This window comes from Leucopleurus acutus, assembly GCF_964270905.1.
Source record: "Leucopleurus acutus genome assembly, chromosome: 20".
NCBI classification, from domain to species: Eukaryota; Metazoa; Chordata; class Mammalia; order Artiodactyla; family Delphinidae; genus Leucopleurus; species Leucopleurus acutus.
The window spans coordinates 12,474,052-12,542,197 of NC_139162.1; the positions used below are offsets into that span (position 1 = coordinate 12,474,052).

General features: G+C 57.3%; 4 protein-coding genes and 1 pseudogene across 9 annotated transcripts in view; 2 read left to right on the forward strand and 3 right to left on the reverse strand.

Moving 5' to 3' along the window:
- Nucleotides 1-454: 454 nt before the first annotated feature.
- BCAR1 (BCAR1 scaffold protein, Cas family member) lies at nt 455-35,754 on the forward strand (the record flags this gene model as incomplete). Of its 4 annotated transcripts, XM_082862879.1 has the most annotated exons (8): nt 13,119-13,177; nt 16,128-16,287; nt 22,735-23,346; nt 28,424-28,585; nt 28,763-28,879; nt 29,768-30,865; nt 31,699-31,788; nt 34,777-35,754. In XM_082862879.1, 6 exons carry the CDS (start codon nt 22,810-22,812, stop codon nt 35,287-35,289), a joined length of 2,517 nt encoding a protein of 838 aa, XP_082719005.1. In that variant the 3' UTR covers nt 35,290-35,754. The 4 variants fall into 4 exon arrangements, with proteins under 4 accessions (XP_082719004.1, XP_082719003.1, XP_082719005.1 ...); XM_082862878.1 differs by lacking the exons at nt 13,119-13,177; nt 16,128-16,287 and adding an exon at nt 455-596; XM_082862877.1 differs by lacking the exon at nt 16,128-16,287 and having other exon boundaries at nt 12,911-13,177.
- A 972-nt stretch (nt 35,755-36,726) lies between these two features.
- On the reverse strand, nt 36,727-40,495 carry LOC309976569 (chymotrypsinogen B-like; the record flags this gene model as incomplete). Its single annotated transcript, XM_082862225.1, has 7 exons — nt 36,727-36,890; nt 37,347-37,480; nt 38,349-38,529; nt 38,935-39,013; nt 39,392-39,471; nt 39,559-39,662; nt 40,444-40,495. The coding sequence occupies 7 exons, from the start codon at nt 40,493-40,495 to the stop codon at nt 36,729-36,731; spliced, it is 792 nt and encodes a 263-aa protein (XP_082718351.1). The 3' UTR covers nt 36,727-36,728.
- A 513-nt stretch (nt 40,496-41,008) lies between these two features.
- On the reverse strand, nt 41,009-44,096 carry LOC309976614 (chymotrypsinogen 2-like; the record flags this gene model as incomplete). Of its 2 annotated transcripts, XM_082862293.1 has the most annotated exons (7): nt 41,009-41,170; nt 41,823-41,956; nt 42,035-42,215; nt 42,557-42,635; nt 42,978-43,057; nt 43,181-43,284; nt 44,045-44,096. In XM_082862293.1, the coding sequence occupies 7 exons, from the start codon at nt 44,094-44,096 to the stop codon at nt 41,009-41,011; spliced, it is 792 nt and encodes a 263-aa protein (XP_082718419.1). The 2 variants fall into 2 exon arrangements, with proteins under 2 accessions (XP_082718419.1, XP_082718420.1); XM_082862294.1 differs by lacking the exon at nt 41,823-41,956 and having other exon boundaries at nt 41,049-41,170.
- A 10,821-nt stretch (nt 44,097-54,917) lies between these two features.
- Nucleotides 54,918-59,352, forward strand: LOC309976809 (chymotrypsinogen B; the record flags this gene model as incomplete). Its single annotated transcript, XM_082862589.1, has 7 exons — nt 54,918-54,969; nt 56,762-56,865; nt 56,988-57,067; nt 57,169-57,247; nt 57,504-57,684; nt 58,597-58,730; nt 59,191-59,352. 7 exons carry the CDS (start codon nt 54,918-54,920, stop codon nt 59,350-59,352), a joined length of 792 nt encoding a protein of 263 aa, XP_082718715.1.
- Nucleotides 59,353-63,036: 3,684 nt separating this feature from the next.
- LOC309977107 (4-hydroxybenzoate polyprenyltransferase, mitochondrial-like) overlaps nt 63,037-68,146 on the reverse strand; it is a 10,344-nt pseudogene continuing 5,234 nt past the window's right edge. The window contains exons 3-4 of the transcript in view: nt 64,759-64,918; nt 63,037-63,195 (exon numbers count right to left, since the gene is read on the reverse strand). The product of the transcript in view is annotated as a 4-hydroxybenzoate polyprenyltransferase, mitochondrial-like (transcript). The remainder of the gene's footprint in view (nt 63,196-64,758; nt 64,919-68,146) is intronic.

The following is a 68,146-nucleotide window of genomic DNA, read 5'->3' on the forward strand; positions in this document are numbered from 1 at the left end:
GAGCTCTGGGCAGAGCTGTGTGTGGGGTTTTGGTGGGGCGGGGGGGAGGCGGGGGTGTCGCTGGGCTTTCAGCTGGGTGAGTGGGAAGGGTTTCTAGGAGCCCTGCTCCGCTGACTTGCAGTAGCCCTCAGACAGAGATTGGGAGCCCAGCCAGACCACCGGGCAGGCGCCCAGCACCCTGGGCTGGGCAACGTGGGGGTGGGGGTGGGGGGGTTCTGGCCTCCAGACCTAGCGGGCGCGCAGGAGATGCTGCGACTTGAGGTGGCCCCTGAAGGACGGGTAAAGGGTGGAGGCCGAGCCTCGTCGCCGCGTTGGGCCGACAGAAAAATGCCGGGGTCCGGGGTCCTCGCCTTTAACGCGGCCCCGGGCGGAGGAGACGGGAGGGGGAGGGGCGGCACGGGGCGGCGCATGCGCGGCGTGGGCTGGAGCGGCTGGACAGTCCGGCCGCCGGGAGATCGCAGGAGCCAGTCGGGAGCCCCGAGAGCGCCGGGACCCCGCGCGGGGGGCTCTGAGCGGCGCGGCAGACCGGCGTCCGCAGCCTGCCGGCGCTGCTGCCCGCCCGGGCCCCGAGAGCGGCGGCCAAGATGTCCGTGCCGGTGAGTACTGACCGCCAGCCGGGACCGCGACCTCACGCCGCCCGCTGCAGGCCTAATGCCGCCGGGGCTCCGGGCTGGGGGTCACCCCACCTGGGCCTTCTCGCGTCGGGGGATGGGGGCAGCCTGGGGTTTCTCCGCGAAGCCGGCCTCTCCGCCCCCGCCTTTCTTTACATCCTCTCTCTGGAGAGCCGGGTCGGGCTGGGGTCCGTGCTGTCCCCCAGGAATCCCTCCACCACCAGGACGGCTAGGCCTAGTGGGGAGAGGTCTCTGCCGCTCCCCGGGAACCCTCCTACAGGATGGTTGGGCTGGGTGAGGGGGCGGGGTCTGCGTAGTACCCCTGGGAATCACCTAGGACAGCTGCCCTGTTGTGCTCAGGGACCTCACGGGGATGGCCAGGCCTGGAGCCCGGTCTTTACCTCTCCCAAGACCGAGACATCCTTCACCCGGGGCAGCCTGGCGGGGTGGAGATCTGCGCCTACCCCCCAGAACCGGCAGATGCACTCACTTTCCCAGGAAGTTTACCTCTGCGGCTGAACCCCCAAGGGTTCAGGGCCCAGCCTTTTCTTCCCTCCTAGCCATGGGGGCTTCTCTTCTCACCCGACACCCACTCCTCCTAGCCCAGCAAGCAGGCTTGGGCAGCCCCCCAGGGCTCCACACTTCGGCCGGCAACTGGAGGCATCTGAGTCCCACCTCCTGAGGGTGGCAAGTGATCCTGGCCACCGCTGGTCACCAAGCCTCAAGCGCAGACCCTAGCCCGCTTTACAGATGCACAGACTGAGGTGGAGGCTGACACCCTGCTTCCTTCCTTCCCGGAAGGGGCACCTTCTGCTGGAAAGCTGTGGCCTCCAGCCATTGTTTCTCTGCTGCGTTAGGGGCTTTCCCTCTGACAGGAAGGGGCAGTGGCCCAGCGCGCCTGTCCCCTGGCCTGTTTCTGGAACTGCTTGTCACTTGGGGGACCCCGTCCTTACGGTGAAGCAGACAGCTGGGGCTTCCTGGCAGGGCAAGTGGACTTTTAATTACCCATCGTAGAGTGTATGGAGATTACTGGAGGAGAGATGCTGTGTAAGTGCAAAGCATTGTTATTATGGAATTAAAGATCCCAGCTCCTGCCCGCCTCCAGAAGCAGTAATGCAGAGTTACTGAAGAAAAAATTAGGGCTTCCAGACCGTACTGATGTGAAGTCCCCACCCCCATCTGTTCTGGTTCAGAGCATAATTGCCTCATCTTTAGAAAGAAAGAAGACAGAAAATGCCTGCCAAGCCCTTCTCCTGCCCTGCTTTCCTGCAAAGCTCTGGGTCTCTTCTGGCTCGGGGCATTGGGGGACCTGTCCTGATCCTATGGGCACTGACCAGAGAGATGAGGTGGGCCATCTGAGCCTGCTTGAGGACCTGAGTCTCCAGGGCAGTAGTGAATGGGGCATGTGACTCCGGCCACATAAGAGGCTGGACAGCCTAAGTTTGGGACGTCTGCACTTGATTTGGTGTGGCCTCCACAATCACAGCAGAGGTGCGGATCTGGAGTCTGGGATGGCACCCAGACCCCTTGCCTTATAGAACTTTGGGCAGCCTTCCTGGGCTCTGTGCCTCAGTGGCCCCATCTGTAACAAGAGAGGGATGGTGGGAGGGCCAGGCTCTGGGTGTGATTTGGACAGACAGGCACTGCTGTGGACACCTGCTGTGGAGACCTGCAGTCCAGCTCTGCTCCGTCTCTACACACCATTGCCGGCTCCACGTCGCTTCCCACCCTCCCATCTGCAGCCACAGCCCTTGGAGATTCTGCAGAGGGGAGTGGGGGGGGGGTCTCACCCTCTGCCCCCTACATGCTGGGCTGTCAGATCACCCTGGCTGTCTCCTGGGACCTTGAGCAATGTGTGAACTGGTGGCACTGGGAGAGGAAGTTCATTTTGGGAGCAGCCATGAAATGTTCAGAAAATTGCTTTCATGTGCTGATGAGTGGTGAGGCCAGCCAGCCTCCTGCTCAAGCCCTGCTTTGCGAACCCAGAATGGTGACCGCCCATGTGGTGCTCACGGACACATTTGGGTTTTAAGCATACCCCTTCATTTGGGCAGTCTTTTCCTGGATGGGGCTGACGCAGGCACTTTGGCCCACAGCAATTATAAAATGCTTCAGAATGGGATGGGAGGTGATGGCGGTGAGAGAAGGGGCTGGGGCGAACCAGGTTGGGACAGGAATGACCTCCTGAGTGTTAGAGCTGGGGGACCCTGCAGGGATCAGCTTGTCTCCCTCTGTCATTTGACCCACGTGGGGTCTGGGGTCCAGAGAGGGGAAGGCACATGGGGTCCTCCTGACTCCCTGCTTCGTGCTTCTTCCTCTGCCCAGAGCTGAGGCACAGTTCACACAGCACCTGGAGGTGCACTTCCTGGGTGCTCTCTGACATCCGCCTTCTTCTTGGGTATGGCTGGTCAGCACCCAGGACTGTCTCTTCTCTCTGGGCAGACAGGAAGCATTTGGAAGGAAGATGGCTTCAGACCCCTGGTGGGCATTGGAGTGACACTGCCCCCCGGCATTGTCAGGCAGGAAGCCAGCTTCCAGCTTGTAGAGAAGCTGCCTGCTCTCTGTTCCTGCCTCTTGTTTCCTGTCTGGGAAATGGGCACAGCCATTCCAGCCCCTCCTCTGCTCCTTTATTAAGTGAGGAATGGGTCCTTTCAAGGAGCTAAGTGCTGACGTGTGTTGAGTGCATTCTGTGTGCCAGGCGCTGGGCTCGGGGAGGACCTGTAGTCTTGCCAGGGTCGCCTGGCCACTGAGAGACGGAGCCAGGGTGGGAACCAAGTCTGGCAGGATCCAAAGCCAGAAAGTGAGTGTGGCCTCTCTAATTGTAGGGGCTGTGGCCTGTTGAGAGGCCAAGGCTGCTGAGAGAGCGACCCTCTGCTTGTGGCTTTCTGAGCATGAGCTTGGGTAACCCCTTCAGCACCCCTGGACATGAGGCAGCTGGGCCTCTGGGCGGCCGGGCAGCTCGCCCGGGGCTGTAGCCCTGCGGGCCCCAGCAGCAGTCAGTGGAGATCGGCGGGGCAGGAGTGGCACCTGGTCGAACCTCTGCCAGCGGTCCCAGGGTGCCCTTTGTGCCTGGCTCTGTGCCAGCCACCACTGTGACTGGAGAGCTGGCCAGGGAGCTGGGAGGCTCTGTCCTGGGCTCACCACTGGCCTGGGCAGCCGGGCCATGGACAGCTGGGGCCTGGTAGAACAGGCTCAAAAGAGGACAGTGGGAAGAGGCAGTGTCCAAGTCCAAGGTCCTCAGTTCAGTCTCCGAAGGCCCTGGCACGCCCCTGCTGCCACACTCCTCCCGCTGGCCTTGGACTCTGCCCGGCCCTCCCTCGGCAGGAAGGTCTTCAGCCGCTGCCGTGCTCACCTCGTCACTCCGGCTCGCTCAGGCAGAGGGCAGCGTGCCAGGAAGCCATCCAGGATTCCCATCTGTGATAGTGCATTCATCCTTGGGGTTATGTGGTGCCTGCTAGGCTCCTCAGGGCAGGACCAGGCCTGCTTGATTCCTCTCTCTCCAGCCTATCCTGGCCACCTGCCAAGGAAGTGGCCCTGGGAGCACCGAGGAGCCCACCGCCATATAGGAGTCTATGTCCCTGTGCAGAGAGCCTGCATCCCAGCCACTGTCCTGGAAGCCTTGTTGGGGGCTGAGTGGGTTCCCAGAGAGGCTAAGTCTGGGTGGGGAGGATTTATGGTGGGTTGAGGGCAAGGGCTCCGGAGTGAATGGTGCTGGCTCGTCTGAGCCAGTTACTGAACCTCTCTGAGCCTGTGTCCTCTGTGTTATGGGGATGTTAACAGCACTGAGCTCTTGGGGTTTTATGAGAACTTGGTGAGGTTTGCAGAAAGCTTTTACTAAGAGGCTAATAAGTCATAGCAGCTACTGCTGTTGAGGTTATTGTCTTTATCCTGCCACTGTTGACTGGTGCAGTGGCCGAGACCCACTCCTGGCACTGGCGTGACCAGCTTGGGAAGAGATCAGCTCCCTGCCCCCATAATGTTCCACGCCGCCCAGCCTGCCTCCAGTAGCTTTCTCTTTATGGTCGGTTCCGGCCAGGGCCTTAGCAGTGGAATGACCCCAGCCCCTCCCCTGCCTCTTGAGCCTTGGATGGACAGGTACGTGTCCTCACCCCACAGATAGAGTGGCCTCCAGTGGGGCCACCGTCTGGTCCACTGTGCCTCAGACCAGCTGCATGCCCTGCCCTGAGGGCCCCCAGGAGCGGGTGCAGGGCTGCCGGCTTTGGGAGCTGTTGGATCGGTGGGTACAAGCCTGACTTCAGATGTGGTCTGCAGTGGCCTGGCCAGCATGGAACAGGCAGGGTCCTGGGTGGGAAGGAGAGCACGCCGGAGGTGGGTCCTGGCACTTTAAGGGAGGGGGCTCAAGCTTGTGGGTGAGGCAGGTGGGCCGCAAGGCTGTGAGGGTGGCAGCTTGTGACCCCCCGCCTCCCATGGCCTGGCATGAGGCCTGAGCTGCACCTGCCCTCCCGTCTCCTGCCCTTTCTGTGCTCTTCTTTGCCTCCCCAGACTCTGACTTGGCTTCATCACAACCGCTTGCTTTGATTGCATCCTAGTCTAACCCTGTTGTTTCTTTGGCTTTCTTTAGTTTGCTGGGCCTTTGTCTCCCTCTCTTCAAGAAAAAGACCTGGAGGGGGGGACTTCCCTGGCAGTCCAGTGGTTAGGACTCTGCGCTCCCACTGCAGGGGGCTCAGGGTTTGGTTCCTGGTCGGGGTAAGATCCTGCATGCTGCTCAGCCCGGCCAAAAAAGAAAAAAAGAAAAAGACCTGGGGACAGGTTGGGAACCTTGGAGGTGGTGATGCATGCCTGCTCTGCCAGGAGAGGTGGTTGTGGCTCTAAAGTTAATCCCTTCTCTAAGGGGAATTAGAGGCTGAGGGAACTTTTTAGTAATTTTAATTTATTATTTAAACCCTGCTGAGTTCCAGTAAGGAGTTGAAGCAGATTATAGTGAAAGACACAAACAGTCTGGGATCAACAAAAGATCCAGAACTATGTACTGTATGGGGAAGGTAGGCATGCAGATTTAACTTGAAGCTCCCTGACAGCCAGGGCAAAAAGGGTAACACGGTGGGTTTAGGATTGCAGTACCTAGTTTTTGGTATTCCTAATGCTATGTATTGTTTCCTCTGTGCTTTGTTTTATTTTTACCAGTTGAGACTCTCTTGTTGAGGTAGATTTTCTTTTTTTTTTTTAAATTTTGTTTATTTTTGGCTGTGTTGGGTCTTCATTGCTGCATGCGGGCAGCTGTCTCTAGTTGCGGCGAGCGGGGACTACTCTTCGTTGCAGTGCGCAGACTTCTCATTGCGGTGGCTTCTTTTGTTGCGAAGCACGGGTTCTAGGGCGCGCAGGCTCAGTAGTTGTGGCATGCGGGCTCAGTAGTTGTGGCGCATGGGCTTGGTTGCCCCGTGGCATGTGGGATCTTTCCAGACCAGGGATTGAACCCATAAACCCAGCAGTGACAGGTGGATTCTTAACCACTGCGCCACCAGGGAAGTCCCTGAGGTAGATTTTCTATGTAGTGAAATTGAAAGATGTTAGGAATACAGTTGAATAAGTTTTGACTAATGTAGACCCCATGTAACCATCAATCAAATCAAGATAATGAACCTCTCCATCATCTCAGAAAATTCACAAGTACCCCCTTCACAGTCAAGTGTGCCCTACCCCCTGTAAGGTGGTCAACATTCTTTTTTTTTTTAAAGGAAAAGCTATGATTATCCTGTGATCTTTCTTTTAAATTAATTTTTATTGGCGTATAGTTGGTTTACAGTGTTGTGTTAGTTTCTAAGGTGGCCAGCATTCTGATTTCTCTCATCATGGCATGGTTTTGCCTGTTCTTGAACTTGAACTTGATGTAAGTGGAAGCATATAGTATATACTTTTTGGGGTCTGGCTTTTTTCATTCAGCAAAATGATTTTGAGATTTTCATCCACATGGTGTGTATCAGTAGTTCTCTTTTCGTGGCTTTGCTGAGTGTTCTACTTTTGACTATGAATTTATGTACTTATCCATTCTCTTGCTGATGGATATCTGTCTCTAGTCTTTCTGTGCTGTGTATTTTTAATACTGGAACATACTAGTGTTAGTGGTTGTGTAATACCCTATTTCAGTATTTTATAAAACCTGACATCCAATCATGTGTGCGTTGAGGCATGCCCAGAGAGTCGTCTGTGCCCCCAAATCCTGGATTCCCCAAAGTTACACGATTGTCAGAGTGGTGTAACCACATGCCTTCTTGTTCACAGCCCTCCGCAGGTATCCAGGGTTTGAATTCCTTCTTCCCAGGTTGGCCATGAGGTGAAGCGTCTTAGGTTTTTGAGTCATCTGTGTTTTTCCCAGGACTCTGTGCCCACCAGAGGTCCTAGTGGGGAGAGGCTTCTAGGAGAGGATGGAGCCTGTCTTGGGAGCTGACCCTATCCCTCCACCCTCCCTGGTTGGGACAGATTCCTGGTCTCCCCCCCCTGCTTTGTCCCTGGCTGCCTGCCAAGACACCCCACCAGGCAGACACTCCTGGCTGCTCCCAGTTAACTCTGGATGCCCCCAGCCTGCAGGACACCCGCACCACTCAAGAAGCTAAGAGCAGGGAGGGGTTGCTTGAGAGCCACTCCCTGCTTCCCTAACACCTCTGTGCTCTGCTCTTCACACCGAGGGAATTGGCTGCCTGTGCTATTCTTACAAACCTTTACTGTTATTTTTTTCTGCATAATGAACCTTAGCAAAAGATTCACACATCTGCTCAAATGCTACCTCATCAGAGAGGAGCCCCCAGGCACCTTGTATAAAGTAGCCCCTGCCTCCAGTCTGCTCTCTGCTGTCTGCTTGGTTCTCCCACAGGCGCTCCCATGTTTATTGTTTGTCCCCCTCACACGCCCTGGAGTGTAAGTTCCTTGAGGACACGACTTGTTTTCCTGGCAGCCTATCGCAGCAGGGAGTGGGTGCTATAGCATGTGTAGTGATAGGCCGAGCCACTCCCCACTCCCCCCGGCTGAGGGGAGACCCTGCCCACCTCCCAGCGTTGGCTGGTGGAGCTGGGGGCAACAGGGCTTCGCAGAACGATTTTTGCTGCAGAATCTCAGACGAGGTTGAGGTTTTGTTCCTCGTGTGGTTCAGGGGCTAGGGAAGCTCAGGGCCCTTGAGCAGCGGCTGGGAGGACAGGGAGGGCTTACTGGAGTGCACTTGTGCATGAGCTGTGGGCCCAAGGGAGTGTGCTTGGCAGGGCAGGGGAGGTGCGTGAGTGTGCTGCTGACACCAGGGTGCCGCCATGCACTGCGCCTGCACGTGCCTGCAGTCTCATGGCCTGGTGGTGGGCAGGGCTCCTGGCGGTGGTTACATTTAGCAGACGCACTAACCAAGGCTCTGAAAGATGCAGTGACCACTGAGGTCCCATGCCAGGTGGAATCTTTAATGGGCTCTACTCCTGTCCTTGTAGGCTACACCTGGGTGAGGATTGGGCCTGGGTCTCCTGGGGCACATGGAGCCTTTCTCTGTAGGTTGGAGCAGGCTCAGGTGGGAGGCCCCCAGTGCGGTTCGAGGAGGGAGAAAAAGCCACACTTCCTCGGTGGCTGCTGTAGCTGTGCTCTCTTTGTTTTCACGCCTTCCTGTACTCCCACCCCACTGACCCCAGAGCTCCCAGGGTCCCTCCTGTGACTCCACTGACCTCCTGACCCCAGCTGATGTCTGGCCAACACTGCTGCCCCTCTGGGGGTCTCTGTGGGTGTGGGCACCTGTGCTGCTATGGAAGCAGGCTCGGGGGGCAGCAGAGGGCATGTGAAGTCGTCCCCTCTCCCTGCCCTGACATGCTGGAGCTGGCTGCCATGGGGAGAGGCCGGTGCAGACGGCGGGCTGGGACTGCTTCTTGACCACACCCCGGGCCCTGCCCACCCAGGCTGTCAGCCTGAGCTGGGCCTCCAGCGGCTAAGCTTTCTGTCTGAGGACAGGGTCTTGTCCCCAGCCCTTCCGCCCCCCACCCCCGTGTCCTCCCTCAGGCAGTGCCGAGGTGGCTGCCGCTGGGTGAGGACCCAGGGAGTGGTGTCCCAGTGCCATGCGGGAGGGCAGCCTTCTCATTATGCACATGTGGGGCCTGGTTTTTGCTTCTCTGAGGCACATGGGGAGGGGGTTCGAAGAGAAGGGAGGACTCAGGCCATGGGGGCAGCACCCTGGGCTGGGGCAAAGAGCCCCTGGGAAGTGCCCCAGCCTCGTGAACCGGGCTGCTCGCTCACTGAAGCAGGCATCTCCCCGCAGGTGCCCCTGCTGCTCTTTCATTTCCAAGTTAGTAAAGCAATTAAAAGAATCGGGAGACTGTTGCTCCTTCCAGTTCCCAGTTCTTGAAAGAGCCAGAGCGGGAGGGGAGGGAGCTGCGGGAATGTGGGGGGCAGTGGATTTGCTGGGATCCAGGCCCATCTATCCCCCTCCGCCACCCCTAGGCTCTGTCCCCACACCTTCGGTCCTGGTTGTGCCCTTGTACCCTGGTCTCTGGGGACTGGCCTGGGACGATGCTAAACGGACTCGAAGGCTGGGGACTAGAGCCCACCCCCCCACTGTCCGAGTCACCACTGCAGTGACAAACAGACTTCCCCATGGTTACTCCGCCCTTGGAGAGCAGGGGAGGACGGGAGAGCTCTTTATGGCTCTGACACCCGCCCTAAGCGTGCAGACTCTGCTCTGCTCTGAGATCACCTGGGGTGCTGTTCTGTGGGCACACCCCTGGGTAGCCAGGTACGGTTACATTTCTAGTTTGTAGCTTTGTCACTTCCTGGAGGTGTGACCTGGGCAAGGCACTGCCCCCCTCTGAGCCTCTGGGTGGTGGTAGTTCTGTCCTGGTCCCCAGGAGGGCAGTGAGGGCTGGCTGACACTGGGTGTGTGGGGTGTCCAGCCTGTGTGACAGTGGTTCTCGATGCAGCGGGCTGGCCTCTTCTCCAGGCCATCCACAGGGGTTCCTCCACCCTTGCCCAGGCAGGGCTGGCTCCGGCTTGCAGGCTGGCTTGGAGCTTGCCAGTGTGCGTGGCCAGCCCAGGGGCAAGGCGTCAACACCCATAGCCCTACAGATACATCATTTCTTCCTGTCCCTGGGCTGGCAGCACTCACCTCCGGCCTCAGGAAATCCTTTCCTGCTGCTGCTCCCCGAGCTGGCCATCAGCTGACCCATCCAGCCACCCTCTGTGCTGCTGGGAAAACCAAGGCTTTAGGAGGGGAAGGGGGCTGTCTGAGTCACACTGTGCGAGCCATTTTAGCCCACTCTTTTCACTGCCCATCAGCATTTTCTTGCATGATTTTAGTCTCTGAAAGTGGCCATCTTAATAGCTGCACAATCTTCCATTGAGAGGCTCTGGTGGCCCAACCAGTCCCCTATAGTTGGGCATTTAGGTTATGCCCCCTCTTTGTTTGCTGTTATAAATGCTGCCACAGACACTGTTGGGGCTAAAGCAAGAATAGTTCTTTGTGTTGTGGGTCTGACCTAGAGAATAAGACCCCAAAAGCCCAGAGAGCAGGAGCCGGGCCTCCCCACTTAGGGTCTAGGATCAGCAGCAGCCCTCACCCCAGTGGACACTTTAACGGACAGATGAGAGCCAACGTCCCTGTGTGAGTCTTAACCACTGGACCAGCAGGGAAGTCCCTGGGACCCAGTTCTGAACTCAGTTGTGTTTGAGGGTGGTGCTTGGGTCTCAGATGCCTGTCCTTTGGGGTCTCTGAGTGCGGCAGGGTCCTTGGCTTTCCTGAGTGTCCCTGCCCCTTGATTCCCTTTCTGCCCTGTCCTGAAGTTGCCTGCCACAGGGGAGTCAGGGTGGACTGCACTCTAGCATCCCCACCGTCCCTTCTGTGGCCACCAGTTCTTTCCCTTCTGTGGCTGAAGTCTGTGGGATGGGGCAAGGGGCAGTAAACTGGGTCTCAACCCTCTTCCTCTGGAAGACGGGGCTATGCGTGAAGGCTGTTTTGCAGGATCACTGCGGGCATGAAATGAGCACGTGGTCATAGAGACCTTGGCCCAGGGCCAGCCTGTATGCTGTCCTGGGGGCTGTGTCACTTGGCAGTCGGCCCGGGAGGGTATGCTCCCCCATACACCCCAGCCAGAGCCTGCCCAGTGGGTGCCCCTCCCCCACTCCCCCATGGCAGGCCTGGGAGGGGGCATTCCTCTCCCCCTCCAGCTACTCCCCTTGCAGCACAGTGGGGCACAGATCCTGGGGCCTTGATTCCAAAGCGGAAATGCCATTCTGGGAGGCACAGTCTTGGGTGGGGGGGGCGGGGAGTTTAAGTGGAAAAGCAGCAAATTTTTGAAATGCCTGGGCCAGAGCTGGGTTCTCCTCCCCCGCCTGCCCGCCCACAGGAGCAACCCCGCCCCCAGCGCTGCTTTAATCCAGCCCCAGAGAGGGAGGGTCTCCGGTCCTCCTCCTCCCAGGCAGCCTCCTCCTGTCTCCCAAGGCCAGCTAGGACCGAGTAAGGCCAGCCCTTTTGCGTCCGTGCCCATTCCTGCAGAGACCTCCTGCCGTCTGGCTGTGAAGCCTGGTCTCCACCCCACTCCCCACCGGAGTGGAGACCCGGGGAAAACCTAGGGACTCCCTCCAGCTCCCAGCATGGACAGATGTTCACACACAGCCCAGCTGGTTCTGATCTGATTCCTTGGAACCTGGAATGCCAGCCAGGCTGAGGACAGGGGCAGGGGCAGGGTTTCGGAGGGGCTGAGCCCGCAGTTTCCTTTCTGACTTTGGGGCACAGCTTTGGGAACAAGCAGGAGAGGATACTCTAGGTAGTGTTCCCCTGAGAGCTGGCTCTTCTGTGGAAGAACTGGGCGGTTTTGAAGGTTACAGGAGGTCCCGTCTTGAGGAGGGCAGAGGGTAGCAGCTAGTTGTCCCATTCCTTCTTGAGGACTCTGGGTCACACTGAGTCCAAATCCCATTGCTCCTTACCCACACCCTATGCTGGGAGTTCTGTCCAGTGGTTCCCCGAGAAACTTTGGGGGAAATGCAGATGTCCAGATTCCCCCCACACCCGGGATTTCTGGAGGAGGGGACCTGTGGGGGGGGTTTTTTAGGAGGGGATTCCTAAAAAACAGGAATCTGTTTTTTGACAAGCTCTCCAGGGGACCTGTGACCAGCCAGACTTGGGGTTCCCTAGCCCAGCTCCTTCCTTTTACAGATGAGAGAGGGACCGGCCAAGGTAGCATACCTGGTGAGAGGCTGAGTCGGCCATCCCTGGGTGTCAGGTGGAGGGGCACCTGTGAGTGCACTGTGGGCTTGTATGTATTTTATAGGCCGTGCCCGAGGGTTCTCTGCAGGGTGTGCCCCCATGCTTCCCTGGAATTTCGAGCTGCCTGATGGTGTCCACACACTCAGCAAATGGGACAGTCTAGTTCTGGAGAGGTCCCATTCTAGATCTCTCTGCAGACCACTGTGCAAACCTGGACTGTGCTCAGGGACTCTGGCTGGCTACATGGGGTGACAGTCACCAACTTGCCCCCCTAGGGAGCGGGAGCTCAGGAGAACCAAGGCACCCTCCACTCAGTTTCCCTGTCGTGCTTCTTCCCTCCCCCTCATTCTCATCAGCATCCCTCCTACCCCCTGTTGCTGAAACAGGAGTCGTTGGGGCACAGGCGTTAGCCCTGGACAGGGCTGACTGAGGGAGGGATTGGGGTAGGGGCACATCTCCTAGAGCAGCACCGAGACAGTGGGGGACACTTCGAGGAGACTGAATTCAATTCCGAGGAGAAGGTGGGAGATGGCAAGCTTCTTGTCCCTGGGTGCACTGGAACCTCCCGCGCACGCTGGTAGAACATGATGCGCTCCGGTTCTACTCTCCCTAGATTACAGGGACAGCCGCAGTCCCCAGCTTCCTTGCTGTGTCTTCATAACCTGGGGCTCTTACACCGAAGGCCTGACCAGAGTCAGTGCGGTGGTCGTATTATTAGTTTTCTGCCAGCTGGGACATGCCCCTCTAGATGCAGATCTGAGTCGGACTGCCGGATGGACACGCGTGAAATGCCCCAGGTTGGTGGGCGGGGAAGGCAGACTTGAAGCTGGTGCCTCCGGGGCTGCAACGGCCACGGGGGAGGAGGGCAATTCCGGCAGTCTTCCCAGAAGAAGAAGGCTTAGGCCTTTGAGGAGGGGCGCGTTCTCGCCCACGGTGGAGGGCAGGGATGGGCGTGCGGAGAAAAGGCGATATCCCGCGTGTCCGGCAGGCGCCTGGAGCCTAGCGCGGGTGCAAGGGTGGGGGGTGGTGGACGGTTCCACTGGGCAGCGCGTGCCCGCGCGCTCCCGCAGCCAGCCGCGCCCCCGAGCCGGCGGCTCATTTGCATGGGGAGCCCGAGCGGCCAATGGGCGCGCGCGACCGGGCATGCCGGGAGCCGGGCTGGGCCCGCCGGCCTTGGCGGCGGTGGCGGGTGGGGCGAGATGGGACCGGCTCTGTACCGCGACGGCGGCGGCGGCAGCGGCAGTGGCCTGCGAGGTGGCTGAAGCGGCCGGACCAGGACCCGGGCGGCTTCGGGGCTCTCGGGAATCCGAGAGCGCGCGGCGCGGGCAGTTCGCTGTGCGCCCTGCGGGGAGCCGGGGCCCCAGGCCGACCCGACACGATGAACTACCTGGTGAGTGCGGTCAGCGCAGCCAGTGCGGCCCGGAGTCCACTCGCGGTGGCCGGGGCGGCGTCCGCGCGCCAGGGAGTGTCGGCCGAGGTCCGCGTACCGGCTTGGAGGCGACCCAGCTCTACCCGCGCCCGGGGCGGTCCCAGGCGGGAAAGAGTTAAGTGAGTGGCATTTCCTGCCGGACCTGCAGGTCCTGGGAACTACGGGCCGCTGGAGCCTCCGCGGGGGCGTGACCGGGCCGGGGTCCGAGGTCCTGGAAAACCCCCCTTCTGCCCTGGCCGGGGCTCCCAGAGGCCAGGACTGCGGAGGATCCCAGACCCTGCGCACCCCGGGGGCGGCTGGAAGGACCGGACTCGGGGGCCGCCGGCCGGTAGGAGAGTTCCTGGATCCGGGAAAGTTGCTGGCCGGAGGCCCGCTCTCCCTCTGCCGGCCGCTGCCTGCTGGGTGACCTTGGGCCTGTGAGCCCTGTCTCCGAGCCTCACTTTCCATCGCTACGAGGAGCGGTCCGAGGTCCTTTGGACCGTGAACTTCCAGGAAGCAGGGTGGCGATCCGTGTGTTTTGGAGTGAGGGCTGCCCATGCCCCCAGGTTAGGGGTTGAGGGGTGGGTGAGCAAGCGCGGGTGTCCACGGAGAAGTTAATAATTAACCCCCGGCCCGCCCGCGCTGGATTCCGGGACCCAGGGCGGGAGCTTCTCGGTTATTACCTACCGTGGTTGCAAAAACGGTTGTAGGAGCCGGGTCTTGGCAGGGGAGTCCAGGGCCGCGCCGCGATCCCGGGGTCCTAGCCTCCGCGGGTAGAGCGTGGGAGCTGGGGAGGGGCGGGGCCGCTGCCCGGGTGGCCGCAGCCCGGGCGCCCAGCCCCTCATTGCTGCTGCAGAGCCCAGAGCGGTGTTGAAAGATTCGGAGAAGCTGAGATTTGCTGAGGGCCGGGCGTGGTCAGGGGGTGTGCGGGGGTTAGAGTCTGGGGAGATGTTGGGGTCTCCCATCCCTCGGTAGGAGCAGTGGCTTCCTAACTGGTCTTGAGAACAGGGAGTTTATTTCCTTGGCACTCTTAGCATGAGGAAGAGTTACTTCCTTGGCACTCTTAGCATGGGGAAGAGTCTAAGCTGGGAGGTACTCTCTGGGTTTGCTGTGCAGATTTCAGCCAGGCAGGGAGATGTTCCTCATCCCCCTGGGCTGGGTGACACGCCTCCTGCCCATGACTCTTTCCTTTCCGGGGTGGAGAGCTGATGGTGGGAGTGGAGGGATGGCAGGGCTAACAGGCTTAGAAAAGCAGGAGAAGGGCCCAGGTGCAGGTGGAGACTGGCAGGAAGGGAGGTCTGGGAGGACCTGCCGGCAAGCTCTCCTGGCACTAACACCCACTACCCGCTTGCCGTGGGCAAGGAAGGAGTCCTGTAGGTGCCGGATGGAGGCAGGGCAGGGCAGCCCCAGCTTCTGCCAAGGCAGTCACCCTCAGCTCCCGGTGACTTTTAAAAGAGGGTGACTTTTACGCTTGTGCTGAACAGAGACGTTAGCGTTGTGGGCTGGCATCATCTCCCCAGGCTTGGGCAAGGGATTGAAGTAAGGGCAGTGCCACTAGGGAATCCTTCCTAATCAGGAAGGGCCCCTAAGACACCTGCTCTCCCCGCGAGTCATACAGATGGTACCAATGGGGAGACTGAGGCACAGAGAGGGGCAGTTACTTGTCCTCACAGAACCGTATCCAGAACATAGTCTCCTGGTATGGCCCCATGCTCTAGCCACGTTCTCCCCCTGCTCTGGGATTGAGGGTGCTCTGGTCCTTGGGGTGCTGCCATGCTCTACTGGGGCTGCCAACTTGGTGGGGTCTCTCTGGCTCCAGAACTGTGCCTTAGTAGCCCCCTCCTGGCCTCCATTATTCTTTTAGGAGATCCCACCACCCTTTGTCTCTCAGGCCTGGAGAACTCCCTCCACCATGCCCCAGGAACCCACAGCCAGTTGGGGCAGCCAGAACCAGCCAGCAGGTGGAAGGGGGAGGAGCAGTGTTAGAGTCATGCTTGGAGGGCAGGCTGTAGGGTAGGGCGGGACAGGGTCGTTCTCCAGCAGAGACACTGGCCAAATTCCTCCTCCTCTGGATCCTTAAGGCCCCCAAATAAGGGGCTACAGAGTGGCCTCCCTCCAGGGGCCAGGCTGGGCCCTTTAGCACTGGGGAGAGGCCCTGGCTCTATCTCCATCTCCTTGTGCTAACTTCCTCCCACCTCTGAGTGAGGAGTGGGGCAGAGTACCAGCCTGCCGTGGAAGGAGCTCAGAGGGTGGAGGGGCAGGGCCCCGTCTCAGTCCCCTGTTTCCATTGCGTATCCTGAAGTCAGGGGCTTGGTACTTCTTTTGAGCTGGAGAACCCTGCTTTTTGTGCCAGTGTGTCCTCCTCCATCCCTGCGGAAGCAGATGGTGCTGCTCTAAGGGCTGCTGAAAGCTATCATTTAGGGCTGGAGAGGGGCAGAGCTGAGGAGGCTTTAGATGTCCAGGTGGGGAAACTAAGGCTTCGTAAGGAGTGAAGTCCCTGCTGTCCCACCCGGGCTTCTACCTCTGCCCCTCCAGTGGCATATCTGGGGCTGGCCACGGTGGGTTACCAGGGCCTGGTACTGTCCCTGAAGTGAAGGTCAACCTCATGCTGGGCCCTCTGCTGAGAGACCAAATCCCAAGGCTGAACAAGCCGGTCTACTCAAACATGTCTGGGGTCTGTCAGCCTGGGTCGGTTCCCTGGGCTGGGTGGCAGTGGTGAGGGTTTTAAGGGGTTGAGGACCACTCCCAAGCTGTCAGAAGTTGGGGTGGGCTGGAGGGTGGAGGGCTCCGCTCTCGTGTCACCCACATGGGCTCCTTGGTGCCCTGGCCCCAGACCCACCTGTTCCCACCGTCCGAGGTGTGTTGGGGGCTGCAGATGCCATGTCCTGCAGTAGGAGGGCCCTCCCCATGCCACCTCTCTTCCTCTGCCCAGCCTCGCAGGGACAGTGCCTGGGATGCCCTGGCAGGAGAGGGGCCAGGGGCCTGCTTCGGCCCAAGAGCTGGGCACAAAGACATCTGCTCTTGCCACTGTAGCAAGGCCAGCTCGGGGCTCCTGATTGTCTGAGGGAGCTGCTGGCGGTGGCCACCCACAGGTGGGTTTTTAGTCCTTTGTTCCGTAGACCTGTCCTCTGGGTGCTGTCAGGCATGGGGCTGAGGACCCCCACACGGCCCCTGCTCTGTCCTCTGAGCCTCAGGCACTGCCAAAGCAGGCAGGGAAGGAGCCATGCTCCCCTGTCCCCTTGGAGTGGCTCTGGAGTGGGGGGCTCATCCACGCTTGTCACGGTGAACACTGAGGACTTGAGCCCAGACCCTGGTCGCTCAGTTGTCCTGGAAGAATTAAGGGGAGGGTGATGCCAAGGCCTGCTGTTGCGGAGTTCCACCCAGGATGAGGGTGTGGGGCCTCCTGGGAAGGGAGGAGGCACTGCCCGCCCAGCCCCATCGCAGCCGGGAGGCGGAGCAGAGGATTGTCAGGACCCTGGCCAGTGGGCCTGTAGCCGCTGCCCCTCCGGCGGGATTCCCAGGGCACAAGTGAGCAGCGGTTGTGGGTGTAGACCGCCACTTGGGCACACGTACGTCGGGCCTGTATCCAGTGGCCACGGGGGCTCCTTGGGACAAGCAACCAGAATACCCCAGAAATAAACTTGGCCCAGGTTTGAGATGGTTCTTTGTATGAAGAGAACTAGAGTTTCCCTAGTGACTGCTGTGTGTGGGGCTCTGTGCCTGGGGCTGGGGTGTATGTCAGGGTGGGGGACAGGGAGGGATGGAAAAGCCCTGTGAAATTTCCACTCCTGGCTTCCATGGACCTAAGCAGTACCCTGGGAGCCACCCACCTGCACTTTGTCATACAGCAGATCTGCCTCTGCCACTTCCTGACCATAACCCTGGCGAGTCAAGTGTCTGTTGTGCACCTCAGTCTCTCCATCCGTAGGTGGAGGCAATCACAGTGTCTCACAGGGTTGAAAGATAATTGAGGTACGTAGAAGAGCCCTGTCTCTCAATGCCGGCGTTATGGTCATCATTGTGAACTGTCAGTCTCCCCACCACCAGGTAGCACCGTCCCGCAGAGTCGGGGTTTGGGGATACCCAGAGCACATCCAGGGCTCTCCGGGGCAGCAGACCGAGGGAGAACCCGTCAGATGGCCGCTGACACGTGCCCGTTGGCGGCCAAGGCCCAGCTGCTCCGTGTCTGAGGGCCTGGGTGAGTCTGGCGCACACAATGAGGGCCATTCTCAGACCCGGCAGGGCCGTGGGGCAGCCCTCTCAGCTCCCATGTGCAACAACCAGGGTGTTGTTCTGGGCGGGCCTGGCTGGCAGGCCGCTGCCTGGGGGGTGTTGGCGTTGGGCAGGGGGCTCTCCTCTGTCCCCTCCCTCTGGGGTGAGTGAGCCCAAAGGGCCTTTCCTGGCTTTCTCAGGCGTGGCCACGCGGCTCCCAGGGAGGGCAGGGCACCACCTTCCGCAAGGGGGGCTTTTGCCTGAACCCGCCCGTCCAGCAGCCCCACGCTCAGCCCTGCTCTGGGCCAGGCCTGGCTGCATGTGCAGCGGAGGGACGTTCCCTGCTCAAGCAGACAGGCCCCTCCCATTCTGGGCGCCCGGGTTGGGGGCACGAAGTGGGCAGTAACAAGAGGTGTTGATCAGCACTTCGAGGTGGGGACAGTGAGGTGTGGGTGCCCGGGGAGGGATGTGGGAGCTTTCTTGGCGGGGTGGGGGGGTGACACCCAAGTCACGTCCTGAAGGAGGAGTAGGATACAGCGAGAAGTTTCCTAGGGTCGCGGGTGAGGCGGCCAGAGACTCGGGCGAGTCAGCAGCAGTCTCCGTGGTGCCTTGGACCCAGGTGGCTGGCAGAGTTGGCCTGGACTGCGATGGTGCCCTGGTGGTGTGCCCCTCCCAGAGATCACAGCTGTGTCCTCTTGTGAGCTTGGGGGAAGCACTTGATGGGCCCAACAGTGAGGAAGGCTGGAAAGCCAGGTTCTGGGTAGACTGACCCCGCTCTTCCAAGCTGGGACAAGACACTGGGCCCTGGGGAGCATGTCCAGAGCAGGAATGCTCAGGTGGTGTGGGTTTTGCCTTATCCTGCCATGGGATGCCACCATTTGGACGGCATGGACTGAGCTCTCCCTGCAGCATCCCAAGGCACCCTGCAGTGTGACCGGCCCAGCCTGCCTGCCGGTCCAGGGCCACAGCCCTGTCTCCCCTCCAGCCTTTCCCTATTTCAGTGTCTTGGCTCATGCCTGCCCTCTGCCCACATGCCCTTCCCTGGCTGGTTTCATGGTCGCCTAGTTTTCGGTCTTCATGAGTCATCTGAAATGTCCTCCTTGGGGGAGGCCACCTCTGACCATCCTATGTGTAGTGGCCCTGTTGCACATGCCACATTTCCCCCTGCCCTGGCAAATCGTTTTGTGTCTGCCTGCCCTGCTGGGATGCAAGCCCCGTGCAGACAAGGGCCTGGTCGACCTAGGCTTGCACCGTCTTGCAGGGCCTGGCCCAGCACCTGGCAGAGGGCAGATGCCAGGTGAATCTTTTATTAAACAAAAGAACTTCCCTATGAAACCAGGATTGTCACCTTAACACAAGGGATCTGGGTGCTCAGAGAGGCTAAGGGACTTGCCCAAGGTCCCCAGCAGTGGGAGGGAGAGCCAGGCCCAGGTCTGGTCTTAGCTGCTGCTCAGCACTGGAGGGAGAAGTGTGTCAGGAGCAGCTGGAGAGGCTTAGGGGCCCCAAGGGGCGGGTGCTTGGCCAGCTGGAGCTCTGCGGCGCCAGCAGTGCCCAGGACTGCGGAGAGCCTGCCTTGGGGGCTCGGCGGGGGGAGGGGGGCACCGGCTGACGCAGGCAGGGGAGCTCCTGGTGCCAGGCGCCTGGTGCCACGTGCCCACCCTGAGAGGTGCTTCCCAGCCTGGCTCTGGCCTCCCCGGACTATACAGTTGCAGTTGGAATTGGCCTTGACTGCTCATCGAGCTCACACCCAGGAGGTGAGAGCTGGCCACCCTGGGCACGAGAGGCCCCGGTAGCTCCCTGGGCAGCTCTCCTGGGTCCAGGGGACCCTCCCTCCACCCCCTTCCCCCTCCCGCTGGACCTTGCCCTCGGCAGAGCTCTCCAGCCTCCCTGAGAGGCCAGCCCTGCCCAGCAGGGCCTGGCCGAAGCCCCTCTGCCAGCCTTCCTCTAAGAGGTGAGGGGCCTCTGAGGGGCATTCCCCTCTGTCTGCACCCTGCCCCCTTTGACTGGGCTGGAGGGGAATTTTCCTGTGACTCACTCTGCTGGCACTTCCTGTGGTCACCAGGGCAGGGGCTGAGGGGACCCAGAGGGGTGGCTCTGTGTTCTGGGGTCATTGGGGGAGGGTGGGTTGGGTGTCCCGCCCCCCTGACGGGGTGTGATTCCCTGAGCAGGCTGCAGACCATATTTGGGAAACTTGCTTTTCCTGCAGGCAGCCTGGGGATGGGACCCATGAGTCCAGTGGGCAGCAGGGCAGCCCCCGCCCCATCTGCTCCTCCTGGGGCTTTGGCCTCTGACCTGCTTCGGCCCTGTCCGTCCCATCCTGCCTTGGAGCCTAGGAGGTAGTCCACTGTTTTCTTTTTCAGGGTGTATATTTTTTCAACCCCCAAACCAAGAAATGCTCATTAAATACAAACTGAAAATTTCTGAGAAGCAGGAAGAAAAAGCGTCCCCCATTGTCTCAAACATCACCCTCTCCCCAGTTGTTAAGTTCAAGTGACATTTTACTGAGGACTCATTTATACCTCAGTGCAGTGATAACCGTCCTGACTGGTGTGGACAGTGTTGGCGCCGCCAGTAGTTCCGAGGGCCCTTGCCCTGGCGCTCACCTTGGTGCAGGGTGAATTCGCTTGCTCTGCTCTCTGTGCGCTGCCTGCCTGGGCTGGCTTCTCCCCTGGGCCTTGTCCCTCCTGGCTCCCAGCTTTCTGGCCTCTGGGTCCTTCTGAGCTGCCCTGGAGGAGTGGGCTTCCCGCCAGTGCGCCCCCGAGTCTGAGCGTGCAGTCCTGGGCCTGGAGCACGCACTGCCTGCCCCGGCTTCCCCCGTGGGCTGCCGTCCCCCTTGATGGTGTTCCGTCCTCTTCCCTAATCCTCACTGTGACGGGCAGGGGAGACAGAGTTCAGGGGGGCTCCTTCCGGCTCCTGATGCTGGTGTGGAGGTGGGCCCTCCTAGACTTGGGTGAGGCCTCACCCCGACTTCTCTCTGCCCCGAGTTGGAATCCAGGGGATGAGACCCAGGCCCACGTGGGGAAGGGTGGTCCGAACCCAGGTCCCATTTCCGAGTCAGATCTAGACCAGGCTCTGCATCTTCAGTCCCCAGGAGACTCAGAGGAGGGTGACCAGAGCTGAGGCCTGGCTGGTGGGGCCGGTGCCCAGCTGGCCTGGCACTGTCCTCTCCACAGGCCTGGCCTTCCCACCCAGGCACCTGCTTTGCTCCTGCCCTCTGCTGGACTCACCTTGGCCCTCTGGCTGGGGCCCCCCTGTGCTATCTCTGGGCCCAGACTGAGCCCTCACCTGCGCAAGCAGCAGAGGCCAAGGACTGAAAATGTGGGGCCTGTCCACCCGGTTCTCTGTCCCCGGTGAGGTTCTGGGCCTGCCGGCACAGTGCCTGCCAATGCTGGGGTCCTCCTGTCTGTCCCCACAGCCTCGCCAAGGCCTGCACAGGCTGCTGGGCTACTGGGCCTCTGCACGGAGCGTGTGTCCCGGCTCCAGGAGGGTTTGCCGACTCACGGAACCCATAGCAGCGGTTCTGGGGTGCCTGTGAGAATTAACTGGAGAATTGCAGGAGTAAAGAGCAGGGCTGGGCGTGGGGTGCTGTCCTTCTGTGGCCGTCCTCAGTCTATATGGGACGGCTTCCTTGTTTTGCTTTATTCTCCCCATTTATTCCTGATGCCTGTCTCATTCCCGTCCCTCTTCCAGAAGCACCCATGCAAATGTAATGTGTCTGGAATCTGCCCTTGGACAAGTGTCTGTGAAAAATACATAGAGTTCTTTTGTAGGTATTTGTAACATTTACGTAAAGCGTTCTGGGCTGTAGATCTCCTGTTTGTTCCTCTGACTCGGGAGGGTGTGGCTGGTGTTCCTCACCAGACACCTGGGCACCTGCTGGAGCACAGAGCAGAGTCGCAGGTCTGTCCCGCTTTGCTGGCTGGATCCCTGAACGTCCTTTGTGGCCATCTTGGCCATTCTGGTCTCCCGTTCAGAAAACTCTTCATATTTTATTGGTTTTCTGTTGGTGTTCTTGTTTTTTCCTCGCTTGTTTGTAGGAGAACCTCCAGATTCTAGATCAGAGACTCTTGTCATTTGGTGACCTGTCACCCTGTCAGCTTTCTGTTGTTCCCCCACCCAACTGAAACCGTTCACTTTGATGAGGTTGAATCCATCTCTTTGTTTCTGTTGTTGTTACCTTATGTTTTGTGCTTTTTGTGGTCTTTTTTTCTAGGGTTTTGTTTATAATTTTTTTCCACCTCAAGGTCACAGAAATATTCTCCCACAATTCTTTTCTTTTATCAGCTCTAAGGTTATAACTTTCACATGTAGGTGTTTGATTACCGTTTGTTTATAACATGAGGCAAAGTGTCCCAATTGACTTTTCTTCCTATGGTGAGTGAGTTTTCCTGGTAGCATCTCGGTTACAGTCCTGCCCCCATCATCGCTGCGTGATTCCCAGCCGCTGCTGCCTGTCCTGCTTAGGGATTGGAGTTGTGGCCTGTCCTCACGGCAGGAAGGAAGTGCCTCTTTGCATTTCATTTTCAGAATTGACCTGCTTATTTGTGGATCTCTATTCCTCTGCTTAATTCTAGAAGGATTTTTTTCCTTTGGTTGAATTCCTCCAAAAAAAAAAAAAATGTTCGGCTGGCATTTTTATTGCAGTTGTAACTTATTAAGCAAGCTTGGCCCAGTTGTTACATTTTCTCCTCTGGAGTCTTTGCTTCATTAACTCCTGGATAACTTGTAGTTTCTGTTATCTGGTGACATCTTTTCTGTGAGGTTCCCTCCTCAGCACTGTTGATTCTTCTTGTTTGTTGGAATCTGTATGTAGATGACATATGGTCTGCAGATGATGACTGTTCTGTCCCTGTGTGTCCCCTCCCCACTCTCTGGTCTTTTCCTCCTGGCTGATTGCACTGGTGGGGCAGCAGGGAGTTGAGTTGAAGCTGGGAGGGTGTGCATCCTGTTTTCTCCCCAGGACGTGGTGGCCATTATTGTCATTATCGCTGCCTTCCCCAGCATTAGGTCCAGCTTATAGCGTGACTCCGGGAGTATTTTTTAGAGTATTTTGAGTACCATCCTGGAGTGCAGGTGATGGCTGTGGTCAAGAGGATTTTGAGACACTATCCAGGCTCATTGGAAAAACTGCCGGGATCAGCTGGGCCTTTCCGCCAGGAGCAGCGGGGGCAGAGGCGTGGGGATCTCGCCAAACCCTACTTAGTTCCTTTCTCGGTGCCAAGGCCAGGTGCCTCCCCAGTCCTGGAAGGGGTGGGAGCTGGGCGGGACGCCGAGCCCCCAGCGCACGTCCTCCTGCCCTCACGCCCACCTGTGTCCTCTTCCCCCAGAACGTGCTGGCCAAAGCCCTCTACGACAATGTGGCCGAGTCCCCAGATGAGCTCTCCTTCCGCAAGGGCGACATCATGACGGTGCTGGAGCGGGACACGCAGGGCCTAGATGGCTGGTGGCTCTGCTCGCTGCACGGGCGCCAAGGCATCGTGCCCGGGAACCGCCTCAAGATCCTGGTGGGCATGCATGACAAGAAGCCCGTGGGGCCCGGCCCCGGCCCGCCCGCCAGCTCGGCCCTGCCTCAGCCCAGCCTCCACCCCCCGGCAGCCCAGTACACACCCATGCTGCCTGCCACGTACCAGCCCCAGCCGGACAGTGTCTACCTGGTGCCCACCCCCAGCAAGACTCAGCAAGGCCTCTACCAAGCCCCTGGGCCCAGCCCCCAGTTCCAGTCTCCCCCGGCCAAGCAGACAGCCACATTCTCCAAGCAGATGCCCCATCACCCGTTTCCCAGCCCAGCCCCAGACCTTTACCAGGTGCCCCCGGGGCCTGGCAGCCCTGCCCAGGACATCTACCAGGTGCCGCCTTCCGCTGGGATAGGACACGACATCTACCAGGTCCCCCCATCCATGGATGCACGGAGCTGGGAGGGGACGAAGCCACCAGCCAAGGTAAGGCCTCCCTGGGTGGCCAGGCAGCCCTCCTGGTGGGTTTTGGCTGGGCCCAGTTTTTGGATGCAGCAGGGCCCGGCCAGGCACCCTTGCTTGGGACCTCCGGGACTCCAGCAGCGGCTCCGCGTTTGGTCTGGAGTCGAGGGGGGAGGTGAGTGTCTGGGGAATGTGTTTATATGTCTGCTGACGTGGGTGTGAGCAGCCCGAGAGGAGACACCGAGCTGGCCGTGGACCGTGAGGTGGCCTTCAGCTGACAAGCCCCAGTGGAAGGGTGTCGGCAGCAGAGGACACAGCCTGTCAAAGACTGTTGTGGCAGGTGGGGCCTGACCACGGAGGCCTGAGCAGCAGCTGGGAACGGACCCCCAGGGGCCTGGAACCTTCGTGAGGGCGGAGGGTGTTGGGTAGGAGTGACCTGCCCAACCACATCCTAGTGAAGCCATTCTGCCCAGAGGGGAGGGTGCAGGGAGCCCAGGAAAGGGGAGCTGGGAGGCACCTGAAGGGGAGAAACGGAGTATGGAGCACAGGGCCGCAGTTGGGCCAGAGTGGCTGGAAACCCAGAAGATTGGACTGGATGACAGAGTCATTTCTCTCTCACGTAGCACGGCTGGGGGTGAGCGGTGTGGCGCTGGTGGCACCTCCGAGACTGTCGGAGCCTGTGGTTCCTCCTGGAGCGCCGGCGGTGGAGGGCAGGTCCTCAGTTTTCTTGCTCTGCCGCCTCGTCACGGGGCTCGCGGGCCAGAACAGTGGCCGTGTGAGTTCCAGCCGGCAGAGAAGGGAGGAAGGGACAAAGGGGCGAGGCCAGCCAACGCGTGCCCAGGGGCTCCCACGGTCCCCCTGTGGGTGCAGCTCATCTAGATCCACACGCACCCAACCCTCTCCTCTCCTGGGCCGTGTTTGTGGGCGCCTGCAGGGTGCCCTGCTCGTGACTCCTAAACCGCGGGGAGGACACTGCCTGCGGGATTGTAGGGTCACCGTGAAAGGGGCTCTTGTTCAAGTCCCTTGGGCTGTTACCAGTGGGAGGCTGGGCGGGGGGCAAGGCTCTGAGCCCAGCACCTCAGCTCCACAAAGACCTGTGTATGTGTCCTCACACCCAGGGCTGTCTGCCTAGGAAGGAGGCAGGACTGGAGAGTGCCATGTCTAGTGTCTGAGGACACTCACTGCGTGGCGCTGAGCCTCTCCTCAGAGCCTGCCCAGGGGTCAGATGCCAGCTGGGCAGCGGTTCAGCATGCAGTGTTGCCCTGCCCCGCCACAGGCAGAGCTTGGAGCGGGAGACCTGGACACAGGTCATTGGCTGGCTCAGGGTGGGGCTCCATGGACACTGGCCACCAGGGGACTCTGGGTCACTGGCTCCACTTCCCTACCTGCTCCTTCAACCGCCTGGCCAGAGACAGGCCAGTGGCAGAAGTGAGCCATGCTGGACTGGGATAGCCCAGACTGGGCAGCTCCCAAGATGGCTTTGGGGGAGGAGGAGTGACCGGTGGTTAGCCTTGGGACAGGCCATAGGCCATCCTTCTGCGCCCATGCCCACACACAGCTCACATTGTGCACACTCCCCAGGGAGGCATGCCCTTCCCCTTTCCATCCTCTCCTTTCCTGAGTCCAGGCAGCTCCAAGGCCAGGACAGGCCCTGTGGCCCAGGAAGCAACAGTGAGGCCTTTACTCCGGGCTGTGGATTTGAGCCCACGTTTTGGTCATTGGTACTGTTTCCCTCCCATACGAGGGGCTTTGCTCTCAGACTGCTTCTGAGCTCACCTGGCTGGTGCGTGCTCTGCACATGCCCACTGGTGGGGTTGCCCAGGCCCTGTGTCCCTGAGGACCCAGACCGGGCTGATGGCCCCAGGAGGAAAGCTCTGTGTGCTGGGACCTGGTTGCCCTCCCCTGAGAAGCCTCATGGCTCCTGGCCTGGGCAGTCTCCATCGCGGCTGCTTTCGTGTTATGGTCCATGGAAGTGTGCTTGCTTGTCACGGGAATGTGTAATGTATGAGGAGGCCTGGAGGTGAGCTTCCCCAGTCAAGACGGGATCGCTGGGGGATTTCAGCATGTTTTGTCTAGCGTGTTCCCTATTCATCTTTCACAGATTTGTACACATACTTTTGCATTTTGAGGTTGTAAATCCAACGTCAGATATCAGAAGCATTTTGGGTCCTTGAGCGTGATCATGACGATCACCGCTGGTTTTGCTGGGTCGCCCCTTCTGCTGCGGGCAGGCTCCAGGCGGTTTCTAATGGCAGTAAGGCCATAGATGTCTTGGAGCGTGCATGTGTGCCCACCTTTCAGGCTGTGCTTTCAGAAGCCTGGGCAACTGAGGCCCCTGGTTCCAGGGCTGGAGGTCAGCTCTGCTGAGGGGAAACCCTGCCAAGACCGTGGGGTGGGTGGGTGCGGCCTTGGGTCCAGGAAAGCAGAGGGCAAGTGACAAGGCTGGTGGCCAGGAGGGGTCAGCCTCCTGGAGCAGGGTGACCCGCGTGGCTGCCGGGGGAAGGTCAGGGCCACACCGGGTGTCAGCACCCTTTGGGGCTGGGCCACGCTTTTAGGTTGCTGAGGGCAGAAGCACGTGGGGCCCCCGGAGGAGGAGGTGTTTTGTGAGGTCACTCTTGGGGGAGCTCTGGGTCAGGGCTGCAGCTGTGCCTGAGGGAACAGCTGTGGCACTGGGTCAGGCTTGGGGAGACGCAGCTCAGATCAGCCTTGTTCCTTCTGGAGGACAGGAGCTTGGGAGGGAGGGGACCCACGTCAGGCGTGTGTCTCCATCTCCCAGGCCCCCCAGCAGTGCTCCGTTTTCCAGAGCAGGAGCCCGAGGCTCTTGGGGGGGGCGGGGCAGTGACAGAGCGAGCCGGCCTGGGTCACGAGGGGAGATGCCAGGCGGCCCGGAGGTGGTCAGGGGCCCAGGCAGAAGGCAGCAGGCGGCCTGCCCCGTCCCTGGGGTCTTGGGAGCCTTCAGCCTCCCTTCTCACTCCTGCAGGCGCCCTGATGAGCTGCCCGGCCTGGGTCTGTGTGTCCGCGTGTGCATCTGGCAGTGGGCATTGTGCGCGTTTTCTCTGCCTCTGCGTGTCTGCCTTCTGCGCCCTCGAGATGTGTGTGTGAGAGAGCTTGTGGGTCTTGGGCTGGGCTCTGTGTCTCCTCCCAGACTCTGGCTTTGTCCCCCAGCCCCAGGGGCTCCAGGTTCTGCTAATGGGGCCCCAGGTGTGGAGCAGGGTGGCCTGTGATTAGCAGGCTCAGCGGCTCTCTGGAGAGTTGGTTTCCCTAACAAGCTTCCCCCCGCTGGTGGCTGCCTGCCTTTTTTTCTAACAGAAAACATTTGTTGGCCAGTATGGCTGCCTACTGTCACTGACTCAGCCGCGTGAGTGGCCAGCTGCCCGCGGCCCAGGCCTGGGGTCCGGCCCCAGCGCCCCTCCGCCTGCGCCCCGCCCTCTCTCACCAGCGTCGGGGCGTGGAGAGGGCGGCACACACCCCTCGTCCTGGGCTGGGTCCCCACCTGCCTTCCGAGGCCGGCAGGGCCTGGAGACACCTCAGGCCTCGCCTCAAGGCCCCGCCAACCTGCCACGTCCCGCCAGCCCCCGCCAGCCCCTGCCCCCCCCCTGCTGTTGGCAGGTTCCAGGGTCTAAAAATAGCTCTGGAGGAGACTCAAGTCTGGGGCTTGAGGAGAGAAATGAGTCTGGGAAGGGCTGCCAGCACCACTCCCAGACACGCCGGGGGTGGGGTGCAGTGGACCTGGAACACCCCCTGGCGGCGCTCACCCCAGCAGCTGACAGGGAGCCAGCCCTGCCGGCCTGCCTGGGAGGCCACCGGGGGCTGCATCAGCAGGAGGCTCTGCGGAGCCCTGGGCTGATCAGAAAGTGATGGTGCCTGCACTTCAGCGGGGTCGTTGCTGCTCCTGGGGTGCCCGGCGCGTGCACACAGTCGGTGCCCTCCAGGGCCCACGGGCCTGCAGAGCTGGCTGTTGGTGTCCTGGGGGCTGCGCAAGGCACGGGATGCAGGGTTCCGGGGGCATGAGCCCCAGGGCAGTCCCTGCCTCCGCCTTGCTGTCCCCAGGGATGTGTGTGGGGGAGCGCCTGAGTCACCACTGTCCCAGACCTCCCATTTGATTAGGGAACAAAAGGCCTTTTTGTCAGAGAAGAGCTGAGCCAGGAGCCTTGTGGAGGAGGTGTACCCTGAGCTGGGTTAGAAGATCCTGCCAGCCCCTCCTACAGGGCTGACCCCTCCCACAGGGCCGGGTGCCCACAGGGAAGGAAGCTGCCCACCCAACAGCGGTCTCGCCCTGCACCTCGGGACAGGGGAGGGGCACCGGGGAGGGAAGGGGCTGGCCTCCTCTCTGGGCCAACATCCCCCCACGAAGGCCTTATCCTGTTAGGTGAGGGGTGGTCCCTGTGGCCCCGAGGGTGTGGTGCGGTGGGGAATACAGGTCTTGGTTCTGGTCTTGGTCAGTCCCTCACACCCACACACAACCTGCCAAAACAGCTTCCCTCCTTCCATTTGCGGGAGGGCTGGCCCTGAGGGGCTGGGGGCTTTTGGTGGCCCCATTCTCAGGAATCTCCCCAAGAGCGCTGGGGGGACGAGGAGGGCAGGGCTTGGAGCCCCCAGGCCCTGACTGTCAGGATCTCCTGCAGGCCACCTCCTCTGGGTCCAGCCCGAGGAGGGCACAGCCCACCACTGCCACCGCCATCTGTCCTGGAGCCTGAAGGTGGCTGCTGGGTCATATGGTAGGGACAACCCCTTGCTGGGCAGGCCTCTCGCAGGAGGGTGCAGCTGGAGGTACCATCCAGCAGGGGCGCCTCACTCAAGGGTGGCCCCTTCTCCATCAGCCCACATGTTCTCTCCTCTGGAACCTTCTGGGTCATTCAGCTGTAGAGACCACTTCTGTTTCCTGCCAGAACCAGACGGCTCTAAGCAAATAGTGGGGGTCCTTGTATTCCCCACGTGCTGCATTTCATTGAAGAGAGAGAGGGTAGGGAATACGAAGGGATGCGCACACCCTTGCCTCTGAGCCCACCCTTGGGGAGCCCCCTTACGTATGTCCCGCTCACCTCACGGGGCGGTGGAATCTCTCCAGGGCCGGTGGTGACGGTTGGCTGTCTGCCCCCAGGTGGCGGTGTCCACCCGCGTGGGGCAAGGCTATGTGTTCGAGGCCCCCCAGCCCGAGCAGGACGAGTACGACATCCCACGCCACCTGCTGGCCCCGGGGCCCCAGGACATCTACGACGTGCCCCCTGTTCGGGGGCTGCTTCCCAGCCAGTACGGCCAGGAGGTAGGTGTCCGGGCCGGTGGGCACGGGGAGGGGGGTGCCTCAGCCTGGCCCTGCATGGAGAGCTGGGCTTTCTTGGCCCCAGCCTGGGTGGTCCTGGGGTAGAGCTGCGGGTTTCTGCTCTTTCTGTCCCCTCAGATGGCCCTGGCACTTGTATTACTGCACCTTGTCTGCCCTCAGGTATATGACACGCCCCCCATGGCTGTCAAGGGTCCCAATGGCCGGGACCCATCGCTGGACGTGTATGATGTGCCCCCCAGTGTGGAGAAGGGCCTGCCGCCGTCCAGCCATCATGCGGTAAGCATTTAGGGGATGCTGGGCCCTCACAGGTTGAGGCCCGATCTGTGCATGGGGTTCTGGGTGTGAGTGTGTGTGCGTGCCCTGGGGTGGGGACTCAGGTCTGCAGAGCCGGGGGCATCGAGAGACCTGCCTCCAAACTCCGGCTCTGCCCCTCACTCGCTCTGTGACGGAGGTGGAAACTGAGCCCCTCTGAGTCTCAGCTTCCTCGTCTGTAAAAGGGTCCCTCGTAAGGCCTTCTTCAGAAGGTTCTTGAGAGGATCACACAGGATATCAGCAAGGTGACCACAGGACTTATCATCCAAACCAGGATACTTCTGAGAGTGAAAGGAGAATGACAGGATAGTTATGAGGGGGCATCAGGCACAAACCAGGACTGTCCTGGGCGAACCAGGGTGTCGTCACCCTGAATACAGCCTGCACATAGCTCAGCCAGGTACCTGCCACAGAGTAGAGAATACGCACGTGGTGGTGATGGTGATGCTGGTGGTCACGTGGGTGGTGATGGTGGTGACGGTGGTGCTGATGGTGGCGGCAGTAGTGGTATGATAGCTGACCTCTCACTAAGCGTTTGCAGGTACGCAGTGAATTAGCTCACGTAATCCTCACAACAAACCTGTGAGGGAGTTTTCCCATCTTATAGGTGAGCAGACAGGCACAGAGAGGTGGAGTCACTTGCCTTAGGTCTCACAGGTGGTAAGCAGTGGAGCCAGGATTTCGTACCCTGGTCTGGCCCCAGAGTCGGGCTCTCAACCGTAACCTGCATGAATAAGAATCATGACAAATGTGCCCGCTGGGCTGTGTCTGTGTGTGTGGCTGGGTCCTGCCCGTAGGCTCCCGGGTGGGCAGATGGGCTGGCAGCCTTGACTACTACTTCTTGGCCCCCAGGTGTACGATGTTCCTCCATCGGTGAGCAAAGACGTGCCCGACGGCCCACTGCTGCGTGAGGAGACCTATGACGTGCCCCCCGCCTTCGCCAAGGCCAAGCCCTTTGACCCGACCCGCCACCCGCTGGTGCTCACCGCACCCCCTCCGGACTCGCCACCAGCTGAGGACGTGTATGACGTGCCACCCCCGGCTCCTGACCTCTACGACGTGCCCCCCGGTTTGCGGCGGCCTGGCCCGGGCACCCTCTACGACGTGCCCCGAGAGCGGGTCCTTCCTCCCGAGGCAGCCAACGGCAGCGTGGCCGACGACGGTGTGTACGCGGTGCCCCCCCCTGCCGAGCGAGAGGCCCCGGCCGACACCAAGCGCCTGTCAGCCTCCAGCACGGGCAGCACACGCAGCAGCCAGTCGGCCTCCTCCCTGGAGGCAGCGGTGCCGGGCCGTGAGCCCCTGGAGCTGGAGGTGGCCGTGGAGGCCCTGGCACGGCTACAGCAGGGCGTGAGCGCCACCGTGGCCCACCTCTTGGACCTGGCAGGCAGTGCGGGCGGGTGTGGGGGCTGGCGCAGCACCTCTGAGCCTCAGGAGCCTCCGGCTCAGGACCTGCGGGCTGCCGTGGCCGCCGTCCACGGGGCCGTCCACGAGCTGCTGGAGTTTGCCCGCAGCGCCGTGGGCAATGCCGCCCACACTTCCGACCGCACGCTGCATGCCAAGCTTAGCCGGCAACTGCAGAAGATGGAGGACGTGTACCAGACGCTGGTGGCCCACGGTCAGGCCCTTGACAGTAGCCGGGGAGGCCTGGGGGCCACTCCCGAAGACCTGGACCGCCTGGTGGCCTGCTCGCGGGCTGTGCCCGAGGATGTCAAGCAGCTGGCCTCCTTCTTGCATGGCAACGCCTCGCTGCTCTTCAGACGGACCAAGGCCTCTGTCCCAGGGCCTGAGGGGGGTGGCCCCCTGCACCTCAACCCCACTGACAAGGCCAGCAGCATCCAGTCCCGGCCCCTGCCCTCACCCCCCAAGTTCACCTCCCAGGACTCGCCTGATGGGCAGTACGAGAACAGTGAGGGAGGCTGGATGGAGGATTACGACTACGTCCACCTGCAGGTGGGTGCCCGCTCTGCCCAGGTTCCCTGGGCCCCTGGGGAAGTCCCCTGGTCCTCTCGGGGCTCTGACTTTGCCACCCTGTCGTGGGCACCCTGATTCCCCCCCACAGAGGGCTCTTGTGGCCAAAGGAAGGTGTGGTCCCCAGCAAGACCTTGCTGAGTCCCTGTGCCCTCCTCACTTGGACCTTCCAGGCCATAGGGGTCCCTGGAATCCCATCCTCAGCCTGTCTCAGGCCTTTGGACCCATGTGGCCCTGACATCAGGGATCCTGCAGTGCCAGCCAGGGAGGGCCCCTGAACACCTGCAAGGGCTGGGCCTCTCGTGGCCAGGGCAGAGGTTAGGGATTTGGAGAGGTGAATTCCGAAGTACAAGCAAAGACAGAGATAGTAGCAGGTGTGGGGAAAACAAGCAAGGTGATCGATAGGTGGGGTGGGGTGGGCCTCTGGGCAGAGGCCAGGGTGCCAGCCGATTGGGCATCCCGGTGAGTGGCATTCCGGGCTGAGAGCCAGCAGGTGCCAAGGCCCAGCGGTCAGGGATGGGTGGGCAGACCCTGTATGCCGAGGGGAGGGGCCTGGATGTGATTCCTGCCATGGGAGCTGGGGCAGGGAAGATTGACATGGCCGTGTGGAGTGTGCCTAGCCCCTTCCTGGGGTCAGGAGGTGAAGGAGGCCCGGGAGAGCCGCTTCCTCCGGAAGCTGCCCCCACCCTGGGCCTGAGGCCACAGCGGGAGCCTGGGTGCGGCTGCAGCGCCACCTGGTGGCCGCTGGTCTCATTGCACCCCGCTGGGCCTCTGGGGGCTTCCGGCTCAGCCGCATCCTTGTGTCTACCCTCCAGGGGAAGGAAGAGTTTGAGAAGACCCAGAAGGAGTTGCTGGAAAAGGGCAACATAATGCGGCAGGGGAAGGGCCAGCTGGAACTGCAGCAGGTGAGGACACTCAGGTTCCCCAGCCTCTCCCAGCACAGGCGTCCCTAAGAATCTGTCGCCTAAGCTGAGCCTCCCAGGGCCCTCCCTGCTCAGCCCGTCCCTACTCAAGTGCATGACGGTCTCCGTGTGTTCGTTGGATTTATGTTTAGGTTATTATCAGAGTAATCACAGTTAGGTATCTCAGCGCACACAGAAAAGTGTGAAGACAGAAAAGAAGCCATTCACCCTCAGGGGTGGTCACCGTGCCCTGGGGCTGGTTTCCAGTCTTGCTCCTGCCTCGGAAGGGGCCTCTGTCCGTGTCTGAGATGCTACTTTGTGAACAGTTATGTCTGCTTTTATCGCAAGGTGTTTCCATGGCATTAAATATTCGTCATAAGTTGTTTTTAACGTCAGCCTATGTCTATTATGGTTGAATGTTTACGTTGTACCCAGTTTTTCTTATTGTAAATAATGCTACTGTGTTTATCTAAGGACATTGGATTTTCTTCATATTTTGGTTTGTTTCCATAGAGTAGGAGAGGGATTTTTTTTTTTTAATTTATTTATTTACTTATTTTTGGCTGCACTGGGTCTTCGTTGCTGCACACGGGCTCTCTCTAGTTGCAGCGAACGGGGGCTACCCTTGGTTGCGGTGCGCGGGCTTCTCATTGCGGTGGCCTCTCTTGTTGCGGAGTACGGGCTCTAGGCGCGTGGGCTTTAGTAGTTGTGGCACGTGGGCTCAGTAGTTGTGGCTCGTGGGCTGTAGAGCACAGGTTCAGTAGTTGTGGCGCACAGGCTTAGTTGCCCCGCGGCATGTGGGATCTTGCCGGACCAGGGCTCAAACCTGTGTCCCCTGCATTGGCAGGCACATTCCTAACCACTGCGCCACTAGGGGAGTCTGGGATTTTCTTTTTTTAAGGGAGTTTTATTTTGATTATGAAGATTTTAAAAATTAAGATATAGTCTAATACAAAATAAACACAGAAATATCACCCGGAAAGTTTTCCTCACCCCACCTTCCCTGGGCATGGGGAAGGATGGTGTAGGAGAGAGCCTACCAGGTTCACCCTGAGACCCGGGCCATGGTGTGCGTTTTTCAAAGCCACGTTTCCCCAGCTGTCAAGCGGGAAGCGTAGTTGCATCTGTCTTGGGGTCGATGTGAGAATTAAATGAGTAAACAATATGTAATACTTAGGAGGTGCTGGGCGCATAGAACATGTCCAATAAAGGTACAGATGTTAATAATTACATGTGTATGGAATCTCCACCGACTTAGGAAATGGGCATGTGCTTTGTCTTCTTTGTCTTCCTCTGGACTGTTGCAGCATTTATTTAACCAGTCCCGTGTCGGTGGACACTTTGTTTGTTCCCAGAGCTACTTTTGTAAACAAAGCTGTACTGACCAAATCTCTTCACGTATCTGGTCAGTCACTTAGATAAATTACTAGAAGCTGGAGTAAGAGGAATGTGAGTGAGAAACTAAAGATCTAGAGTTCCTAAGCGAGGGACATCAAGTACAAATAAAATACAAGAACATAAAATACCCTGACAGGGACGTTTGTCACTCCATTTCTGCATCAGTGAAAAATCTGGAAACAGCCCCTGGCTGCCACCACCAAATACCTCAGAGTAGAGTACTGGTTGAATACAGTGTGAGCATTCATACAGTAGAATATTGTGTAGCTACCAAGAATTTGTCAAAGAATGCAGAAGACCCACTGAAGGTAAAACAGAACAAAAATGAGTGTATTCTCCCGCCGGACAGGAGAGCCAAGCAAATTTCACCAGGTAGCCTAGGAGGGAAAGAAAGAGGGTTTCACATGCTAGGAAGGGACAGTTTCACGCTGGTTTGCTAATTAGAGTAAAGCCTGAAACCTTGGTTAGACAAGTACCTGAGTCCCTGAGTCTGTGTGCACGGCTGGTCCCAACGACCCAGTCAGAACCAGCTTGTGGTGAGGACGTGTCAGTCCACACCGCTGACGCCTAGGCAGGGCTGCTGCTGGTGGAAACTTTTACCGCGTGCTTTATACGTTCTCACTGATAGGAAATGAATGACCCGTTGTTGGGTGCTAAAGGTAGGCTATAAAATATTATATATTGTGTGTTTCCGGTTTTCTAATTGTAAAAGAAGTAGGAATATTCCTGTTTAAAGGAAGATGTCTTTGAGGAATATTCACTGGTTTTTGCTGTGAATATTTGTTTTCTGAAATTTGCAAATACCATGACCTTTTTGCTTTTGTTTAAAATTCTTATTATGGGAAATTTAATACATGTATAAAATTGAGGAAAATAGTCTCCCAGGTACCCACTGGAGAAAAGGAAGCCCGGGTACAATTCACCCAGCCCCAGCCATTCTCAGCACAACTAATCCAGTGTATGTAGCCCCCTTTCCCGCCCGGTGACACCCCCACCCCCTCCGCCCGATCATTTTGAAGACGTTACATCATTTCATCTGCAAATACGTCAGTGTATATTTCTAAAAGACGATTTACCAGAGATTTAACAGATTTCTGGGTGCATGGGATTCCAGTTGATAACTTTCTTTCTGCTTGGTGTCTGTGAATCTTTTTACACTGCATATGTTAAGGAGAAAAATATTTTTTTTAACTTTTCATTTTGAAGTATTTGTAGATTCATAGAAAGTTTGAAGGAAAGTACAAAGCAGTCCTGTGTCCCCTTCTCCCAGCTTCCCCCAGTGACCGCATCTGAAATCACTAGATAACAGCACCCAAACCAAGAGACTGACATCCCTCACCCCTGCCGCTGCTCATCTGTTCCCATTTCTAGCATTTTGTCATTTCAAAAATGTTATATAAACGGAATAATTTGAGATTGGTGGGAAAGTTGTTTGGAGGCAGGCAGGGACATGTGCTTGGCCAGCAGGACAGAGGTGGCCTGTTCCCCTGCCCACTGACTCTGAGCTTTGTCACTCAGAGGGCCAGAAGGGCCCCCTCGCTGTCCCTTTTGCTCTGTGGCCGTGGTTTTCACTCTGTTCTCCCTCTTCCCCAGCTGAAGCAGTTTGAACGGCTGGAGCAGGAGGTGTCACGGCCCATAGACCATGACCTGGCCAACTGGATGCCAGCCCAGCCCCTGGCCCCGGGCCGGACGGGCGGCCTGGGGCCCTCGGACCGGCAGCTGCTGCTCTTCTACCTGGAGCAGTGCGAGGCGAACCTGACCACGCTCACCAACGCCGTGGATGCCTTCTTCACCGCCGTGGCCACCAACCAGCCCCCCAAAATCTTCGTGGCACACAGCAAGTTTGTCATCCTCAGCGCCCACAAGCTGGTATTCATCGGGGACACACTGTCACGGCAGGCTAAGGCGGCCGACGTCCGCAGCCAGGTGACCCACTACAGCAACCTGCTGTGTGACCTCCTGCGCGGCATCGTGGCCACCACCAAGGCCGCTGCCCTCCAGTACCCGTCGCCTGCCGCCGCCCAGGACATGGTGGACAGGGTCAAGGAGCTGGGCCACAGCACCCAGCAGTTCCGCCGGGTCCTGGGCCAGCTGGCAGCTGCCTGAGAGCCGTCAGCCAGAGGGACGGAGGGCAAGGGGAGGAGGGTGGCGATGGGCCCCAAAGAGCCACTGTGCCGCGGGCGTGGGGACAGGCGACCCCAGCTCCACCCGGGCCTGGTGCCCCAGACTGTACAGGGAGTTGTGTATATTTATGGCGGGGCAGGATGTGGGACGGTGCCTCCTCAAAGGAGCCCGAGCAGAGCTGGGCCCCGGACCCAGGCCAGGAGTGGCTGGCCGTCCCTCCTGAGCGTGCTGAGGGCCCGGGGGAGGCCCAACATTCGGGGCTGGGCTGGGGGCTCGCAGACCGCTTGACCCACATGGCCTCAGGTGACCCCTCGGGCTGACCGTGAGGGTGCCGTGTCCCCCTGGCAGGGCAAGCGTGGCTGTGGTGTATTCTCTCTGCACCAGGAGAAAACCCTAAAAAACTATTTTTCATTATTGATTTTCCAATCATTTGACTAATAGTCTACATTTAAATAAAATTAGAAAAATGAAAAGCATTCTCCTGAGGTGTGAGAGGCAAGAGGACCTGTGAGCGGGAGGGCAGGTGTTTGCCAGTCTGGATGCCACAGGTGGAGTCACGCGTTGGCGAGATCTGTGGCGAGGCTGTGGGCAGCGCCTCGGGAGGGTGAGGAGAAGGTGGGTCCCTTCAGCAGAAAAGGAAGGCTTGGGGAAGCGGGGCTGGGCCGGGAGCTGAGGTGGGGGAGCCTGGGCAGCTGGAGTGAGGCTGAAGAGCGGCCGTCAGAATCCAGGGCTTGAGGCCAGAAAGGCTCAGCGTGAGCACAGTGGCCAAGGGCGCAGCCGTTGCCGAGGTTCGATGAAAATCCAGCATGGTCCCTGGGCAGGCGGTCGAGGCGAAGGCAGATGCAGGGTGATGTGCGGGTGGGAGCAGCTCCAGGAGCCAGTGAGCCCTGCTCGGGCCCCTGCGTCCCGAGGCAGAGGGCGCCCCGCTGGGGGCACCGCTGGGAGAGACACTGTTCCACGCAGAGAAACTTGCTTTCACAGGCCTTATCTAGAACGTAGCTCGTAGAAGGAAGCTCTTAATTTCAGCTTGTGGAACTTCTCCACAAGTGTCCATTTGAATTACACAAGGACTTGGACTCCCAGTTGGGAGGTAGGGGACAGGAGGGGCCCTCACCCTGGGTCAGTGGTCCCCTTTCTGGCAGTCGGGGGTATGTCTGGCAGCCCAAGTAAGGTGAGGGCTCTGGGGACCAGCGGTCCTGCTCCGAGCTCTCACCATTCTGTGTGTGAACTTGAGTCTCATTTCCCCCATCTCTGTGAAGAAGGGGATAGGGCTGGGTATCTGCCAGCTCTCTCCGCTCTGAGCTCCAGAGGGGACCTCAGTGAAGGCAGCCATCCTCCCGCCCCGGCGAAGGCACAGAAGTGAAGATGCGAGCAGTTTTATTTGGGTTTTACACACATGGGGGCTGGGGCGGGGCAGAGGCTCAGTTGGCCTCCAGAACTTCGAGAACCCAGGGAATAAACTTGGTGACCCGGGTGTACACGCCTGGAGAGAACGGGCCACACCGGCCGCTGCCCCAGGACACGATGCCCACCAGGGTCCAGGCTCCATCCTTCTGGCAGACCAGGGGGCCACCAGAGTCGCCCTGCAGGAGGAGATAGGACTTGTATTCAAGCCTGAAAGGGAGTACCAGGGCCCTGGTGTGCCCTGACCTGCCAAGTCCAGGGGTGCAGACAAAGCACAAGTGGGGGCCCAGTGGTTGTGCACAGGAGACTCAGATCTGCTCAGATGGCAGCCCCAGCCCTGCCACCTACTCCTGGAGGGCCTGGGGCAGGTGGCTTATCCTCTCAGCCTCCCCATCAGCTGTAAAACAGGCTGAAGCGTCCAGCTCGTGGGGTTGGTGTGAGATTAAATACGCCTGGGAAGCCCCACACCACACCTGGCCGGAGCCGGCCCTCACCAGGGGCGTCTGGTCCAGCCCTTCACTGGGGCACTGGGCAGGGCATGAAGTTAGGTCATGGCAGAGAGGAGTGGGCCTCCTGGCCTGGCCAGGGGAGGCACGGGCAGTGAGGGCGGGCAGCGTGGCGGAGCCAGGCCGTACCATGCAGGAGGAGATGCCGCTGGCGCCTGCACAGATCATCACGTCGGTGATCTTGCTGCCCCAGTACTTCCTGCAGTCGGCGTTGGACACGATGGGCAGGGTCGCCTGCTGCAGCTTGTCGGGGGTCTTGAGAGCTGGAAGGACAGAGGGCGTGGGGTCAGGGCCCCTCATGCAACCAGCCCGCCCCTGGGGAGAAGAGACCAGGGGCCGCCTGAGCCCCGCCCTCCCCCTGCAAGGTCCCAGTCTTCCTCCATCGCGATGATCGTGGACACCGAGCTTCGAACCTTCCCTGACACCTTCAGGGAGTCTGGGACGCGGCTCCTCTGCGATTCCACACCAGGCAGCGGGGACTGTGCTTCCAGCAGCTGCTGCAACAGGTCCTGCCTCGGAGCCCCGTGCGCCCTGGGCCCTGGCGGCCACTGTGTGTGGGTGGAGGGGCCGTCCTTCCCCCCCAGGGAAGGGGATGCACGTCCTTCTGACCGGGGACACCGGAGGGGACCCCCGAGGGAGCACCTCCCTCCTGCTGCCCTTTCCCGGCTGCTTCTGTCCTGTTACGGGACCAGCCGGGGGCCGTGGCCGGGGCAGAAGAACTCAGGACACCGAGGAAGAACCTGCGGATGGAGCAGTGCTGGGGGGGCGGTGGGGGGCCGGTGGGGGGCACCTGGGCGCTCAGGCCCGAACCCGACCAGGACACTGGACTCCGGGCCCAGACTTCAGGGGCGCTGGACGCACCGCCCTCCTCAGTCTGGAGGGAAATCCGGGCTGTCCCTCTCCTTGCAGGTGAGAGGGGGCGAGACTTGCTGGTACTTAGGTGTTTCTTCAGAAACTGTTTACGTATATATTATTAACCCTCATTTTTATTCATGTTTGGTAGGGTTTTCATTAAGAGGGTTTTAAGTAAAGAAATGGAAGATTTATTGACTTGCAATTTATGATTGTGTTTGGAATTTAGACCAAAATACAGAATGAGCCTCACTCCTGAAAAGCCCTCAGGGCGCTCACCGTTGTACCGGGTCTTGCCCCAGCCCGTGGTGGTGCACAGGGAGCCCGCAGGGAAGCTGGCGTTGGCGCTGGGCAGGCACACGGCGGACACGATCCTGGAGAGGCTCACGGGCATGGCCAGCTTCAGCAGGGCGATGTCGTTTTGGACCGTGCGCAGGTCCCACAGGGGGTGTTCAAAGACCTGTGTGGAAAGGGTGGGGGCTCGGTGGGCCACAGAGGGAGGACTTGGGAGATTTTAGGGACACACAGGCCTGCAGACTGGGAGGGGCCGGCGGTGCTAAAGGGGCAGAGTGTTGAGAAGGGAACCCAGATGAGGCTGAACAGACCAAATCTCTGGGGTGCTGGGGAGATGGCATGTGACGTATTTTGCGTTTTTCTACAATGAGCAAAGCTTATAATCAGAAACAACCTTCAGTGTTTGTAAAGGAGCTTTATTACGTGGGAAAGAGAAGAGAGCTCAGACTGGAGGGGTGCCAGTGGGGTGAGGCCTGAGCCGCCGGCCGGGGTCGTCTGCCCACTGCCCCCCTGCCCTCCTTTTCCTTTGTGCCCCAGGGGCCCACCCTCCTGGCCGCCCGGCCGGCCGTACCTCAGCGATTCTCAGCACCTGAACAGCCTCCTCCTCGGAGCCGTGATCAGATACCCCGGCCACCACGAGGTGACTCTTCCTGGAGAGAAAGGAGGTGGCAGACGGAGCTCAGGCTCACGGCCACCTCCTCAGAGGAGCGCCCGGAGAGCGTGCCAGGCAGGGTGAGCCCCGGCTGGGCCACTGAATCGCGTGGTGACCTTGGAGCCTCAGTTTCCCCATCTGTACAGTGAAGGCAGAGGCCCAGGCCAGCTGCCCCGGACCAAGCTGGGGTCTGGGGAGGCGGGGCGCTAGGGGGCTGGGGTTTTCTGCTGACTGGCTCTGCCTGCAGCCTGGGGACAGAGCAGCTTCTGCCAGACGGTTTCCCACTCGCTGGCAGCGCCCGGTTGGGGTTAGGGGCGAGGGTGGTCTCTTCAGGCAGGTGAGGTGGGGGCCCCTTCTGCCCCAGCCCAGGCCTCACCTGACCCCGCAGTGGGCGGCGGTGACCACCCAGTCCGCACTGATGAGGGAGCCCCCGCAGAAGTGGAAGCCGGAGCTAGTCTGCGGAGACGGGGAGGGAGAGTCAGCCTTGCCTCTCCTGCCTGAGCCCTCCCTGTCTAACCTGCCCCTCCCCAGACTCCCCCTCACCTGCAGGGACACCTGCCAGGGCCAGGAGCCGGGGACAGCGTCCTCCCCGTTGACGATCCTGGACAGGCCGCTCAGCACAGGGTCGATGGTGGGGACCCCGCAGCCTGAGGGACAAGGACAGTGCGGCTGGTCAGTGGGTGGTGCCCCAAGGGGGTCAGGGGAAGACTCAGCACTTCCAGGCCTCTGTGGCACCCTGGCACTCAGAGTTTTGTCCGCTGCAAGGAATTCAGCCCCCCACCGGTCCAGCTGACAGCTGCCCTTAGAAGGTGCCCTTGTGGACAGTCCCCGAGGCTGAGGGTATCTGGAGTCGGGGCCCAGGCTCCCCAGCCTGCTCTGTGCCCTGAGGGGAGTGTCCATGCCACTCTGAGCCCAGGATTCTGTCCTGGGGGCTGGGATGTCCTGCTTGAGTCCTGGGGGTTCTCATGGCCTCTGAGTCTGCAGGGGGAGCAGGTTTGGGTGAGGTTGTTACCCCAGTTGGGGGGGCACACACGCAGGAGGCTGTCCAGATCCCGAGGGTGGAGGTGCAGGGCAAGATGGATGGACCTGGGGGACGTTCTCGAGGCAGCATTCACACAGCTTGGTGGCACGTTTGGAGGGTGGAGGAGCCCAGACCACCCCAGCTTCTGAGTGAATGGAGGAGACCAAATTAGGCAGGGCCCACGGGACCTCCAGGCAGCGGAGGGCGCTCCAGGAGCGCCCAGTGGAGGAGTGGGGGGCTGGGCAGAGCAGCCCAAGGAGGCTCAGGGGGCAGCTGCAGGGGCAGGTGGCAGGGGTGTTAGAGGTACGAGGACTAGGGCCCTCCTGTTCCCTGCCTCTGGGTGGGGGGTCAGGGGGTGGGCGAGGCTCGGCCTGGGGCTGCCGGGCCTGCCTGAGCCTCACGCTTACCGAAGCTGCTGCCAAAGAGGAAGAAGCCAAGGACAACCCAGAGAAGAGCCATGGCGCGCGACTCAGCAGGTGAGATGGGTCTGCCCGAGGGACCACCCAATATATTCCCTCAAGCCTCCAATCTTAGCCTGCCTCGCCATCCCCTCCTTATCATGAGACCTTGGGCTGAGAAGCACCTGGCTCAGCGCGGGCCTGAGCCCTTGGGGGCCACTCCTGGGAAGGTTTCCTGGAATCACAGGTGTGTGGGCAGGCCCCGGGCACACGGAGCCGGGGGCAGATGGTGAGGACCCTGAAGTTGGAGGTGGGAGCATGAGGTGAGAGGTGGGGGTCACGGTCCCCCCTTTATCTGCCTGTGCCCTTCCTGGCCACTCTTGGGAGGTGGACTAAGGAGGGGCCCTCCTGGACACCCCTGGACACCTGGCTCAGTGAAGGTCCAAATTCAGGAGCAGAGTGGACGCCCAGAAGCCCCAAAACAGGTCACAGACACCATCAGCACGTCTTCCACTGGTTTATTGAGGCTTTGTGGAAGCAAGGTCAGCAGGGAGGCCAGGGTGAAGCCTGGTCGTCAGTTGGCTGCCAGGATGTACTGCACCCAGGGGATGAGTTCAGTGACGCGGGCATACACGCCGGGGCTGGCGGTGGAGCAGGTGCCGCTGCCCCAGGACACGATGCCCACCAGGGTCCAGGCTCCATCCTTCTGGCAGACCAGGGGGCCACCAGAGTCGCCCTGCAGGACAGGGAGGAGGGGGCTTGGGTCTGGCAGCCCAGGTGGCCTGGCCCAGAGGCCACTGAACGTTGTTCCCAGAGCCCAGTCCCAGGCCTGATAGCCAGTAGAAGCTCAGAACATGCATATGAGAAGGATTATGAAAGAAACTTCAGCAGCTCCTGTGGTTTGTGCCCCTGGAAGTCTGGGCTACCCCCTGGGGTGGGGTCCTATAACAGAGGCTCAATAGAGCAGGTTTCACTGATAGGAGGAAAGCATGGGTGGTGCTGGCCGTGGGGCTACTGTGAGGGAGGAAGGGCTGCCAGACCCCTTCTGGAGCCCTTTTGGGCCACCATGCTCTGCTGCCCAGGCTGTGCACTGCACAATTCCAGGAGGTGCCATTACTCAGACTTTGATATTAGTGGAATCTTGCAATATGGCAGCTCTGAGACCAGAGCCCCTTGCTCTGGTACCTCTCTGCTGAGGTCACTGATGACCCTCCAGGAGCCCTGTCTTCCCAACTACTCAGGCAGGAATGCCCAGGGAGAGAGTGGCAGGCCCTAGAAAGAGGTCTGCCTGCTACTTCCATTTCTTCTCTCTTTGCCCAAGCCCTTGGCCTGGGCTTTGGCCTGAACCCACCCCAGGCTGGGAGGGAAGGGAGCCTAGGAGGCCATACCATGCAGGAGGACACGCCGCTGGCGCCGGCGCAGACCATGCTCTTGGTGATCTTGCTGCCCCAGTATTTCTTGCAGTCGGTGTTGGACAGGAGGGGCAGAGTCGCCTGCTGCAGCCTGTCGGGGGTGTTGGCATCTGGAAGGGCAGGGTGGGTGGTTAGTGACTGCTGCCCCTACCTCCCACCTGGCCAGCCAGTGGTCTCTCATCACTCACTGGTGTGTTTGGTCAGGCCCCAGCCAGTCGTGGCGCACAGCGTCCCGGCGGGGAAGTCATCGTTAGCGCTGGGCAGGCACACGGCGGACACGGTCTTGGAGAAGCGCGCAGGCGTGGCCAGCTTCAGCAGGGTGATGTCGTTGCTGTTGGTGAACGGGTTGTACCTGCGGTTCTTGAAAACCTGTGGGGCAGGGCCAGACAGCTGCCTTTGGGGTCTGGGAAGAAGCCGACCGGGGCAGAACCTGGCGCCAGGCTACCCCTCATGGCCTCAGTGCTCCTCCGTGGACAATGGCCTGTTCAACTCGGCAGCTCCTTCCACGGCCCCAGGAGCCTGAGGCTCAGGCCCAAGGTGCAGACCTTACCCTCATGGAGCCTTGCATACCCTGCTTTCTGCTTTGCCCCATCATAATGGGTTATTGGGGTGACCGGGAGGAGCTGGGGCCCTGGGGGTTAGCCTGGGCTGCACACTCCCGAGGGTCCACCCTGCCTGGGGTCACACCTGGACCCTGGGGGCTGCCATACCTTGGCAATCTTCAACACCTGGATGTCCTCGGCGTCTGAGCCCTGGTCAAACTCCCCGGCCACGACCAGATGGGATGTTCTGGAGAGGGCCAGAGAAAGGAGTGGTTCCTGCCATGAGGGGGGCATTTGGGATGCAGGGTGCTTATGTGTGTGAGTGCACGCGTGTGCAGGCGTAATGCACATGCGTGTCTTTGTGCGTCTGCACACACGGCTGTGGTGTCGATCAGAGATGGAAGCTCAGAATCTCAACTGGGCCTACAGCCCGCCATGTGTTTTCCCAGGGACCCCTAGGTCACTGGAAGGACCTGGGTTTGCTACACATTTCCAAATAAGAAACTGGGAAATGAAGGCATTAAAGGGCAAGTCCTCAGTGCTGGAGGAAACCACCCCAAGGGGTTTCTTGGGGACCCCGGGCTCTCACCTGACACTGCAGTGGGCGGCGGTGACCACCCAGTCCTCGCTGATGAGGGAGCCCCCGCAGAAGTGGAAGCCGGTGCTGTCCTGGAGGAAGATGGGGAGGGTCAGCCCCGCCCAGACACCAGCAAAACCAATCTGGGCAGCAGCGCCCAGCTGGGCTAATACCCCAGTGCATTCCCCTACTCGTGTGCAGAATTCCCCCCTCACCTGCAGGGACACTTGCCAGGGCCAGGAGCCAGGGACAGCCTCCTCCCCGTTGACAATCCTGGACAGGCCACTCAGCACAGGGTCGATGGCAGGGACCCCACAGCCTGAGGGTGGAAGTATGGAGTGAGGGGTGGAGGCCAAGGTCCCACCCAGGACTCACCGCCCCAGGAATACTCCGGGGACAATTCAGGCTGACATGTGCTCCAGCCCAGACAAGCCCAACAGGCTGAGCTTGAGGTGGTGGCAGGGCCAAAGCCTGGGCTGGGAGGCCCTATCACTGCCTACCTCAACCACTCTGAGTCTCAGTTTTCCCACCAGCAAAATGGGGATCTTAGGCTAACCTCACAGAGTTGGTATAATAAGGATGAAAGATGCCTTGCCTTAGTAGACAAAGCAGGCAAAGCAGGAACTTGCTCAGTTCCTGGCACACAGTGAACAAAAGTGGAAAAGTTTAAAAGGGCTGGTTCAAGGGCATGAAAGGGCTGATGGGGGCCAAGCCACACTTGCTCATCATCTGAGCCTGCTTGGGAGCCACCAACTATTCACAGAGCTTTCTGTCCCTCTGGAATTGCTGCCCCTCCTTGCACACGATGCGAGGCCCCAGGAAGGTCCACCTCCACCCCGGGGGCCTCACACTGGCTGGCCTGGTCCAGTCCTCCCAGCATCCTCATTGTAGAGATGGAGCTGGTGAGGCTCAGAGAGGGAGAAAGACTCGCTCGGGCTCACACCACCACACACAACTGAACTGGGAGCAGGGACCCCGCTGCCCCTTGCTGGCCTTGGGGTTGGTGGGGCCAGCACCCCTTCCAGCAGTTGGTAGAAGGGTAGGCAGCCTTCCCGGCCTCTGCCTGCCCTGGTGCTCACCAAAGGCTGTGCCCAGGAGGGCGCAGCAAGAGAGAAGCCAGAGGAAGGTCATGGTGCCGTAGTCAGGGAGGTGTAGGACGCCTGCCTGGAGGGCTCCTCATTATATCCCTGTGCACCAGGCTGTTATCTGAAGACCTTGAGGTGATAATCCCTTTCCTGGGCATGTGTCCCAGTGGGCAGGATATGCCAGAGCAGGGCTGGCATCAGGGCCTGGGATGGCAGCAGCTGGGGCCAGGATCTAGGGCAAAGTTGGGGCCAAACAAGGCGGCCCTCCACCCACAGCTAAGGGGAAGGGGACATTCAGGTTTCCTCCTCCAGGCCCTACCTCTAGAGGGGCCCTGCGGGCAGCAGCCAGGCCTGGGCTGGATTTGAGCCCCAGCCAAGTCTCTCATGGTCTGGAGGACCTTGGACAAGTAATTTAGTTGGTCTGCAGTTGTTCAAAACCCCGTGGGCAGTGTGGTCAAGTAGGGGGAGGGGCAGGGACCAAAGCATGGTGAGGGCACAGGTGACCAGTGGGCTGAGGATGCTCCCCTAGTCTTAGGATGGCCAAGAAGGCTCAGTGGCTCAGTTCAATATCAGGGGCAGTCACGTGGGCTGGTTCAGAGGGCCAGCCGCCCACTGCCCGTTCACGCGGAGTCAGGCCCCTCCACCCAGGCATCCTGCCCTTGGAATTGAGTACATGGCATTCAGGTGCAGGACTGGGCCCAGGGCCAGCCAGGGGGCCTCTGCTATCATCCCAGCAAGAGCTTCTGGAGGCTACACCAGGCGGGAAAGCAGGGGGCAAGGAGACCTGTTTCGGGTGGGCAGCAGGGCCCTTTCCCAGCAACTGGGAAACTGGGGAGGGGCAAGTTTGAAGGTGAGGCTACCAGGCACAGGGCAAGTACCCCAAAACACATAGGCAAAACGATATCTTACGGCTATTTTTTTTTTTTTTTTTTTGCGGTATGTGGGCCTCTCATTGCTGTGGCCTCTCCCTGCTGTGGCCTCTCCCGTTGCGGAGCACAGGCTCCAGACGCGCAGGCCCAGCGGCCATGGCTCATGGGCCCAGCTGCTCCGCGGCATGTGGGATCCTCCCGGACCGGGGCACGAACCCATGTCCCCTGCATCGGCAGGTGGACTCTCAACCACTGCGCCACCAGGGAAGCCCACTTATGGCTATTTTTAATTTCCATTGCATTGATGATTGTTGTGTGGTGGGTCACAGGTTTCAGCACAAAACAGCTGTGGGGCCTTGGGCAAGTTACCCTCTCTGATCCTATTTCTAAATATGTAAAATGGGGATCCTTGGAGCAAGGGTCCCGCTTTATGAAAGGGCACAGTCCATACTGAGTGTGCTGGGACCAGGCCTAACACAGTCCACGCTGGTCAGACCTGGTACTTCTCCTTCTTGACTTGCCTGTGAGGTCCCTTTGTGCTTTCTAGAAGACTGCCAATAACAGGGAGGGATGGCCACAGTGCATTAGGTGGGAAAGCAGGGCACGAAACAGGATGCAGAGTGTGGCACCATCTGTGTGAAACCCACCACTTGTGCAATTCCATCCATCCCATCAACCAGCGCTTACCAGGCCCCTGCTGGAACAGAACAAACGAAAGAAACACAAATTCCTGACTTACAAGCTTAGGTGAGAAAGGGGTGGGGAGTTTATGGAAAAGAGTTAAAAAAAAAAAAGTAGGGGGCTTCCCTGGTGGCGCAGTGGTTGAGAGTCCGCCTGCTGATGCAGGGGACACGGGTTCGTGCCCCGGTCCGGGAAGATCCCACATGCCGCGGAGCGGCTGGGCCCGTGAGCCATGGCCGCTGAGCCTGCGCGTCCGGAGCCTGTGCTCCGCAACGGGAGAGGCTACAACAGTGAGAGGCCCGCGTACCGCAAAAAAAAAAAAAAAAAAAGTAAAATATACAGTACTACCAGCTAAGGAGTTATCATTATCATTGCTATTATTATTATTATTATTAATACCGAGGCAGGAGGGCCTCACTCCGAAGGGGACATTAAGTTGCTACCCAAGAGTTTGCCAAGCTATCTGGGGGGAGACGGTGTCCAGGGAGAGGGAACAGGGAGGGCAAAGGCCTGGTGGAGGGAGCCTGGGTGGCACCAAGAGCCGAGAGGACACGAGGCAGGGCGGAGAGGCCAAGGGTCCGACAGAGGAGGGCCCTGGTGAAGGTACAGGGCTGTCCCGAGTGTCTGCCAAGATGCGAGGTGGCAGCCGCCGGGCCTGAGTGGGGGAGGGGCGTGGCCGGTGAGGGAGGGCACGCGGCGGCTCGAACCCACCCGTGGGTGTGGCCTTGGGAGCCGACAGCTGGCCCGAGTCCTGCCCGCCCAGCACCCCCTGCTCACGGTTGCCAGAGACCTGGGAACTCGCGCAGCTGCGGGTGGGGGCGGGGAAGGCGGCCCCCGCAGGCGCTCGACTCCTGCTGGGGGCGGGGCCAAAGCTGACTGCGGCCGGGCGCGCGGACCTCCACCCGCCCCGCCCCCTCGCCTGGCGTTTCGACCAGAGAGACTGCGCACTGCGCAGAACGCCCGACCCCGAGGAAGAACGCTTAAGCTCGGAGTGTTAGGTGCCCCCCATTCTCCAAAACCCCGGGCCGTGAACTTCCTGCCTCTGGGCCTTTGCCCGCTCTGTTCGCTCCCTTTAGAAGGTCCAGCGCCCTTCCGGCGCCGGCCCCGGCCGTGAGCGCCTCCTTGTAGGCAGCAGTTCAGCCTTAGCTATGGCTGACCAGCGGCAAAGCCGGCATCAATCAGAGGCCATGGATGAGTCGATAGATCCCTGGACCCAGAAGTTGTTTAGCCAATCAAGTTTACAGTAAAGAGCATTTTCCTGGGTTCACTTTGTCGCTGATACTTTTCTCTCCCATCCTCGGGTTTGGAACCCTGCCTCATCTCTAGACGCCTGGAGCCCAGCCATCTCTGCTCATGCAAACTCCCAGGGAGAAGGTACAGCCTTTTTCGCGGGTTGTCTGCCACGTCAGAAAACCTTCACTCTGCACCTGTTACCTCGTTGCAGGTATGTGACGTCTAGTGTGTTAAATGGGCAGTGCTGAAATCAGCCCACGAACAGGTGTAAATCAAAGAAAGTCACTCAGGAGATGACCCAATGCACGGGGACCCTCATGGGGTCGGCTCTCTCCCAGGCAGCCTGGGTTTGGGGAAAGAGCTTTGCTTGGATAGGGGGCCCTAATCCAATCCCTGCCCAGCCACCTCCTGGGATTTGGCCTTGGAAGTGGTGTTGTGTCAGGGTTCCAGGTCCTGACTGGGCGGCGGGGCAGTGCGCATGCGTCCCTCCAGGACCCGCGTCTCTGAGACTGCCATCTTCTTCGAGGCAGGAACTCAGAAGTCAGTTTTCTTAGATGAAGGAGCTACTCCTCTTGAAGTCGTGCCACTGAGGGGGTCAAATCCCAACCCTCTGTTTTACTAAAAATAAGGTATATTGAAAGTATAATTTACACATGGTGAAATGCACAGATCTTAAGTGAAGAGACGGATAAATTTTGACATATACATACCATAGTGTAACAAACGCCACAGCCACGATATAAAGTATCATCACCCCCACCATACAGTATGCTGTCTTTGTGTCTGGATTCTTTCACTCCACCAGATGGTTTTGCGATTCACTTGTGTTCCTGCGTGTATCAGCAGTGTGTTCCTTCTTATTGCCGAGTGGTGTTTCACTTCATAAGCACACCACACTTTGTGCACCCATTCTCCGGCTAGGGCATTTGGGCTGTTACCCCTCCCCCACCCCACTCCCTTTTTGCTCCTTGTAATGAAGTGATTCTCAGCCCTAAACATAGGCAGGCAAGAAATGTAGGTTTCTTTATTTTTCTATTAGAGAATGAAATTTGAATTTCGATCCTTTATTCTGCCAGGAGTCTCACTGGAGAGTTTAACAAAGAGACTGTTTCTAAAGGTGTGGCCAGGGTTTAGGGAAACCATAAGGAGGTGCAGGTCAGCTTAGGGCTAGGGTCAGTGGGCCTGGAAACGCAAGAGTGGTTACCTGGCCCCCGGGGAGGGTGATATGCAAGGGGGAGGCCGCCAACAGGAGCTTGGCCTTTGTGGAAATCAGTGAAGACCACCCAAATGAGAACGAGTAGAGGCTGTTCATTCGGAGCTTGCTGTAGCCTGGGAGTCAGGCAGCATCACTTGTAGCATCACTTTTCCATTCCCACCAGTAATGTATGAGGATTCCAATTTCTCCACAACCTTGCCAAAACTTATTTTCCATTTAAAAAATTATAGGTGTGAAGGGATACCTCACTGTTTTTTTTTTCAATTTTCAAAATTGTGCTAAAATACATATCATATAAAATTTACCACCTTAATCATTTTAAGTGGACAGCTCGGAATGTACTAAGCGCATTCATATTGTTGTGCAACCATCACCGCCATCCATCTCCAGAACTCTTTTTTTTTTTTTTTTCAGAACTCTTTTTTAATTGAAGTGCAGTTGATGTACAGTATTGTATGTTACAGGTGTACAATATAGTGAGTCACAATTTTTACAGGTTATACTCCATTTATAGTTATTGTAAAATATTGGTTGTATTTCTCATGTTGTACAATGTGTCCTTGTAGCTTTTTTGTTTTTTCTTCCCCCCGACCTCCCTGCCACGGCATGGGGGGAGGGTCTTAGTTCCCCTGACCAAGGATTGAACCTGTGCCCCCTGCAGTGGGAGCGAGGAGTCTTAACCACTGGACCAGCAGGGAAATCCCCCATGGAACTTATTTTATACATAATAGTTTGTACCTCTTAATCCTCTACCCCTATATTGCCCCTCCCCCCAGAACGCTGCTCATCTTGCAAAACTGAAACTCTATATCCGTTAATCTATAACTCTCCTACCCCCAGCCCCAGGCAACTAGCATTGAATTGACTATCCTCAGTACCTGGTATAAGTGGAACGATACAGTATTTGTCTTTTTGTGATTAGCTTATTTCACTTGGCATAATGTCCTCCAGGTCCATCCATGATGTAGCATATGTCAGAATTTTCTTTCTTTTTGGGTCTGAATAATACCCCATTGTTTATATATATATTGTTTATATATACCACATTTGGTTTATTCATTCATTGGCCAATGGATACTTGGGTTGCTTCCTCGTTTTAGCTACTGTAAATAATACTGCTATAAATATGGGTGTACAAATATCTTTTTGTAATATTTATTTAATTTTTTAAGTGAAGTAGACTTGATTTACAATGTTGTGTTAATTTTGCTGTACAGCAAAGCGACTCAGTTATACACATATGTACATTCTTTTTAAAAAATTAATGAATTAATTAATTTATGGCTGCGTTGGGTCTTTGTTGCTGCACACGGGCTTTCTCTAGTTGTGGCGAGCTGTGGCTGCTCTTCGTTGCAGTGCACGGGCTTCTCATTGTGGTGGCTTCTCTTGTTGCGGAGCACGGGCTCTAGGCACGCGGGCTTCAGTAGTTGTGGCATGCGGGCTCAGTAGCTGTGGCTCGTGGGCTCTAGAGCGCAGGCTCAGTAGTTGTGGCGCACGGGCTTAGTTGCTGTGTGGCATGTGGGATCTTCCCGGACCAGGGCTCAAACCCATGTCCCCTGCACTGGCAGGCGGATTCTTAACCACTGTGCCACCAGGGAAATCCCTATACATTCTTTTTTTATATTCTTTCCATTATGGTTTATCCCAGGATATTGAATATAGTTCCCTGTGTTATACAGTAGGACCTTGTTGTTTATCCATTTTATATGTAATAGTTTGCATTTACTAACCCCAAACTCCCACTCCATCCCTCCCCCATCCCCTCCCCCTCCCCCTTGGCAACCCCAAGTCTGTTCTCTATGTCTGTGAGTCTGCTTCTCTTTTGTAGATAGGTTCATTTGTGGCATATTTTAGATTCCACGTATAAGTGATAGCATATGGTAGTTATTTGTTTTTCTCTTTCTGACTTATTTCACTTAGTATGATAATCTCTAGCTGCATCCATGTTACTGCAAATGGAATTATTTTGTTCTTTTTTATGGCTGAGCAATATTCCATTGTATATATGTACCACATCTTCTTTATCCATCCGTCAGTGGACATTTAGGTTGTTTCCATGTCTTGGCTATCGTGAATAGTGCTGCTATAAACATAGAGGTGCATATATCGTTTTGAATTATAGTTTTGTCTGGATATATGCCCAGGAGTTGGATTGCTGGATCATATGGAAATTCTATTTTTAGTTTTCTGAGGAACCTCCATACTGTTTTTCATAGTGGCTACACCAATTTACATTCTTACCAACAGCATAGGAGGGTTCCCTTTTCTCTACACCCTCTCCAGCATTTGTTATTTGTAGACTTTTTAATGATGGCCCTTCTGACCAGTGTGAGGTGGTACCTCATTGTAGTTTTGATTTGCATTTCTCTAATAATTATCGATGTTGTGCATCTTTTTTTTTTTTTTTTTTTTTTTGCGGTACACGCGGGCCTCTCGCTGTCGTGGCCTCTCCCGTTGCGGAGCACAGGCTCCGGACGCGCAGGCTCAGCGGCCATGGCTCACGGGCCCAGCCGCTCTGCGGCATGTGGGATCTTCCTGGACCAGGGGACGAACCCGTGTCCCCTGCATCGGCAGGCGGACTCTCAACCGCTGCGCCACCAGGGAAGCCCGATGTTGTGCATCTTTTCATATGCCTATTGGCCATCTGGATGTCTTCTTTGGAGAAATGTCTCCCTCCAGCCCCAGGCAACTAGCATTGAATTTGGCTGTTCTAAGTACCTGATGTAAGTGGGATCATACAGTATTTGATTTTTTGTGATTAGCTTATTTCACTTGGCATAATGTCCTCCAGGTTCATCCATGATGTAGCATATGTCAGAATTTTCTTCCTTTTTGGGTCTGAATAATATTCCATTGTGTGTGTGTGTGTGTGTGTGTGTGTGTGTGTGTGTGTATATACATACCACATTTTGTTTATTCATTCATCAGTCAATCGACACTTGGGTTGCTTCCATGTTTTAGCTACTGTAAATAGTGTTGCTATGAACATGGGGGTACAAATATCATTTTGAGACCCTGCTTTTAATTCTTTTGAGTATATACCCAGTAGTGGAATTGTGGGATCATATGGTAAATCTATTTTTAATTTTTTTTTTTTTTTTTGCGGTACGCGGGCCTCTCACTGTTGTGGCCTCTCCCGTTGTGGAGCACAGGCTCCAGACACGCAGGCTCAGCGGCCATGGCTCACGGGCCCAGCCTCTCCACAGCATGTGGGATCTTCCCGGACCGGGGCACGAACCCGTGTCCCCTGCATCGGCAGGCGGACTCTCAACCACTGTGCCACCAGGGAAGCCCTATTTTGAATTTTTTGAGGAATTACCATATTGTTTTCCACAGTGGCTGCACCATTTTACATTCTCATCAACAGTGCACAAGGGTTCCAATATCTCCACATTCTCTCCAATTCTTATTAATTTGTTTTTTTCTTTTTCTTTTTTGTTGTTTATATTAACCATCCTAATGAGTGTGAACTGATACCGCGCTGTGGTTTTGATTTGCATTTCCCTAAAGACTGGTGATTTTTGATCACTTTTTTATGTGCTCATTGGCCATCTGTATGACTCCTCAATATTTATAATCACCACTGATGCTGTAGGAACTTAGTGCCCCAGCCACATGACCGCCAGGGCCTGTTTCCACCTGCACTTCAGCCTCTGCCGCCTCCCATGTTAATTTGAGTAATTGTGATGCCACCGCGTGCCATGGGCCACCAGGTCTCATCTTCCCCGGCAAAGTTGTCCATGGACCACTCCAGTGTGTGAGCTAACCAATCCCAGAATCCCGTGTTCAGTGGTCCTGGGGCCACGGTTACTGTATCAGTCATGGTCGTGCCTGAGAAAAGGTGGCACGTTCAAACTGGGTTATTTGAGGAAAGTTTGAATAAAGGGAATTTTTACAAAGGTGTGGGCAGGGTTTAGGGAACCAACAAAGGATGGTGAGGTGCACAGAGTTCTAGCAACAATGGGGACACACCTAGAGCTGAAGGGACACAGCGGGAGTAGTTGTGGAACCCAGCAAGGGTGGCTGAGCAGACAGAGCCACCTGAAAGGAGCCGAGCTGTCCGTGGCCTCTGCAGAGGGAGACAGCCAGCCCACAGCAGCGTCCCAGGGAGGGAACCCAGAGAATAAATACCCGACTTCTCTCTCCTCCCCCGTCTCCGGCTCTGACCCCAACAGGAAGCCTGAGAGCCTGGAAGCTGTTCTGCAGTCTCGTCCCTGAGGGCCAGTCTTGCTGTAGGCCAGCAAGGTGGAGAAGGATGGAGAGTGGATCTGAAGGGGAAAACGGAAGACATCCACAGCCATTCTTACAGCTATTCTGTATCACTTCAGATGCTGTTAGTAATAGAGCAGGTGGCTAACAGTGGCTAAACAACAGTGGTTTGCTTTTCTCACACAGCAGGGATCTGGAGGTGTGCAGCTGTAGGCTTTCGCTCAGCACTGGGCGATGGTGTGGTTCTGGTCAGGGTCTTTCTTCTCTGGTCTCAAGATGGCGGCCAAGGTGCCAAGCCCCGCCTCCCCTCAGGACTCAGCCCAAGTGCAGGAGGAGAAGGGCTGGGCTTCTCCTCACCTCTTTGCCTCCACGGGATTATGTTCATCAGAGCTCTCCCCCCGCCGCCCCCAGAGCTGGGGTGGCGTGACGCTCCCCGGGAACCCTCCACGGGGACAAGAAGGGGGAGATGGCTCTAGGTGAGTGGCAAAGGCTGTCCCTCCTTGTGACGGGACAGTCACCCTGCTCCCAGGGAGTACTCACCTCGTGGTCTGGTTTGAACGAGGGGATGGGTGGGGCAAAAAGGGATCCTTCAAAGTAAGAAACACACCAGCCAATGTGCACAAGTCTCTGTGGGCCAGGGAAATGCTCCCTCCCCTGTGACATACCCTCCAAGGCCATATCCCTCCTGTACTCTGCTCGCCAAGAGTTTACTTTCCCAACAGACCTCAAGAGCCAGTGGCCTCAGGCTGCTTCCGTTTCCTGCTCTGGAAAAGTCCTCCAGGCGAGGAAAATACAAATGTCTTTTTTACCTGCTTGGAATGAGTGAAGGAAAAACAAAACGGAACAGCAAATGTTAATATTTACATAAATTACCTTGGCCTGGAATTCAATATGGATTCCTTATGCTCAAAGCCAGGGCTGACGTCCCTGGCCTGAACCCAGTCTGTTAAAATATCACAAAGCTTCAGACCCGGTTACCAAGCAGCTGCTGGCCCCAGTCTGTTTGCGCCCTGAAATTTGGCTGTCTCCGCCCTCCCCCAGAGAACAGGGTTCGGGGCCTCCGCGGGCCAGTCCCTGCCGAAGCCACTGTTCTCCCTGGTCAGAGCTTCTGCTCAACAGTGGTTAAATAGTTTGAACATCCCCCTGCAGAGAACACACGACTCTAAAACAAAATTAAATTTACAGCTCAAAAACAAAACTCAAGTTACAACTCAGAGACAAAACTTCAAAACTAATCAAGTCCAAATCAAGACCTGTGACATTGTCCTGTTTGCTCTGACCCACTTCTCCCTAGATGACCATGGCCCTGTGGCCGCAGAGCCCCGGAGGCCTTGGAAGCAGGTGCAGTTCACCCAGTCAGCACATTTTCCTTCTCAAACCGGCTCAGCAGTGAGGCCCCAGGCTGGATTGTCCAGGGCAGCAGCTTTCCGGACCCTCTCCAGGTTTCTCAGACTCATCCTGTTCTTTTCTTGTTTGTTTCCTGTCTGTGTCTCTCACTGGGGTCTTGGACCCATGAGGGCAGGGGTGCCCTGTGCTCTGTTCCCGTGGGTGCTCCAGTGTCCAGATCAGGCGCTGTCCCAGGGGAGAGAAGGAACTTGTGCCCATGGTGCTGACAAGTCTTCTGGCCTCCACTTACGGGAAATGCATCACCGGTGTATTACCTACATCTGTCCTCTTCTCATTGTTCTGTGACAATTAAAATCGTTTTTCTGTTTTCTCCATGTGTCATTTGATGGTGTGAAATCACAGCCCCATTTTATATGAAACTCAAGCGTTATGCGGTGACCAGTTCCTTAAGTTGAGAATGATCACAGGAGAAGAGAATTCGGGTGAGCTCAGCGGCAGATAAGGGACAGCCAGTCAGCATGTTTGCCAGCCTGTGACCCGCCCACAGCCACCCATGGGGGCGATTCCTTCATGCCTACATGTGTCCTCATGCAGGCTCTGAAGCTGCTTGGCCGGGCTGGTTTCAAGGTGACCCTCTGGATGACACGGCGTCTCTGTATGATACTACACTTCAAAAAAGATTATTTATTTGCCGCGCCGCGAGGCATGTAGGATCACAGCGTGTGGGATCTTAGCTCCCCGACCAGGGATCGAACCCGTGCCCCCTGCAGTGGAAGCACGGAGTCCTAACCCCTGGGCCACCAGGGAAGTCCCATCCCGAGTCTCACATTGAAAACCCTCTTCGATGAGAACGCGAGGCCCCCCAGTGATGACCAGCTGGGATTCTTTGGACCCCACGGTGGGGTTGCCTGTACTGAGGAGCTGGGAATCCTCCCTGGTGCACTGGGAGGGGCAGAGCCCCCGGCCCTGCGTTCTGGTTGCAGAGCTGGGCTATGCAGGGCCTGAGCTCCCAGCCTGGACACTGGCCTTGCCCGCAGTGTCCTGGGGATGCCAGGCATTGCCAAGTTTCCTGGGTGACATTGTGCCAGGGCAGCTGCCCTTTTTCCAGGGGCTGGATGTCCCCAGCTGAGAGCCAGTACAGGCTTCGAAGGGGGCTCGTCCCCCCCACCCCCGTCCTGCTTATCGCCCAAGGTTCCTGGATAACAGGAGGGTGGCTCTCAGGCCTCTCTGGCTGGGCTGGGCCTGTGGGGTCCCAGGGGATATAAAAGGAGCCGCTGGGGCAGGTGCCCCATATCTCCCTGACTGTAGCAGCATGGCCTTTCTCTGGCTCCTCTCCTGCTTCGCCCTCCTGGGGGCCGCCTTCGGTGAGTGCTGGGGCTAGGGGCGCCAGCCAGGTCTGGGAGGGGGCTGAGGAGTAGTTCCCTGAGCCCCTAATGGCACCGCAGCCAGGCCCCATCAGAGGCTGGAGGGGCTCTGTCCGGAGCAACCTGGGGGCCTGGCCAAGAGGGAGATCTGAGCCCCCTTCCCTGCTCCCTTGGGCCTCACACCCCGATAGGCAATCGACCCTGCAGGGAGGAGAGGGGTCCTTCTGGAGCTTTCTGAGCCCTCGCACCCTGCACTGGAAGGGTGGAAAAGGCCAGTCTGGGCCGCACCGAGATCTGAGGCCCCAGAAGTGGCTCAAGTTGGGGAGCTGTGGGCAGAGAAGGGTGTGGTAGCAAGAGCCCTCCCACGGCCTCCACCTGGGGTTTTTATTTACTCTTCTGGGCACTTGCTAAGCGTTTCATTTTCTATTAAAAAAAGATGAAATAGTGAAAAATACAAAAAATAATACGACATCCATGTACCTTCCATTGGGATTTAGCGAATGTTCTCTTTTTCCAGATTTGCTTCAGGTATTTCTTTTTAAAACATAAAACAGATTCAGCTGAAGTCCCCTCTCCTCCTCGGAAGGTGATCCCTATTCTGAGCTCACTGCGTATCATTTCTGTGTGGGTTTTCACAAATTTACTACACATTCATAAATCCATCAACACAGTATAACATTTGTAAAAACTTACATGAACTGTGTTATCCGCTACGTCAGGTTTATAACATGCCTTTTCCCACCCGGGTGGTTTTAGATTTATCCCAGTTCATATGAAGACCCAGCGCGTTCACTTTAATCGCTGTAAAACACTCAGCTGTGTGAATACGTCACAGCTGATATTCTAATCTTCTTGCTATTACAAAAAAATGGATTATGTTGATGCCATGTTTGGGTGATAACAACCTTCAGTGAGTGGCAGGTGCATCCCCCTGTCCCCAGGGGCGGGATGCCGGTCCGGGCATGCGGCAAGGCCTGCATGACCCCCGGGTGGCCTGGCTGGTCGTAAGGGCTGTACCTGCCCAACTTTCTTTACTGTCGCCAAATTGTAAAACCTGTACGCAGGTGCCGAGAACTCACCTGGTCCTGACACAGCAAATGCGTCAGGGACACATTAAGTACACGTGACTTTTCTCATTGTTTTGTGACAGTTCAGGTCCTTTGTTTTCAGTTTCCTCAACGTGTCCTTTTACGGCATGGAATCAAAGTCCCGTTGTATTAAATAATTAACTAAAACTTTATACAATGAAGAGTTCCTGAAATCTCTGGGACTAGTGAATTCAGTGTAAAACATACCCCCTCAGCTGTCGGAATTCTGGGTCCCCCAGGGGCTGGGGTTATCAGATTTGAATTCCATACCCCCCAGGCCCCACCAGTCTAATGGGTGAGCTTTGACTTGTGAGGTGAGATTGTTTGCTCCCCAGTTTACTGAGGAAAATGAGCATCGGGGATTCAGTGACTGGTCTGAGGCTTCACAGCAAGGAAGGGTGGGGCCTAGGAGTCCAGGCAGGGTAGTCCGATTACTCAGCCTGTTTTCTGCTCTTTCAGGCAGGGTGGCCCTGGGTGGGAGCAGCCCTGTTCCTCTGCATCCCTGGATGGGACACTGGGGTCAGCAGGCTGTATGTGGGGATCCTTGAGTCCACAGGCGGAAGGCACCAGGAGAAGTTTTTTGGAGGAGGGGGGAGTGTGGCAGAGGGTCCTGAGTCAGCCTGGGCAGCTGAGCTACAAACCAGGATTTCTGCAGACTGGCTCCGGGTCTCAAACCTTCTTCCTCGTCCCCTCGCCCTCCTCAGGCTGCGGGGTCCCTGCCATCGACCCTGTGCTGAGTGGCCTGTCCAGGATCGTCAACGGGGAGGAGGCTGTCCCCGGCTCCTGGCCCTGGCAGGTGTCCCTGCAGGTGAGGGGGGAATTCTGCACACGAGTAGGGGGATGCACTGGGATATCAGCCCAGCCGGGGGCTGCTGCCCAGATTGGTTTTGCTGGTGTCTGGGCAGGGCTAACCCTCCGATCTTCCTCTAGGACAGCACAGGCTTCCACTTCTGCGGGGGCTCCCTCATCAGCGAGGACTGGGTGGTCACCGCTGCCCACTGCGGGGTCAAGTGAGGGCCCGGGTTCAGGGTTCTGCTTCGGGCTCCAGTCTGGGGTGGGGGAGGGGAGTAGGGCACATTCTCAGTCCTCAACCCCCATGTGATTCCCCCAGAACCTCTGACCTGGTGGTGGCCGGGGAGTTTGACCAGGGCTCAGACGCCGAGAACATCCAGGTCCTGAAGATTGCCAAGGTACGCCCAGGCCCTGCTGGGCCGGCCCGGGATCAGCCGCGGGGCTGCAGGCAGGGGCAGGGGGACGAAGACCCTTCGGCCGCTTGAGAGACAGGAGCCAAGCGCGGATGAGGCCGGTCTCAGGATTCTCATTCCGGGCTCCAATGGGTCTGTTTCCGCTGAATGGATTGCCAGGAAAGGAGCTAGTCTCCTTGAAACCTGGAGATCCCCGACTTAACCCAGGGCCTTACCTCGTCTTTCTGGGCCCCACCCACAGGTTTTCAAGAACCCCAAGTTCAACATGTTCACCGTTCGTAACGACATCACCCTGCTGAAGCTGGCCACGCCCGCGCGCTTCTCCGAGACCGTGTCCGCCGTGTGCCTGCCCAGCGCTAACGACGACTTCCCCGCCGGGACGCTGTGCGCCACGACTGGCTGGGGCAAGACCAAGCACAACGGTGAGCGGGCGTGGCCTTTCCATCCACGAGGCGTGTCCGGGGTAGGGGCGGCCCCAGCCGCAGGAGTCTCCAGGTGGGACACATGTGGCGCTTTTAAAAATGTTTTAGTCTAAACTCCTATACAGTCATCAATCTTTCCATTTCTTTATTTAAAACGCTCTCAATTAAAAGGCTACCAGACATGAATAAAAATGAGGGTTAATAATATATACGTAAACAGTTTCTGAAGAAACACCTAAGTACCAGCAAGTCTCGCCCCCTCTCACCTGCAAGGAGAGGGACAGCCCGGATTTCCCTCCAGACTGAGGAGGGCGGTGCGTCCAGCGCCCCTGAAGTCTGGGCCCGGAGTCCAGTGTCCTGGTCGGGTTCGGGCCTGAGCGCCCAGGTGCCCCCCACCGGCCCCCCACCGCCCCCCCAGCACTGCTCCATCCGCAGGTTCTTCCTCGGTGTCCTGAGTTCTTCTGCCCCGGCCACGGCCCCCGGCTGGTCCCGTAACAGGACAGAAGCAGCCGGGAAAGGGCAGCAGGAGGGAGGTGCTCCCTCGGGTGTCCCCTCCGGTGTCCCCGGTCAGAAGGACGTGCATCCCCTTCCCTGGGGGGGAAGGACGGCCCCTCCACCCACACACAGTGGCCGCCAGGGCCCAGGGCGCACGGGGCTCCGAGGCAGGACCTGTTGCAGCAGCTGCTGGAAGCACAGTCCCCGCTGCCTGGTGCGGAATCGCAGAGGAGCCGCGTCCCAGACTCCCTGAAGGTGTCAGGGAAGGTTCGAAGCTCGGTGTCCACGATCATCGCGATGGAGGAAGACTGGGACCTTGCAGGGGGAGGGCGGGGCTCAGGCGGCCCCTGGTCTCTTCTCCCCAGGGGCGGGCTGGTGGCATGAGGGGCCCTGACCCCACGCCCTCTGTCCTTCCAGCTCTCAAGATCCCCGACAAGCTGCAGCAGGCGACCCTGCCCATCGTGTCCAACGCCGACTGCAAGAAGTACTGGGGCAGGAAGATCACCGACGTGATGATCTGTGCGGGCGCCAGCGGCGTCTCCTCCTGCATGGTACGGCCTGGCTCCGCCACCCTGCCCGCCCTCACTGCCCGTGCCTCCCCTGGCCAGGCCAGGAGGCCCACTCCTCTCTGCCATGACCTGTCTAACTTCATGCCCTGCCCAGTGCCCCAGTGAAGGGCTGGACCAGACGCCCCTGGTGAGGGCCGGCTCTGGCCAGGTGTGGTGTGGGACTTCCCAGGCGTATTTAATCTCACACCAACCCCACGAGCTGGACGCTTCAGCCTGTTTTACAGCTGATGGGGAGGCTGAGAGGATAAGCCACCTGCCCCAGGCCCTCCAGGAGTAGGTGGCAGGGCTGGGGCTGCCATCTGAGCAGATCTGAGTCTCTTGTGCACAACCACTGGGCCCCCACTTGTGCTTTGTCTGCACCCCTGGACTTGGCAGGTCAGGGCACACCAGGGCCCTGGTACTCCCTTTCAGGCTTGAATACAAGTCCTATCTCCTCCTGCAGGGCGACTCTGGTGGCCCCCTGGTCTGCCAGAAGGATGGAGCCTGGACCCTGGTGGGCATTGTGTCCTGGGGCAGCGGCACTTGTTCCACATCAACACCTGCTGTGTACGCCCGTGTTACTGCACTCATCCCCTGGGTACAGCAGATCCTGGCCGCCAACTGAGCCCAGGGCTCCTGCCCTCCCAACCCTGAGAGTCCCCAATAAAAGCATCTGTCTGCACATGTCTCTCTGTGTGGCCTGGGCGACGTGGGGCTGCAGTGGTCCCTGTCACCCACTAAGGGGAGGTATTACTGCTCCCTTTCCAGGCCGCCAGTACCCCAGCAACCCCCCTGTCAGGAAGCTGAGTCTTTGTATCTCATCCTCCCTGCTCAGGACTCCATCCTGGGGTAGAGCCCAGGGACTAATTGCTGGAGGCAGCTTGGCCCATGGAGCTTTCTGGAAGGCAGGAGTCTCGGCCAGGCTGTGCAGTCCCCGGAGATGGGCATTGGGAAGGCAGGGTGGGACTGTGGAGATGGTCTTTCTATCCTCCTTGGTTCTTCACTGCACATTTCTGTAAGACCCATTTATCCCAACGATTCCTGTACTCTCTGTCATAGATGGGCCTGGAGCAGGCATCTATTGCCCCCAAAGCACTGGGTTTAGGGGAGAAGCAGACAGAATTACAACAGTTCATTTCCCATTTTATCCTCCCACAGTCAGACCTATAGCCTCCGCCATCAGTCACGGCACCACGTGTCGGTCACGCACAACCCCGGTTCACATCATCCTCTCCCAGGTCCCATATCTTGATGTTTCTTTCCCTCTGGAGTTTCTACAAGGCTAGTCTTTGGGAAGGCAGCTGGTAGTCCACACTCACCGGGCATCTGGGAAGGAATGGCATTGGCCTCCCTGCTGCATTTCCCTTTCAGTATTCTTCCTAATATCTTTCCCTTCCTGCTGGAATTTTAGGTGTTCTGATAGTGGGTCATAATATGTTGAAATTAAGGTTACACATACCATTTAATTACTAAGGACACGGAAGAAAGCCCCCAGATAGCGGAACCTGATTTAGAGAATGAACATGTGAAAGGGAGAAAAGAAAAATGAGAGAGAAGCGTTGGGCACAGGAGTGGAGTCACAAAGTAAAGTGTTTAAAATATTATTTAAAGCCCAGTGTTTTAAGGAACACTGGAGGTTTGGGGTGGGGGAACCCCTCAAACTTGGAGAGGAAAGTACAAGCATTTTATATCTACATCAAAACCATTTACATGCAAATGAATGTGGGATGTGACGCATATAAAAATGCAGTAGCGAACACAAGCCTGGTTAAGTTACTTTTTCACTCACTAGCAAGACCTGCCTTCACCTCTGCCAACCATTTTGCCAACCCTCCCCCTGGAGTCTGAAAACCGCAATCCCGGGATAAGATCGCCACCTCGTGGCCCATATGAAAACTGCAAGTCTGTGCCTGGCTTCTGACTTAGAAATGTAATGTGAGCCCAATGGGTGATTTTAGATGATCTCATAGACTTTCTAAAAAAAAAATTAAAAGAAATAGGTGAATTAATTTTACGTATATATTTTATTTAACTCAGTATATCCAATTATTATCATTTCAACATGTTTTAAAATTATTAATGGTATATTTTACATTCTTTTTCTCATACTAGGTCTTTGAAGTCCAGTGTGTAACTTGCACTTACAGCACATCTCAATTAGGATGCTAAATTTTCATCAGGAATACTTGATCTGTATTTAAATTTCATAAAATATTGCAGTTGAAAAAGTAGATTTGCATACCCAAGTGGTTTCCAATTAGGCGTTACACTGAAAAGTATAGTTAAAAAATTCCATGATTAATTGCGAGTCTGTCTCCGTTGGCAAACAGACCCTCTGTAAGGCAGGGTGTGCTTAATGGGCCCTGCTGAGGCTGCCCCATACAGTATTCTTTTTTTTTTTTACTATTTATTTGTTTATTTTAAATTGAAGTATAGTTGATTTACAATATTGTGTTAATTTCTGCTGTACAGCAAAGTGATTCAGTTATACATATATATATATTCTTTTTCATATTCTTTTCCATTATGGTTTATCACAGGATATTGAATATAGTTCCCTGTGCTCTACAGTAGGACCTTGTTGTTTATCCATCCTATATATAATAGTTTGAACCTGCTAACCCTAAACTCTCACTCCATCCCTCCCCCAACCCCTCCCCCTTGGCAACCACCAGTCTGTTCTCTATGTTTGTGATTCTGTATCTGTTTCATACATAGGTTCATTTGTGTCATATTTTAGATTCCACATATAAGTGATAGCATATGGCATTTGTCTTTCTCTTTCTGACTTACTTCACTTGGCCCATCCAGTGTTCCTATTCTTCCTTAGGCACAATTAGGGCATATGGCCAACCTTCTCTGTCCACAGATCACCTAGCTTCCTATTTAACTGAAATGTCTGGACCGATCAGAAGAGGATGGTCATCGTTCACATCTGGAGAGTGTCACATCGTTCACCAGTCACTTATCAGCCGACATCTGTACCCACAGCTAGCGGACACGGTGATGAGCTGCCCAGACCCCCTGCAGCGCTGACCCACACCCCAGCTGCAGGGAGTGTTGCCCACAGACAGCCCTCAGCTGTCAGCCCTCTCTGGCAATTTCCTCAGCTGCAGAGAATCTTCCTGACCAAGGTCATGCTGCCTTTCTGGGCGGCCCACATCCCTGATTGGTCAGCTGGCTTTTAAAGGCCCATCCCTTCCCTTCCTAGGTGTTGATCCTGGAAGCACTCCCTGATTCACTTCCTGGTGCTGACCTTCATCTCAGAGTCTGCTCCCCGGAAGCTCGAATTGTGACTCTTGGTACCAGGAGTGGGTGGACTCCAGAAAGCAGGCGCTAGGACGGGATTCGGGAGTTGGACCGCTCTCTGCCGGCTGTGGCCGTGAGGACACCTTCCCCCTTGGTAGGGGCGGCACCGCCCGCGGCACAAGGTAACGATGAAATTGTTCAGACTTCCACCCCTGACAAACTGGGATGGTCGTCTGGTGGGAGAGAATTCACTAGTGGGTTTTCCCATATGTCAGGAGTTGGTGAAATACAGGGGGTGGAGGGAGAAACTGTAAGGCTGGTGAAACGGCGTAGCTGTTGCTAAGCAAAATTCAGCCTTCAGAAAAAGGAAAGGAAAAGCTGAGAGTGATTCATAGCCAATTAAAAGCTAGGTGTGAAGGCCAGAGAGCCTCCCTGGGAGCATAGACAGAGCTGCCCAACCTCCGCGGCTCCCTGGTGAGAAAGCTGAGCACAGGGCCCGGGGTGTAGTCGTAGAGCAGCGTAAACGTTCAAGCTAGGCGGGTCTGCCAGGCCAGGGTCAGGGCCCTGCAGGACCGCAGGCTCCTCCGCACAGGCCCCACCTCCACTCCTGGAGGTGTGCTGGGCCGGATAAGAGAGGAAAGAAACCGGGTCCCAAGGGCGCTGCAGGACCTCGCCAGCAAGGCCAGGTGAGCCCTGGATCCAGTGGGGTCAGAACATAAAATCAGATGAGGGAGAGATTACTGATTTGGGAGCCCTCTCCCAGGACACAGGATTTAACACCCTAGCCGGGTCCCCCAGGGATGGTTGCCCACTTGCTGCCTGGATGGCTCCTAGAAGCCAGAAACCAGGCCTGGACCCCACTAAATGAGGGCCACATGCCAGAATGACCAGGTCAGATGGTGGAAGAAGGGATTTAAGGCTGAGAGAAGCGGGCGTGGTAGGGTGGCCGTGCTGTGTAAAGCAGGATGCCCAGTGGCTGGCTTCCACGGGAAGGCCCAGAAGGCGCACCAGAGTAGGAAGGAATGTGCTGGAGGGAGGGGCACCAGGCTGGCTGAGAAGTTCACCCCCCGGTGCCCTCTTTGGGCCAGCCTGGGCGGTAGGAGACGCTGCTACGAGCAGCTGCCAGGAGGATGCAGTTACCGTGATGGTGGCAGGGCGGGACGGGCAGCTGGGTCCTGGCCCGCAGAGTGATGGAGTTGGTTAGGAGGGCCTGGAAGCGCTGGGGCAGAATAGATGGACCGCTACCGGGGGTCCTGCTCAATCTGTGTGATCGAAAGAAATCAAGGACGGGCAACCAGCAGGCTAAGTGGCCTCAGTAAACATTCTGCGGCACCTTCAACTTGTCTCAGGCCTCCTTTGCCTCAACCAGAGTTAGATGCTTCCTCCTCCGAGGTCTCACAAGCCTTGTATTCCCCTCTGCTAGAAACTAATTATGGTCCACTGGATTCACCTGTTTACTAGGCTAGACTGTGGGCTTTATGAGGCAGGAGCCGTTCCTCTGCTTGCGCCACAAAGCAGTGCTGCTAATCACAAACGAGGTTCCCGCAGTGGGTCTCCAGCCCAGCTGCGGCAGCATCACGTGGGGGTGGGCTGACTCTTTACCTCGTCGTGCGACTGGCAACGTGTTTATGTGACGTAGTTGTCTTTGAAGTGGGTGTCTCAGCAATCAAGAGTTTATCAGGCAGTTGCTTTAAAATTAAAAAAACCCAACCAGGGCTTCCCTGGTGGCGCAGTGGTTGAGAGTCTGCCTGCCAATGCAGGGGACACGGGTTCGTGCCCCGGTCCGGGAAGATCCCACATGCTGTGGAGCGGCTGGGCCCGTGAGCCACAACTACTGAGCCTGCGCGTCTGGAGCTTGTGCTCCGCAACAAGAGAGGCCGCGGCAGTGAGAGGCCCGCGGCAGTGAGAGGCCCGCGGACCGCGATGAAGAGTGGCCCCCGCTCGCCGCAACTAGAGAAAGCCCGCGCACAGAAAAGAAAACCCAGCACAGCCAAAAATAAATAAATAAATGAAATTAAAAAAAAAACAAAAACCCAACCAAACAGGGACTTCCCTGGCAGTCCCGTGGTTAAGACTCCACGCTGCCAACACAGGGGGCTTGAGTTCGATCCCCGGTCGGGAAACTGAGATCCCACATGCCTCACAGTGCGGCCAAAAGATTAAAACAAAACAAAACACGTCGCTGTCCGGCACTCACACTGCAATCCACCCTGTGATGCTGAGGCATCAGTCAGTGGTAAAAGGACACTAACAGCCCGGGTAGCAGATAAGTTAGAAGTCAGGGGGAGGGCCCATTGTAACCTATGAAGTACACCTCTAAATCCTAAATGTACAAATCCTATAATAACATACAGTCTGCGATGTTGTTCGTAGCTATTGTCGCAAACTTAAAGCGTCCAGCCATGAAAATAGGTCAGTGATCTCGGGGACTCTGGGAATCTGTTCGAAGATTTGGGTAATATTTCAACATCTGGGCACGTGAAATGGTGAGGTCTCTGACGTGGTGGTGTGTCCCTGGGGTGTCATTTCTGGTGCAAGAGGTATAGGCATCTCCAGTGGCAAACTTGGGCTGGGGCCATGTCGTCTGAGATGGTGTCCTCTCCAGCGATGAATCCATCTCAGAGGTGAGGTGCTGTGGAGAGGCAGTCACCCCGGCGACCCTCCCATGTGGCTGTTGGCTGGGGTACTGGTCATGGGCTGGTCATAGGCTACCCTGATGTGACTCGGAGGTTTCCCTGAGGACTGAGCTGCCTATCTGCTACTGCTCCCTGGTGAACCTAACTGTGAAGGGCTCCCCGGGGTCTTCAGGGGCACATTCGGCCACGGCATAGGCAGCTGCCCTTTCATCTCCCAAGGAGCTCATCCAAAGCATGTGAAGATCCTGCGTACATTTATACTCCAGGCTAGAGAGGATCTTAGGAATGCTATTTCCTGGGACCGATCTGTGAGGGCAAAGGAGAGACCATGAGATCACAGTTCCCATAACCAGAGGGGTTTTATGTACAGGCAAAATAGCAGGGCCAGCTGGTAGCAATATTCCATGTATAGGAAACCGGAGGCGAGTGTCATTCAGACACTGCTTCCAGAGGACCAGTTGCCTATAAAGGGATTCCATCCCTTGCCCCAGGCTGGGTGGCATAGTGGCCTGAGCCCTTCTCAGTAGGGCTCTCCAACACTTCCTGCTTCTCCACCAGGTGGTGCAATTGCAAGCGGGAGTGGTATGTTCCAGCATTGGATCTGCACGATGGTTGGCCCGAGTAACCAGTCTACAAGTAACCCCATCACCCGGGCCAGTGCAAAGTCATAAGAATAGTCACAGCCACTGATGCTTGATGCGCTTGGGCGGGCGGGGTGGAGGTTCCGTGGCTGAGCTATCTGTATATTGATGAACGGCTGAGTGGTGATGCTTGGGGAGAAAGCTGTGGGTTGTGGGTTACGGTGTCTAGCATGGGGGTATGGCCATGACGTGTAGCTTTCTCACCATATTCTCGTCTCCAAGTTGGGCTCAAATCTACCGAGCAGAGAGTTTCTTTCCCTCTTTCAGACACCCAAACTGTGCCAGGGATTGGTCCTCAGGCAATGAGTTCTACTTCCTGTGAGTTAGTAGGAGATCTCATTTCACCTGCCAGCCCTCGCAGCCTCTATAAACAGGGAGAGCGACCAGCATGGAGGTGACCCCTCCATTGTCAGGGCTTTAGAAGAAATGATTTCGCACTAACTTGCTGGGCTTCTGGCCTGGGGGACACCCACTGATGAGGGGTCACATGGGACTACCTGCCCTCGATCGGGTCACCAGCGTGAAGCAAATGATGAAATGATGGAAAAACCCTAGTGGAAGGGGGGAGTAGAGTCAGAGGACAGAATAAAAAGGACCCTGTTTTGGAGGGTGAAAGCTTGAGGATTGCCGGAGGTGACTGAAAGTGGAACTTCGGGGTGGGGGGTGGATAGTAATTGTTATGTGGGATAAGAAGGCCCCGGGGGTGAGAATCAAGCAAGATGGGGCCCTAGCTTCATCCATTTCAGGGACCCCTTGCTTGTAGGGAGAGGCTCTTTAAGGAGGCCATTCTGGGAATTCCCTGGCAGTCCAGTGGTTAGGGCTCAGGGCTTCACTGCTGGCCCGGGTTCAATCCCTGGTCGGGGAACTAAGATCCGCAAAGCTGTTCGGCATGGCTCAGCACTGCCAAAAAAAGGAAGAAAATATGCTGTTCTCATGCTTGGTGAGGCCAGCAAAGTGGGTGCCCGGGTCAGAGTCAGTAATGTCTAGTGATGCAAAGGGCACAAGACAAATGTAGTCAGGAAAGGCCTGTTTGAGGAGGAACCCTGGGCGGGGGTCGAGCAGAGGGGTCCTGCATGTCAGCAGCGATGAGTGTGTCGACAGGAGGGGGCAGCGGCCGAGGAAATCAACCTGCCCGAGGGAGTGGTGGGTCTCCCCGGGGAACATATCCCCATCCTCCATAATGGGAACAGAATAGAACTGGTGAGTAGGTTGACGACTACTGAGGATGCTTCCTGGACCCGTTGTATGTCCTCAGTGAGTTCTATGATATTAGGAGTTGAAGCCTTAAGCGGGGAGAACCTGAGCATTGAGGTTTCCATTGTCAAGGGTGAGGCGCCATCATTAGTGGCTGGCTTAAGTACCAGCCTCATGGGGCTGTTGCAAAGGAGACTGTGGGCCGAATGACTCTCAGCTGAAGCATATCTTTATTTATTTTATGTATGTATGTATTTATTTTTATTTTTGGCTGCGTTGGGTCTTCGTTGCTGCGCGCGGGCTTTCTCTAGTTGCGGCGAGAGGGGGCTACTCTTCGTTGCGGTGCGTGGGCTTCTCATTGCGGTGGCTTCTCTTGTTGCAGAGCACGGGCTCTAGGCGTGCAGGCTTCAGTAGTTGTGGCATGCAGGCTCAGTTGTGGCACACGGGCTTAGTTGCTTCGCGGCACGTGGGATCTTCTCGGACCAGGGATCGAACCCGTGTGGCCTGCATTGGCAGGCAGATTCTTAACCACTGAGCCACCAGCGATGTCCTATGTATTTATTTTAAAATATTTGTTTATTTGGCTGTGTCGGGTCTTAGTTGAGGCATGCGGGATCTTCACTGCAATGTGCGGGATCTTTAGTTGCAGCATGCTAATTCTTAGTTGCGGCATGTGGGATCTAGTTCCCTGACCAGGGATCAAACCCAGACCCCCTGCATTGGGAGCTCGGAGTCTTAGCCACTGGACCACCAGGGAAGTCCCTCAAGCATATCTTTAATCATAGGACATGGGCCTTCAGTGCCCTGTTTACATCAGTATTGGGGAATGTTTACCATCTTGACCAGGAGAAAGAGTCACTGGTGCCCAATTGGCGAGTCCTACCAGCGAAGCCAAGAGCTTGGGCTTAGTCCATGGGGCATGGTGTTGTGTCAATGGATCCATGCCTGCAATAGGAAAGGAACGAACCAGGGGGGCACCACCAGAGGTAGCTAGCTGTTTGAGATAAATGGTCCCAATAGTTACATCCGAATGGGTTTTTACACCTTTGATTGATTTATAGGGAAAGGACTTCCTTTTAGGGAATTTAGAGGAATTGCCTCAAATGACAGTGACTTGGGCCCCAGAGCCTAATAGGGCCAAAAAGGACTAAATTTTTATTGTCCCAAATGGACCACCAGAGTGATATAAGGATGATTGTCCTCAGGAGGTGGGACAAGCCTCAGGGAGCTGCCAGTTTTCTAGGGTAGGGGCTTAGGTGGCTGCCAGCCCTGCAGGTTAGGGAAGCAGGCAGAGGGAGCATCGGGGACAGGCTCGGGGTCAGGAGGTGTCTGTGTGGCAGGAAGGTGGACAGCAGAGGGAGGCTGTAGCTGGAGAAGGCAGGTTTCAGGGCCTGGAGTTGAGACTGGCTACCCAGAGGTCAAGTGGCCAGGACCCCTGAGTTTTTGGAACTCCCAGCAGAGGCTTGCCTAAGTATTCCCATAAGGCTTCCCTAAGTAGTCCCATAAGTATTCCCATAAGAGGCAACTTATTGTCTAAGTTGGGGGTTTGTTGAAGAGGGAGTGGGGAATCTTTTTTGTTGAGGGAAATTTGTTCAAGGGAGACCCTTCCAGGGCAACCGGAGTAGAGGGCCATGAGTCTGTAACCTAAAACAGTAAAACAGCCTAGCAAAATTTGTTTATTCGAGAATAGCAAAGAATT